This window comes from Nicotiana tabacum, unplaced genomic scaffold (genome assembly GCF_000715075.1).
Source record: "Nicotiana tabacum cultivar K326 unplaced genomic scaffold, ASM71507v2 Un00001, whole genome shotgun sequence".
Lineage (NCBI taxonomy): Eukaryota > Viridiplantae > Streptophyta > Magnoliopsida > Solanales > Solanaceae > Nicotiana > Nicotiana tabacum.
The window spans coordinates 4272072-4344160 of record NW_027438239.1 but is presented as its reverse complement, the minus strand read 5'-3'; the positions used below and the strand labels follow the sequence as shown (position 1 = coordinate 4344160).

The 72089-nt window shown below is 38.8% G+C and overlaps 3 protein-coding genes across 6 annotated transcripts; all 3 read left to right on the top strand.

The window, feature by feature from the left end:
- Positions 1 to 44837: 44837 nt before the first annotated feature.
- On the top strand, positions 44838 to 49299 carry LOC107793862 (stromal 70 kDa heat shock-related protein, chloroplastic). The gene is made up of 8 exons (XM_016616306.2): positions 44838 to 45589; positions 46397 to 46649; positions 47013 to 47092; positions 47206 to 47348; positions 47446 to 47544; positions 47656 to 47845; positions 47923 to 48321; positions 48562 to 49299. Exons 1-8 carry the CDS (start codon positions 45038 to 45040, stop codon positions 48967 to 48969), a joined length of 2124 nt encoding a protein of 707 aa, XP_016471792.1. The 5' UTR covers positions 44838 to 45037; the 3' UTR covers positions 48970 to 49299.
- Positions 49300 to 52470: 3171 nt separating this feature from the next.
- Positions 52471 to 59885, top strand: LOC107759648 (GATA transcription factor 28-like). The gene is made up of 7 exons (XM_075248544.1): positions 52471 to 52959; positions 53526 to 53609; positions 53696 to 53829; positions 56995 to 57105; positions 57466 to 57571; positions 59365 to 59436; positions 59576 to 59885. Exons 1-7 carry the CDS (start codon positions 52555 to 52557, stop codon positions 59666 to 59668), a joined length of 1005 nt encoding a protein of 334 aa, XP_075104645.1. The 5' UTR covers positions 52471 to 52554; the 3' UTR covers positions 59669 to 59885.
- A 1229-nt stretch (positions 59886 to 61114) lies between these two features.
- On the top strand, positions 61115 to 66137 carry LOC107759649 (GATA transcription factor 19). Of its 4 annotated transcripts, none has more exons than XM_075248543.1 (10): positions 61115 to 61412; positions 61830 to 61916; positions 62022 to 62158; positions 62570 to 62671; positions 63076 to 63190; positions 63787 to 63846; positions 64288 to 64353; positions 65471 to 65551; positions 65694 to 65765; positions 65901 to 66137. In XM_075248543.1, exons 1-10 carry the CDS (start codon positions 61266 to 61268, stop codon positions 65943 to 65945), a joined length of 912 nt encoding a protein of 303 aa, XP_075104644.1. In that variant the 5' UTR covers positions 61115 to 61265; the 3' UTR covers positions 65946 to 66137. The 4 variants fall into 4 exon arrangements, with proteins under 4 accessions (XP_075104644.1, XP_075104641.1, XP_075104640.1 ...); XM_075248540.1 differs by having other exon boundaries at positions 61115 to 61568; positions 65697 to 65765; XM_075248539.1 differs by having other exon boundaries at positions 61115 to 61568.
- Positions 66138 to 72089: the final 5952 nt, after the last annotated feature.

Below are 72089 nucleotides of genomic sequence, written 5' to 3'. Positions count from 1 at the left end.
AGATGCTTATGCTTTGATAGACCCAGGATCTACTTTATCGTATATTACCCCATTTGTCGCGAGGAAGTTTGGTATAGTGCCTGAAATACTAAGTGATCCTTTTGCGGTATCTACACCGGTCGGAGAATCGATTATTGCTAGACGGGTTTACCGAGGTTGTACGGTGACAATTTGTAGTCGTCAGACCTCAGCTGACCTAGTTGAGCTAGAGATGATGGACTTTGATGCTATCATGGGCATGGACTGGTTGGCAGCTTGCTATGCCACAGTTGATTGCCGAGCAAAGGTAGCCAAATTTCATTTTCCGGGTGAGCCAGTCCTTGAATGGGTAGGTAATACACCAACACCCAGAGGTAGGTTTATTTCCTATCTGAAGGCGAGGAAAATGATCGCAAAAGGGTGCATTTATCATATTGTGCGAGTTAGAGATGCAGATGCTGAGATACCTACACTTCAGTCTATTCCCATAGTCAAAGAGTATGCAGATGTGTTTCCAGATGAGCTTCCAGGTATTCCTCCAGAGCGAGAGATTGATTTTAGCATCGATTTGCTTCCAGGAACTCAACCAATATCCGTCCCTCCGTATAGAATGGCACCTGCCGAATTGAAGGAGTTGAAGGAGCAGTTAAAAGATTTGCTGGAGAAAGGTTACATTAGGCCCAGTACCTCACCTTGGGGTGCACCGGTACTATTTGTGCAGAAGAAAGACGGCTCGCTGAGGATGTGTATCGATTATAGGCAGTTGAACAAGGTAACTATTAAGAATAAGTATCCACTTCCAAGGATCGATGACTTGTTTGATCACTTGCAGGGAGCTAGATGCTTTTCCAAGATTGATTTGAGGTCGGGGTACCACCAGGTCAGAGTTCGGGAAAAAGATATTCCGAAGACAGCCTTCAGGACCCGATATGGCCACTTCGAGTTCCTTGTCATGTCCTTAGGGTTGACTAATGCACCCGCTGTATTTATGGACTTGATGAATAGCCTATTCCGGCCATTTTTAGATCTGTTCGTGATAGTATTTATTGATGATATTCTGGTTTATTCCCGTTCAGAGGATGAGCATGCAGACCACCTGCGAGCGGTACTCCAAACCCTCCGTGATCGTAAGTTGTATGCTAAGTTTTCTAAATGTGAGTTCTGGTTGAAGTCTGTAGCATTCTTGGGGCATATTGTATCAGATGAAGGGATAAAGGTGGACACTCAGAAGATTGAGGCCGTGAAATCTTGGCCTAGACCTACCACTCCGACAGAGGTTCGTAGCTTTCTAGGCTTAGCAGGATATTATCGGAGGTTCGTAGAGGGTTTTTCTTCCCTTTCGGCACCATTGACGAAGTTGACACAGAAAGAAACTAAGTTTCAATGGACAGAGGCTTGTGAGCGGAGTTTCCAAGAGCTTAAGAACAAGTTGACCTCAGCTCCAGTTCTAACACTTCCAGAGGGTCTAGAGGGTTATGCCGTGTATTGTGATGCATCAGGTGTCGGGTTAGGATGTGTCCTGATGCAACATGGGAAGGTAATTGCATATGCTTCAAGGCAGTTGAGGAAGCACGAGAGGAATTATCCGACCCACGACCTCGAGTTAGCTGCGGTTGTCCATGCACTTAAGATATGGCGGCATTATTTATATGGTGTTCATGTTGATATATTTACTGATCATAAAAGCCTACAATATATTTTCAAGCAGAAAGAGTTGAATTTGCGACAGAGGCGATGGCTTGAGTTATTGAAAGATTACGATGTTAACATTCTCTACCATCCAGGGAAAGCTAATGTTGTAGCAGATGCCTTAAGTCGCCGATCTATGGGTAGCTTAGCACATGTAGAGCCCGAGAAAAGACAATTAGCTAGAGATATTCATCAATTGGCTTCGTTGGGGGTTCGGTTAGTAGATTCTGAGGATGGTGGAGTTGTAATCCAAAACACTGCAAAATCATCCCTCATAGCTGAAGTCAAGGAAAGGCAGTACGAGGACCCAGAGTTGGTCGAGTTGAGAGAGCGAGTTCCGCAGCAGAAGAAGCCATTGTTAGAGCTCAAGGGAGATGGGGTTCTCAGATACAAGGGTCGTTTGTGTGTTCCAGATGTAGCAGGGCTACGAGACAGGATTATGTCAGAGGCACATTATTCATGGTATTCCATCCACCCTGGATCGACGAAGATGTATCATGACATTAAGGATATGTACTGGTGGAATGATATGAAGAAGAACATTGCTGAGTTTGTCGCCCAATGTACTAGTTGCCAGCAAGTGAAGGTAGAACACCAGAAGCCCGGAGGGCTAATGCAGACTATAGAGATCCCGACATGGAAATGGGAGGCGATAAACATGGACTTTATCATGGGTTTACCTCGGTCTAATCGTAAGTTCGATTCCATATGGGTGATAGTCGATAGGCTCACGAAATCAGCTCACTTCCTACCGGTCAGATCTACATATACAGCAGAAGATTATGCAAAGTTATATATTAAGGAGATAGTGCGGCTACACGGAGTACCAGTTTCTATTATATCTGACCGTGGGGCTCAGTTTACAGCACATTTTTGGAGGTCATTTCAGAGAGGTCTAGGGACTCAGGTGAATCTCAGCACAGCTTTTCATCCACAGACTGATGGACAAGCCGAGCGCACAATTCAGACGCTCGAGGATATGTTACGAGTATGTGTGTTGGATTTTAAAAGAAGTTGGGATGAACATCTACCTCTTATCGAGTTTGCATATAATAACAGTTACCACTCCAGTATCCAGATGGCTCCGTACGAGGCTTTGTATAGGCGTAAGTGCAGATCTCCTATAGGGTGGTTTGATGTTGGAGAATCTGGGTTACATGGGCCAGACCTGGTTCAGCAGGCCGTAGAGAAAGTAAAGGTTATCCGGGAGCGACTGTTGATAGCTCAGAGTCGTCAGAAGTCATATTTTGACGTGCGGCGACGAGACTTAGAGTTCAGGATTAATGACTGGGTATTCTTAAAGGTATCACCTATGAAGGGCGTGATGAGGTTTGGCAAGAAAGGAAAGCTTAGCCCACGGTATATTGGGCCTTATAGGATCATTCGGAGAGCGGGCCAACTAGCTTATGAGTTAGAGTTGCCCTCAGAATTGGAGTCTGTCCATCCGGTTTTTCACGTATCTACGCTACGGAAGTGCATTGGCGATCCTACCCGAGTGGTGCCCACGGATGATGTACAGATTACAGAGGACTTGTCATACGAGGAAATTCCAGTTGCCATCCTAGACCGACAAATCCGCAATCTACGAAATAAGGAGGTAGCTTCCGTAAAGGTTTTATGGAGGAGCAAGAATGTAGAAGAGATGACGTGGGAATCGGAGGAAGAAATGAAGTCTAAATACCCCCACCTATTTCAAAATGAAGATACGGTTCGAGATGGGACGCTACAACATAGCTCTATGTAGGCTAGCAGGTCATCAGGTAAGCTTTTATTTTTCACTTTCAATATTTATGATTTACGGTCGGTGAGGCAAATTGCTGCTATTTATAAAGATTGGCCATGTGTGGCATGCATAGTATGTTTCTGGCTACGTGCAGGTTGGTTTTAACCTAGTGTACGAAGGATACTCTGGAAAAAGTTTCCAAAGTCTCCAAGAGTAAACATTCGAGGACGAATGTTCCCAAGGGGGAGTGATGTTACACCCTATATTTTCGTATGTAAAAATGCGTCGTAAGCAAACTAATGTAGGACAAAAAAATGAGATAATATTTAAAAGTATATAAAGTAAGTTAATCATGTTACCTCTGAGGTTACAAATATTGAAGATCATGAACAACAAGTACAAAGAGGGTTGGACAGTTCAGAAGCTAAAGCAATTAAATAAAATAATGTTTCATCGAAAGTCGACAAGTTGGGAATGTTATAACATGTACCTTTGGGGTGAGACTAGGGTGATTAACATGATAAAGAGATTATGTTATGATTTATATTAGTCGTATTACATCTGTGTGTTATGTTTTTAAGTCAAGCGAGTTGTGGAACAAAAGTCGATGAAAGTCATCACAAGTTACGTTCATAAGTTTTACTGAAACTTTGGGTCAAATGTAACTGCAATTTTCTCCCAATATACTTAGAGTTATGGTGTGTTCCACACATCAAATTAAAGATCTATGAGTCTATTTTCCAACGCATTAAACCATTTGTCAATACGACATCGGAGTAGAGAGATATGTGCATTTTTGCGATACTGCGCAAGCTGCTAGGTGACAAGTAGGTGTGTCACCTACTTGCTTAAATGAAAGCCCAAAAATGGGCCATTTCGGGTCGTCCAAAGAGGCCTTTTAAGGGCCTATTTTCTTCATATATTAGACTTAAAATAGAGCATAATAACCAGACATAAGCTCTGCAAAGAATCCTCCCAAAAATTTTCCACAAACCCTAATTGATTTTCTCTCTCTTTCAAGTTCCAATTGGAGGTAAAACTTAGAGTTTGAAGAACCAAGATAGGAGCTGAGTTATCCAACAAATAAGGTGAGTTTACTGCTCTCTTTCATCCTTTTTTTCTTCTGTAAATTCATGGTAAGTCGTTCTATACTTGTAAGAACTCACGGGATGGTGATCGGAAGCCGTGAGTTCGAGTTATTCACTTGTAGCGGACTGTTTTGTGGACTGTTTTGTGTTGCTGTTGGGCTGCGTGTTTTATTACTATTTTGTGGAGTTTTGGAGGAGGAAGGGGGTTTATAAACACCATATAAATGTAGGGTGGTTGGCTGGTCGTTCGTCATAACATTTTCGGGTCGTTTGACACTACTACGGTGGTCGTTTTGTGTACGAAGAGATTGGGGTGTGTTGGGCTGTTTTGTAGTATTTGATGGTGTATATAGGGCTGGAAAATGATGTATATATGTTGTTATTGTTCTGTCCTTGTATTGTTGGTGTTATCTTGAAGTTGGAGGAAGGGCATATTATAGGGGAGATGCTACCCGTTTTAATACAAAATAGGTTTGTCGTTCGTTGTGCGATAGTTGTACCTTTCGTAACTTAACGATAGTATTATTATCATTCTTGTAGATTAAGGTGCGAAGAGGTGAGTTCAACTTGGTGATTGAAAAGATTGTGATAAGGTATGTTAAGGCTAAGCCTTCCTTCATTTTGGCATGATCTCGTAGCTACATGTGTTAGTAATGAGACAAAAGAGAAGTTCATATTCATGAATTTATTCACACTATTCTAGTCTCATAAGTTACAATATTATTCCTTATCGAGACTCTATATTCAATTTTAGTATTGTCTTCTTTCAGTCAAGAGAGCAGCAAGCCTATATATACAGTATTACAGTATTTTCATTACCATCGAGCTATAATCGATGGGCAGGCCCCTATTGGGCAACCTCTGATCAGATGGAAAGTTATATACCGAGCCTACTGTGGCTGAGCGCCTATGAGCGAGCCCAGCATGGTCGAGATACATAGCCTAGTATGGCCGAGCGCCTATAAGCGAGCCTACTATGGCAGAGCAGTTATATATACCGAGCCTTATAAGGCCGTACAATTATTTTACTTACTATATTGAAGGAGTTGAGTCAGTATCAGCAGGTAAGTATATCTCCAGATCATCTTTGACTCCCAGTTAATTTCAGTTATCATATTATCAGTTCAGTTTCAGATTTCAGTTATTTTATTGCCTTACATACTCGGTACATTAATTCGTACTGACGTCCCTTTTTTGGGGGCGCTGCATTTCATGCGTGCAGGTTCAGACAGACAGACGGGTAGACCTCCTCAGTAGGTGTTTTCCGAGTTCCGCCTGATCGGTAAGCTCCACGTCTTTCGGAGTTGCCAGGACTAGAGTTTTGTGTACATCTTATGTATATCTGTATATATGTTATGGGTAGGTCGGGGCCCTGTTCCGATCACAGTACATCTATCAGTAGATGCTTGTAGGCATATCCTGTTGGTTAGTGCAGTATGTTGGGTTTGTATAAATTGGTGGTTTGTCAGCTGTAGTAGCTATGACGGCCTTGTCGGCCTAGCTTTATATTGATATTTAGTTAGTGCTAGTTTCCATTCAGTTTTATATTTTGCTTCGCAAATTGTCTTGCAAGGTGGCCCCATGGCCAAAGTATGACATTATGTGTTCAGAGTCCCTTAGTCGCAATTTGGTACGCCAGGTTAGGTGAGGCACGGGGTGCTTGTCTCGCTCCTAGGTTCGGGGCGTGACATTCGACCTCCAACTTCGATGAAAGGGGTGCGGAATTTCTTAGGCCACGCGGGGTTTTACCGGCGTTTCATCAAAGATTTCTCTAAGGTGGTGAACCCGTTGTGCATGATTCTTGAAAATGATGCTAAGTTTAACTTCAATGATGATTGCATGAGAGCCTTTGAATTATTAAAGTTCAAGTTGACAACCACTCCCATCATCACCGCACCAAATTGGAGTGTCCCCTTTGAACTCATGTGTGATGCTAGTGACGTAGCGGTTGGGGTTATTTTGGGGTAACGCATCAACAAGATTTTTCATCCGGTCTACTATGCTAGTAAGACCATGAATGGTTCCCAAGTCAACTATACTGTTACGGACAAAGAGCCCATTTCCATTGTGTCTGCAATTGAGAAGTTTCGCCCGTACTTGATGGGTGCAAAAGTTATTATCCATAGGTATCATGCGGCACATCGTTATCTTATGAGCAAGAAAGATTCCAAAGCTCGGTTGATGAGATGGGTGCTTTTGTTGTAAGATTTTGATATTGACATCCAAGATAGAAAAAGGAGTGAAAATTAAGTGGCGAACCACTTGTCTCGTTTGGAGGAGGAAAGGAGGCCGCATGATGGCCTTGAAATCAATGACTCCTTCCCCGATGAGCAAATCTTGGCTATTTAAATGAAGGATGTGTCATGGTTCACGGATCTAGCAAATTTCCTTGTGCGTGGAATCATTCCAGATGAGTTCTCTTCAAACCAAAGGAAGAAGACCAAACGGGATTGTCAAGATTATTATTGGGATGAACCATACCTTTTCTGGATTTGCATGGATGGGGTGATTAGAAGATGTGTACCGAAAGAAGAACAAGGTGAAATTATTGGGGCTTGTCATTCTTCACCGTAAGGTGATCACCATGGTGAAGCAAGAACAGCTGCCAAAGTGCTAAGTTGCGGTTTCTATTGGCCCACTCTTTACGAGGATACAAGTAATGTAGTGAAAAGATGTGATGAATGTCAACTGGCCGATGGAATCTCGGAAGAAGAATGAAATGCCTCTCACTACCATTTTAGAGATTGATATCTTTGATGTGTGGGGTATTGACTTCATGGGTCCTTTTGTGAGTTCTTATGGAAACACCTACATCTTGGTCTCGGTTGATTATGTGTCTAAATGGGTTGAGGCCGTTTCTCTACCCAACAATGAGGCGAAAAGTTTGGTGGCGTTCTTGAAGAAGAATATTTTCATAAGGTTTGGTACTCCGCGGGCTATCATAAGCGACGGGGGGTCACACTTTTGCAACAAGGCTTTTGACACTTTACTTAGCAAGTATGGCATTACTCATAAAGTCACGACTCCTTATCATCCACAAGCAAGCAGTCATGTGGAAGTCTTCAACCGGGAGATAAAGAGTATTTTGTCCAAAATAGTGAATGTTAACCGGGCAGATTGGTCCAAGAAGCTTGATGATGTATTATGGGCTTATTGGATGACTTAGAAAACACCTATCGGAATGTCGCCATACCGGTTGGTGTTCGGCAAAGCTTGTCATCTTCCAGTGGAACTTGAGCACAAAGCCATGTGGGCTCTAAAGAAGTTGAATCTTGATTGGATGTGGCCGCTAACTTGAGGGTTGCACATTTCAATGAATTGGATGAGTTCCAGCATCATGCTTATGCAAGTTCGTCCTTGTACAAAGAAAAGATGAAATATCTTCATGACAAATACATTTGGAACAAAGAGTTCAAGGTGAGTGATTTTGTATTGTTGTTCAATTCGAGGTTGAGGATGTTTCCCGAAATGCTAAAGTCTAAATGGAGTGGTCCTGTTGAAATTGTGGGTGTGACACCTTTTGGTGCATTGGACTTGAAGAACAAAAACAATGAGGTATTCCGAGTCAATGGACACCGGGTGAAGCACTATTTGGGAAAAGTTGGAGATGGCCACATCGTGGCGGTCATTCATTTTAATTGATGGTATTTTGCGTCGTGTCGCGACGTTAAATCAGGCGCTCCTTGGGAGGCAATCCATATTTTTTTTATTTTATTTTTTTATTTTGTAGTTAGGTCTTATTTTTGTGCTAACTTGGTTTGAATTGTGCTATAAGGATGAGTGTGCCTTACAAGAATGGTGGACAGAAATTTGGCTAAGTGTGCAAAATTATGCAGGCTGCAGATGAATTGTGCGGACCACACATTTACAGTTGCTGCAGCAAAAGCACTCTGCGGCCGTACAATTATCTTGCGGACTGCAGAAATGGAAGGCAAAAAATGCTAACTCTCTGAAGTTGGTCTGTCAGAAAAATGTTCAATCTGCGGCCGCAAACAAAATTCTGCGGACTGCATATGGAGACCACAATTGAAGCACCAGGTAACAGAGTGCGGTCCGCAATTGAAATTCGGCGGCCGCACTTGCTCTTCTAACCCTTAAGAACATGAAACATATAAATAGAGGGCTAGGGCTACTGTTACCCTTTTCCCTCTTTGAGCAAAAATCACATAATATTTTTGAAGTTTCTTGCTGATTCTACATGTGCATTCATACAACATCTTTGATCAATCACTCATCACACTCACTCATTGTACATACTTGTGGGGTATATCTGTAGTGACTCAACTAGTACATGCTCTATGGGGAATGGGTAAATGTATTCTCATGCTTTGATGATGTTACCATGTCAAACTTTGCACAAAACTTTGCAAACCCTAGAAATGAATATGCGTATATGTTGAATTTTGCGGCCGCACCTGAAATTGTGCGGTCCGCAGAAGTTGATTCTAGGTAAGTTTAGTTAAGAATGAGTGTGTGGCCAAAACAAAAATTGTGCGGACCGCAGAATTTCCATTGCGGCCGTAAAATAGTTATTTCACTGTCTTCAGAGAGTTTAAATATTTGTTATTAAATGTGCGGCCGCAAGACAAAATGTGCGGATCGCAAAAAACATGTTTCGGCCGCACATCCACCAATTCTCTATCATCAGAGAGTTGCATGTTTTGTGTTTCTGAGTTGCGGCCGCCAGGAAAAATGTGTGGGCCGCAATTCCCATCTGCGGCTGCAAGATATAATTGTGTGGTCCGCAAGACTTCATCTGTGGCCGCAAAACAAATTGTGCGAACTGCAGACCCTCACCTTCAAGCACACTGTGTGTATGACCCTCACTGTATTTTCTTGTATATCTCATGTGTCTGATTGAACATTGAATTGCCAACTAACAATCACCTTTACTTGATACAGATAATGGTAATCTAGAGGTATAGGTGATACTTCTAAATAGAGGGGTGAACTTTCTCGGGGACGAGGCAAGAGAGCCTTACCTAGTGCCCAACAACATGAAATTAGAAAAACGACAACAACCAAGAGAAGGAGAGGTGCAGATCTCTCCAAAACGAATTCATACGCCTTATCTAGGGACGTATCAGAGGGCAACTCAGCCTCCGTTCAGGAACAACCAGCATTACAGTCCAGGACATCAGGGAGATACCAACTAAGGGACGTGCCACCATCATCCCACAGCACTTCCGAGGATTCGGATAGTGCTAGTCAGGCTTCTGAGCCATATACTACACCTGCCCTTGAGGCACCAGAGACATTAGTTCAGGACATCCCCAATAATGGTATAGGGGGAGATGCTAGAGTTACCGGTCTTGAAAGGACGAAGAAGAAAGAGGTTTGGGAGGACCGGTTTGTCAGTTTGGCTGCCTTCACCAGCTTCCGTCAGTGGTGGCCAGTGAGGTTGTTTACTCTTGAGCGGCAGTTTTAGTTGAAGGACTTGGAGAAATATAACCCGGCAATGCTGAGACAGTTCAAGGAGCTTAAGGGATGGATGTGGTTCACCCAAAGTGTGGTGGATGCAAAAGAATATCTTGTCCGGGAATTCTACGCCAATATGGCGCATATCAAGAAGGGGACAAAGGTAACCAAAGTGCGTAACCTTAAAGTGAGATTTGATCAAGATACTCTCAACATGTACTTGGGTTTCGAGGATATCGAACCGAAGGAATACTTAGAGAAGTATACAATGGGAGATGAAGCTCGGCCTTGGATAGCAGAGATTCTAGCAGCTCCTGGGCCACCACTATCATGGATCACAGCTGGGGTTCTTATTCACAGAAGCACTCTGAGTTTTGAGGCAAAGGGGTGGCAAACCTTGTCTGCAGCAGACTGGACCCGAGCCAGAATGAAACCTATCTCTCGATCCTTCGGCCAGTTCTAGTTGCTTCGATCATGGTCGGGTACCCTATCAATGTGGGTGTCGTGATATCGGCCAACATCTCAGTTATTGCTTGGCAAGATGACTCGTCCTACCCGTATCCCAACACTATTATAAAGTATCTCACGGATGCGAGGGTACAGCCAAGGGATTATGATACAAAGGTACGGCTGAAGAAGCCTTTCTCGTGGTACTCACTTATGGATGCAAGCAACCCGAAGAGAAAAGGTCAACCGTCTATCACCACAGGCCAGTCTGATGAGCCAGCTGTGGTAGTTGCGGAGGGAGTTGATGTCCCATCTACTTCGGCTGAGCCTTCCTCTACTGTCGTAGTTATGCCTCCACCATCATCCACAGCCCCTTTTGCAGTTCCTGCCACAGTCTCCACTTAGGCTTTGAAGCCGGTGCCCATGCTTACTGCTCCACTTTCTGCACTGCGAGTCTCCTAGATATTGGCGAGCCTCAATAACTGGATGCAGACAGCCACTGTAAAGTTGTCTGACCTATCCAGTACTGTTGTAGCACAGTCTTCAGTTCAGGCACCTCAGATTCCCCCGACAGTTGAGAAGACATTGAAGAAGCTCCTAGAGAACCAGAACACCATCATGGCTACCTTGGTACAACACGGGTCAGTGATCGAAGAGCTGGGCAAAGAAGTAAAGAAGATGAGAAAGTCCCAGGCCAGTAAGAAGTCAGTGGACAAGCTCCAAAGGCAGGTAACCAAGCTTGCTGCAGCCGGAGATATCCCCTTTGACATGCTGATTAACCCACACCATTCAGACCCAGTTCCTGCAGCACCATCAGCACCGGTGGCACCGGCTGGCCAATCTGAGGTGCCAAACTTTTCTGTCGACACTGCCGAGGCAGTACATCATATGTTCACTAACCCACTCACTCCCAGAGTTGAGGATGATGAGATCCAATTGGATGAGACTGAGGGCGGTGACATTTCTGTGGACACTGAGATGTCCAAGGAGCCATAGGGAGTTTTCTTCACTCTTCCCCCTCTTTTACTCTTATTTTGTTAAGCATTGGGGACAATGCTTATTTTTATTCAGGGGGTGGAGCGTATTTTGATGGTATTTGGTACATTCTGAGACAATTGGCCTATAGTAACTTGATATTATTTTTTCTCTTTCTAATTCTGTATATATTCTTTATTTTTCTCTCATTATGTATATTCAATGGTTTTTGTTTAATTAGCTTCTTTATTTTTGGTTTCATTATTAGTTCATAGTTTGAGTTAGTAGCTTATTTGTTTGTTTTAGTAGCTTCTTTCTATGTTTTAGTAGACAATAAGACTTTGGTTTTCTTAATGCCACGGTTCTTTCCAAAGATAGTTCTTGTGTGAACCGGGTGACTCGTCCCAACGATGGATGGCGTGACAACCTTCTTAAGGAAATGAGTTCGTTTTTGGTGTTTAGGTAATAATAGTAGTAGTAATGAATAAAAAGACCTAATTAAATCATGCTCGAAGAATCAAACATTATTCATTTGGTACCAACACACTTAACGATGTGCTTATGGTTAGAAACAAGATTTTTGAAAGAAATAGCTCTAGTTAGTGACTTTGTCACTCTTGTGTTGACTTTGGCAACCATCGAGTGGTTTAATTGAACCATAGTAATTTTCAATCTTGAATGTGGTCGTTGTGGGACCTCGATTCTATCCTATTTAACAATCCAGTTGTGTGAGGGGTGAGATACTTTGTTGCTAGACCAAGTACCCGTGCGAAAGGTCTAGAACTTGCCCTGAATGTGTTTCAAGGCGAAATCCTAAGTGTTGATTTGCTTGAGAAGTGATTGTAGGCTTTCCTTGGCCCATTTGAATTCTCTATTGCCTACCAATGTTGTTATCCCTAGTCAACCCATTTGAGCCTCGAGCCTTTCTCATTTGATAACCATGTTACAAGCCTTTATCCGTTTTGTCATGACCCTCTCTTGGCACACGAGCTTTCCTTAACACTCTTGTGAAACAATTGGCTAAAACGTAAGTTTGGGGGAGAGACGAGGAAATTGAAAAAGGTATCAAGGCACAAAAGGAGAAAAGAAATGATGAGAAGGAAAGGCAAAAAAAGAAAGAACAAAAAAGAAAAATGCAAAAAAGAGTGAATAAGTGGAAGGTTTGAAGGGATTCAAAGAGAGGTAATGATTCCAAACATGGAGAAATCAAAGAGGAAGAAAATGAATGTAATTATCAAGAAAGAGTGATGTTAAGTCTCTCTAGTTTCCCAATGAAAAGAAAGTGCCTCAAAGAATTGGCAAAGTGTGAGCCGAGAATAAAAAAAATAGATTGCTTAAGGAAAGGTGTAACCACTCGACCATATTGTATTCAACCCTAATCCAAAAGCGTTCATTACATCCCGAAAGAAGTCCTATTTGATCTCGACCCGAGTGAGCTTACATTAGTGGTGATCTACATGAGGGGCAAACCTATGGTACTTGAAGTCGTACTTGCGACATTCTCTTGATAGAGATATGTGAACCTTTCATAAATCTTGGGATTTAGTGCTAAAATTCTTAAGTGAGCCAGGCAATCGGAAAGTAGAGGAGGAAGAGTTTGGAATAAACCATAACCTACATGATACAGAAAGAGTCCTTGATGAGTAAAGTCAACTTTTGATGCTCAAATGTCACACTAGAACTATATGTGTACAAATGTTTAACTTGTCTCCTTGTCGATAATACATAAGTAGTGTAGGTAATTGTTGGTCCCAACTAATATGTGGATGGCTCACCTTCGACTCGCTGAAATGACCCTTAACATTTGGAGGTAGGAACTAAATTGTTTGCTTGAGGACAAGCAAAGACTAAAGTTTAGGGAAAATGATAAGTGGGGATTTTGACTACTTATTAACGCCTTTTAACTTTTGTTTTAGTCTAAAAGCATTGAATTGTGTTCCCTGAACTAATAAAATTGTGCAAAATTGCAGGAATGTTGGAAGTTGGCTTTTCGAGATGAAATCCGACTCAAAAAGGAGAAGTCTAAGCACAATGCAATAAAAGGGCACAGAAGCACAAAATGAGCGGTCCCTTCTGCGGCTGTAGAAGAAATTGTGGACCGCAGAATTCCATCTGCGGCCGCAATAAAAGAAGCAAAATCTGCACATAATTGTGCAAATTGCGGACCGTACATGAAATGTGCGGTCGCAAAAGCTGGGCTAGGAGTCAAGATCAGAGAGTATACAAATTACCAAGTCCAAAACCTCAGTGCATTGCGGACCGCACAATATTTATGCGGCCGCAGTTCTAAATCTTCGGACCGCAGAAAAGTTACTTCGGGGCCGCAGTTCAGAATTGTGTGGCTATAGAACTCTAGCTCCTGTCCGATGAAGAAATCTGCGGACCACACATGAAATTGTACGGCCGTAGAACCTCCCGAAGGGTATTTTTGTCCGAAATTTTTAGCCTTGTATAAATATACGAGTTTCACACAATTAGGTCAAGTTTGAACATCAGCAATTACTGTATCCGTTTTTCTTTGCCTTTTTTGGAAGTTTACTTTGCTTTGGTGTATTTTACAATAGATTTAATTATTTTAAGCTTTTATTATGAGTTTAATTAATCTTTCTTCTCTATTTTCTTCAAACCCAAGTATGCGTAGCTAAATTTTTACTAGGGTTGTGACCTAATCCTAGTGTGTAAACCTCATGGGTATCTAATTTAGTACTTGTTTATGATTGGGTGTTTATTATTTAGCTTAGTTCATGCTTTAATTGTGGAATTAATGGTTTCAAATATTAGTTCATGCATATTTGACTTAGTCTCTTCTTGAGAAAGAGAGACCTGGTCTAAGATAACTTAGCTAACAAGGAATTGGGTCAATCAAGAGATTGATTAACCCAATTAAAGGATTCAACATAGAGATAGTAATAACCCGACTTGAGCTTTTATCAACTGTTTTGTGTGATACCCTCAAGACCAAATTGGGCAAAACCACTCTCTAACTGAAAGGTATTGAGCGGGTAATTTAGAGTTGATAGCTATAATACACCCCAGTCAACAGAACAAGCATTAAAATCTTTATCTCATTAGGCAAACACCTAGGTAATGGTCATAGCCCTAGACTTTTTATCAATTTGGAAAAACATCAAAAACAATTATCTCTAGTCTTCTTTCTTTATTTTGCAATCATTAGAGTAAAATCAGAAATAGAAAACCAATCTTTTTGTGGAAGTGCAATCTCGATAATTCAATCACGCACATTGAAATATATACCCCTAACTCCCACCTTAGCTCCCAGTGGATTCGACCCCTACTCTTAGTTGGGTTTCTATAATTGCAAACGATTGTTTCATACTCCCTCCATTCCAATTTATGCGAACCTGTTTGACTGAACACGGAGTTTAAGGAAAAAATAAAAACTTTTGGAATTTGTGGTCCTAAACAGTTCAAAAAGGGGCCTAGAGTATTTGTGTGGTTATAAAAGTTTCTCATTAAGGGTAGAATTGTAAGATTAAGTTAAATTGTTTCCAAATTTAGAAATGGACCATTCTTTTTTGGAACGGACCAAAAAGAAAATAGGTTCACATAAACTGGAACAGAGGGAGTACCTCTTTTGAGGTGTTCATTTGGACGCAATCAGGCCGCTCTTCTAAGCTGGAACGTAGTGAAAGAAACCTCACTAGACTCCGCAACACCCATAGTACGGAGGATACGATGGAACTCCTCAAAATAACCCTTGGCATCCTCTGACGCCAAGCCACTGAAAGTAGAAGGGTGGTACTTCTTGTACCTCTCGAGTCTAAGCTGCTCCCCCTCAGAAACTATTGCCCTAACCTCGGGCTGAACTGGAGCTACCGGCTGCATTGGTATGACCTCAGGAACCTGGCCGACCTGGACCTGCTGCTCTGGGGTACGGGCGGCGGGAGTCTATGCTCCTCCCCCAGCCTGAGATGTGGCAGGAGCAAGTGGTATCAACCCTGCCTGAGCCAACGTGCAGAACATGCTCAAAAAATAGGCGAGAGTCTCCTGGAGGGCTGGTGCAGTAACAAGCGTCTCAGGTGCCTACCCTCAAACTGGAGCTACTGGTGGCTCCTCTATAGTAGCTCGTGTGGGTCCTATGGCTACACCACGTGGACGTCCTCGGCTTCTACCCCGGCCTCTCGTGGCTCTAGCAGGGGGCGCGGGTGTCTGGTCATCTGATCCAGTTGTACGTGTCATCACCATCTGTGAGAGAATAGAAAGACAGAAATTTAGAATTCGAAGTCAAAATCTCGCACGATAAGGAATCAAAGAAGTGAAACTTTTCCTAACAGTTCCATAGTTTCCCAAAGATAAGTATAGACGTCTTCGTACTGATCCGCGAGACTCTAATAAACCTTCTTGTGACTCATAACACCTATGAACCTATAGCTCTGATACCAACTTGTCACGACCCCAATTTCTCTCCGTGGGATATCGTGACGACACCTAGTCTCTAAGACTATGTAAGCCTAAACAATACATGGAAACATTAAATAAGAGATTAAAACTTAAACATCCCAACAATTTCATAAAAGGAATCTACCAAAACTCAATACATAAAATCCCAAAATTTGGTGAGATATAATTCACAAGCTTTAAGTACAGTACTGAATAATCTTATACATCATTGTCTATCAAAATATAAAGAAATAAGAGAAGAACGGAATAGAAGGGGACTCTGAGACCTGCAGTCGTGGATAGGTGTACCTTGAAGTCTCCAAGCATCAACACAATGTACTAATATTAGGGCTGGTAAGATTCACCTGGATCTGCACAAAGACATGTGCGGAAATATAGTATGATTATACCACAACGGTACCCAGTAAGTGTCAAGTTTAACCTCAGTAGAGTAATGACGAGGTCAGGTCAGGGCCCTACTGGAAATAATAGGAAACAAGGCAGAAGATATAATAATAAAATGAAATGACTGAGAAGTGAACAATGAGAAATTATAGAAAGATAACAACACAGCAAATAGAGGTAAATAATACGGGTGCTCACAAGGTACCGCCTCGTAGTCCCAAAAGTAAATGCACAATATGGGCACTCCCGAGGTACTGCCTCATAGTCCCAAAAGTAAATACATAATAGGGGCGCTCCCGAGGTACCGTCTCGTAGCTCCAAAAGTAAATACACAACACGGGCTCTCCTGAGGTACCGCCTCGTAGTCCCAAAAGTAAATACACAATAGGGGCGCTCCCGAGGTACCGCCTCATAGTCCCAAAATAAATATGCAACAGATAACCGATGGGACAATGAAATATTACAGCAAGGAATCATGCAGTTAACGACTGAATACAAGATCAAGGGAGCAGGAAATCTAACTAAGCATGTTGCACAAATTGCAAGTAAGAGATAAGATACATAGACATGCGACATTAGGCTAAACATGATGACTATACATGCTAGAGTAACGCAGTTAAGGAATTAAAAAGGAAACCACTTAGCAAGAACCGGATTTTTAGCATTTAACCTGAGTACGCACTCGCCACCTCGCATACACGGCCTTCACGTATTGCAAACACCATAACAGTACCAAACCTAATGGGAGTTTTTCCGACACAAGGTTAGACAAGTCACTTACCTCTAATCTCGCTCAATCAATCAATAAGAAGGGTTTTCCCTCAACTTTCCAACTCCGATTAGCTCGAATTTAGCCAAAATAATTACATACTATAAATATAACTATAAAAAACTAATTTAAATAATAAATCTATGACTTTAGCAAAGAATTGAAAATTCGCTCCAAAAAGTCGACTCAGGCCCACGTCTTGAAACCCGACAAAAATTATAAAATCCGAACACCCATTCGGTATCGAGTCCAACCATACAAGAATTACTCAAATCCGACCTCAAATCACCTTTCAAATCCCAAAAATTCGGTTTAAGAACTTTCACCATTTTCTCCTAAATTTCTCAACCCAAATTCTTAATTAAATGAAGAAATAAATGATAGGTTAGTGGATATTAATCAAAAATGAGTGTAAAATCCTTACCCAAATATTTTCTCTGAAAATCTCTCGAAAAATCACCACAAACTAAGATCTCTAGGTTCACAAATGGGTAATGAAATCAAACCCTCGAAAATTCTCTTTTCTGCCGAGTGAATCCGCATCTGCGGACCTTACTGCTGCACCTGCGGCTCCGCACCTACGGAATTTTCCATCGCAGGTGCGGTTCGCTTCTGCGGCACATGGACCGCACCTGCGATCCCAGCTGGTCATGGCAAGACTTGCTTCTGCGGCTCGAGGGCCACTCTTGCGGTGTCGCAGCTGCGACCCAAAATGTGCAGGTGCGATTGCACTAGAAGCATCAGTGTTTCGGTTTTCCCACAAGTCCAATATTATTCCGGATTCAATCTGAATCACACCCGGATCCCCCGGGACCCCATCTGAATATACCAACAAGTCCTAAAACACTATACGAACTTAGTCGAGCCCTCAAATCGCATCAAACAACACTAAAAACATAAATTGCGCATCGATTCAAACCTAATGAACATTAGAACTTCTAACTTCTACATTCGATGCTGAAACCTACCAAATCAAGTCCGATTGACCTCAAATTTTGCACACAAGTCATAGTTGACATTACGGACATACTCCAACTTTCGGAATTGGAATCCGACCCCGATATCAAAAAGTCCACTCACAGTCAAACTTTTCCAAAAATCATCTAATTTTTCAACTTTCGCCAATTAACGCTGAAATGACCTACGGACTTCCAAATTAACATATGAACACGCTCCTAATACCCAAATTACCCTACGGAGCTATTGGAACTGTCAAAACTCCATTCCGGGGGTCGTCTTCATACAATTTGAACTACGGTCAACTCCTACGACTTAAACTTCTATTTTAGGAACTATGTGTCTCATTTCACTCTGAAATCAAAAACCAAACCTCCCGACCAGTTAAGTAACCACAAAAAGAAATAGAGAGAGCAATAAATAGGGATTCGGGGCTAATACTCACAAAACGACCGGTCGTATCGTTACACACTTTCTCAAGATAATTTTTAAAATTTTCAGCTAGCTTCTTCGCTCTTTCCATTGCCAGCCCATCACCGGTCACTTCAAAAAGCAAAGAATTAAAAAGGATAAAACAAGATATTCACAAGTTGTACATTTATCAATAAATAATTTTATATTTATTTATTGATTACATGTACGCCTGTGTCTTGTTTTTCATGTATACTAGTAAAGTGGTCCGCGCTTCGCGCAGTTGAAAAATACATTGGTAAATTTGAAATATTATTATAATAATATAATCGAGATAGATGAGTTAATTTTTCTATGTATTTTCATACAAAGTAATTTTATATCTTGGAGACACCACAAATAAAAATATTTTTGATTGAATTAGAGCTTAGATGAATTACTATAAGATTTTCTTAAAAAAAGGAAAAGGAAAAATAATTTTAAGGAATTCTTTTACTTATAGATATATGTATATACGTGGTTTTAATACATGATTCCTTAAATGTAACATATATAAAATATATGAATATATTTTATATTTTTTCCTTCTATTGGATGGTAAAAGAGTTACTTTAATCCTCTTGATGAAGAGAAAAAGCAAGAACAAAAACAAAGTTACAAGTTTATTTTCATCTGAAATAAAAAGTAAAACTCTCATAATTTTAGAACTGTTACAATGCTGAGGATGGCATTTTGAACCTTTAAGGGTTAAATTTACTTGACATCTTTAACCATATATTTTTTTATTTCAACCTTGGCTTTATCAGGAAGTACAATATTTTTATAGTAGGTTTTTAACTGGTTGCTTATCAGAACTCATCATCTCATTTTTCCTCCTCTACTTTTCCTTATGCTCTCACATATCCTCAAAATGTCATCTTTCACCGTGATTTTGACGTCCTCATTTCCCAGTCCTAGCATAGAATATTGTAGATGATCTTGTCATTTTCCTTATATCTACCCGTAAGTTATTAGAGGTTCACATTATAATCACTGTATAAGCGCATTTGGCGAATTAGAAATATAACTTGATTGGCTGGCATCTTCTATCAACCTTGCAAACCATGACCTATATTTGTTATGGAAAATCCATTGCAATGCCAAGAGTTATATATATATACACACACACGTGGAAGAAGAAAAGAGAACTCACGAGTAATTTTAAGAATAGAGACAAACTGCAATAATGAGGAAAGATATCAGTATAAAAAATGCTGCAAAATTCAAGAAATTAGAAGAATCTAGGGAAGAGTCTCAAAGAATTTTTGAATTTGATTGAAAACCTGACGATGTACTGATTCATGGGCATTTCGAAAAAAGAATATACGTCTCAATTGTACAAGGCCTCCCTCGTTAGCTTTTATTAATCAGAGATGACAACATCTGCAAAAAAAAAAAACAATTTGAAGCTAAAAAAATAGTAAAGTTTTAAGCCAAAAAAGGAAAATAGATTGAACATTTAGAACACTAATATCAAATACTGCTTAATATTTTTTGAAGTGTCAAAAAAGAGAGAGTTTACATCACCGGTGCTTCGACGGGAAAGGACATCCAGATCTTTAAGAACTGAGCCATAAAACACAAAGAAAAATAAGATGATATATATTCACCCACAAAGTTAGATTGAAGTAATGAGTATTAATAGAGAATGAACATGGGTATATAAATAGGAAATAAAATTTACATTACATTTGATGTAGTAATACATTTGAAGTAATGGTATTTACTAAGGAAAGGAATGTGGGGCTATTGAAACGAATAATCCAATAATTACTTATAAGGAGGAGGAGAAGTCCCAAAATCAAGGAAAATAGCCAAAAATCTGAGAAAAAAGAGAAATACAAATCCTGGACTATGAGAGCTTCCACGTCACTTTCTATATATATATATATATATATATATATATATATATATATATATATATGGCTGTTGCAACACTGAGATATACTTCTTTCATGACTGAAAGTCGAATGGGGATTTTCTTTTCTTTGAAGAAATTTTTTAAAACAAAATTCTTGACTATTTGAAAAAGACAAGTTGTAATATAAAATAAAAAATAAAAAGGAGAAAAACTTAGTAAGGAACGGGATTTGATCACTTATACATTCTGAAAATATAGTTAAAGCCCTTTTAGTTTTGCAAGAATTATGAGATTTCCAAAATTATTGGGAGCAAAGGAAATAGACTATATTATTCTAACCATGATTAAGACTATCTTTTGTAAATTAAATCTAAACCAATAATATCAAAAAGAGACATGTGTCATCCATCCATATAGGAACTTGTGAAAATGGAGACAATAGGAAATGGAGAGGAGTTGAATCTCGTATCTATATATCTATATAAAGGAGGGCCAAAGAGTGACGACTTGACACCTCTCTTTGGTTTGGAGAGATATTTGTCTTTTTTGTCAATTTTTTTGCCTTTTTGGTTATCTTTCTATTAAATATCTATATTTTTTACGAACAAAAAAATGTAACCGTTGCAACACTTCGGTTACTGATATACAGTTACAACTATTGGATTTAAATTATAATGGCCCAGGGGCGGATTTACATGGACCCAAGCGGTGACACGGGGCACCGCTTCATCGAAATATTTTACTACATATATATATAAATAATAAGTAAAATAAAACTACCAGGTAAAAAATATAAATGTGACACCACTTGCAACAAAGTAGCTTATTAGCCTAATGGTTATTAACTCCGAAAATTGGGTGAGAGGTCAAGGGTTCGAACTCCCCTAGCTACAGCAAATTCATTTTTGACTCTTTCACTTAATTTAAAACCATATGTTACTAAAAGCATGGGATGCACTTAAAAACTATTTGTAACGACTCGACCAGTCATCTTGCTTTCTAGAACTCCGTTCCCCTAAATAAGATTTTTCGTACTTGCTTTACTGATTAATGACTTGTGGGGATGGTTGGTTCGGGATTTGGAAGAGTCTGGGTTAGAATCGGAACCCTTGGTTCCTTAAGGTTGGCTTAAAATGCCAGGTTTAACTTCGGTCAAAATTTTGAGTAAACGACCTCGGAATCGGGGTTTTGACAGTTCCAATAGGTTCGTATGATGATTTCAGACTTAGAGATATATTCGGGTCGGGTTTTGGATGACCCGAGAGCATTTTGGCGCCCAATAGTGAAAGTTGGTTCTCGAAGAACTTTGAAGTTCTTTAAAAATTTGGTTTGGAGCGGGTTTTGGTGTTATCGAGGTCAAAACGGAATTTCGAAACTGGGAATAGTTCTATAATGTCATTTAAGACTTGCACGCAAAATTTGGTGTCATTGCGAGTTGATTTGATAGGAATCGGACGTTCAGAAGTCTTTTTAGAAGTTTTTGAATTCATAAGTCAATTCATGCGTTTTGGCGTCCGATTCTTAGTTTTTGATGTTAATTCCGGATTTTGATCTCTCGAGCGAGTTTGTATGAGGTTATTAGACTTGTGTGAATAGTTGGTGTGGAGCCCTGAGGGCTCGGATGAGTTTCGGACATTCGAAAGGAATGAAAACACATTAGTTTTCTGGTGTTTCTTGGCAGCAGTTGCAGGTCTCGCAAATGCGAGAAATTGTTCGCAATTGTGAACCTCGCATTTGCGAGAAGGGCTTCGTAATTTCGAAGGATCCCGACCTGTGCAGTGTTCGCATTTGCGACACATTTGCTGCTTTTGCGATCCCAACACTGTTCGCATTTGCGACTCTTTGGTCGCATTTGCGACCCCAACAGCTGAAGGCCAAGCTTCGCATTTGCAAGAGTTGTGTCGCATTTGCGACCCTCGCATTTGCGAACCTGGTGTCTCAAATGCGACATCAGAGGCATGTGCCCAACTCATTTAATGCGCGACTTAGGCCATTTATCTCACTTTTCTTTCATCTCTTTGGCGATTCTTTGAGGTTTTGGAAGAGGGTTTTCACCTAGCACTTTCAGGTAAGTAATTCTTACACAACATGAGCTAAATACATAGATTATGGGTAGATTATAACATGTAAGTTAGTGAAAATCATGGGTTTAGGTGAAAACCTAGGGTTTTGATAAAAAACCACAAATATTGTTATGGAATTTAGTAAAAATCATATATTTATGTTCCTAAGGTTATGGGTAACAACTTCCTTTAAAAGAATTTCGGAATCCAAGCATGTGAGCCCGGAAGTGAATTTTAGGTATCTTACAATTTAGGTTGGGTAATCACTTAAATGATGGAATTATGAACTTTTGAGCATAGATTGATTAGTTTATGTAATGTTTGACAAGTTTCAAGTCGTTTGGCGTCAAATTTGGAGGTTTAAGCGCGTTCTTGAATGGGGAAGTAGGCCTTGAGATGAGGTAAGTTTTCTTTCTAACCTTGTAAGAGGGAAATTACCCCATAGGTGAACTAAATTAATGTGTTATTGTTTGTGGGGGGGCCACGTACGCACGAAGTGATGAGAGTCCGTACGTAGCTACTATTCCTGTTATGTCCGGGTAGTCTTAGGCTTACGCCATGCCTTGTTGATATTGTTATTGCTTTATGTATATTGTTTGCCTTGAGAATGGCAGAATGGAGTGTGCTTATTAAATGTTTCAAAAGGAATTGGAATTGAGGAAAAATAATGGGATCTTAAAAGTTTTCATTTGAATGTCGTATTTTGAAAAGAATGGGAGAGTACTATAAAAAGAATTTATGAGATCTTTGTGTAACCGCGTCGCATGTGTGATTCGCGAGCGGGATAACTCCTAAATTTATGTTTGACCGCGTTGCATGTATGATTCGTGAGCAAAAAAAATAGATGCATCTATGGTTCGCGTCGTTCGACCCTCGGCAGTGCACAGTTTAAATATTTTATTAGATCGGGCCGTACGACCTCGGCATAATTGCGCATGCTAATTATTTGAAAATTCTCCATGATTTATTCTGCTTAAATGCCTTAAAATGTAAGTTGCTAAATAGTATTACTGAAATTTATGTTATAGTTATGAAAGAAGGACTTATCTCTTCCTGTTGTTGAACTGACAGTATCATTTATGATATCCATGCTTAGCATAGTACTTTAATTATATTATTATTGGCCTAGTAAGTGTCAAGTCGACCCCTCGTCACTACTTCTTCGAGGTTAGGCGGGATACTTACTGCGTACACATTGTCTATGTACTCATACTACACTTCTGTACTTAATTGTTCAGGATCTGAGCCTGGTGCATCTAGTTACCCGCCCGACGCGCATACTTGATCTTGGACCGAGACTTCATGGTGAGCTGCCCCTTCTGAGCCGTTCAGCAGCATGCAGGAGTTTCTCTTTTGTTTTTATCTGTCTATTCTGTTTTAGACAGTAGGATAGTCATCTTTTGTATATTCTACTAGTTGCCCATATACTTGTGATACCAGATCTTGGCACGTATTAGTAGACTTTGATTTTTGAGTTGTAATTCAATAGTTATAACTGCTTTTAGATGTTTCTGTTTGTTTGCCTTAAACATCCTTTATTTACCAAATGTTTAAAAATAAGTAAAGCTAAATGGAAAATCACTAAGTTGTTCACTGTTGGCTTGTCCAGCAACGGTGTTGGACGCCATCACGGCCTGACATGGAGTTGGGTCGTGATAACATGGTATCAGAGCACTAGGTTCACGTAGGTCTCACAAATCATGGGCAGGCCTAGCAGAGTCTTGCGGATCGGTGCGGAGACGTCCGTACTTATCTTCGAGAGGCTTATAGGGTGTTAGGAAACTACTCTTTATTCATCTCCTATCGTGCAATTGATGGTATACTAAGTTTCTTCCTTCTATTCTCGCACAGACGGTGAGGACGCGTACGGCGGATGTTCCATACCCAGGAGGAGCTGCTCCCCCCCATTGCTAGAGGCTGAGGCAGAGGCCGGGGGAGGGCACCAGCCCTCGGTAGAGGACGAGGGCGACCCAGTAGCACTACCAGCGGATCCAATGGAGGATCCCATTATTGAGGAGCAGGGCGAGGTTCCTGCCGCAAAGCCAGCCACGGTAGATTTCATGACAGCACCGGGCTTTCAGGAGGTCATGGGCCGTATGATGTGGTTCATGGACACCATGTCTCAGGCTGGTTTATTTCCAGCGGACCCAGCCACATCTTAGGCATGAGGGGGAGCACAGACCCCTACTGCTTAGGATCCTGGGCACGCAGCTATGGTATATCAGACTCCGGGTGCACTACCCGTGGGTGGAGCCCAGCCAGTTGTGGCAGCTGCACCTGAGCCTAGACTGACTATGAACGGCGATCCGCAGAAGTTATTGGACAAATAGACTAGGTTACACCCTCCTGTCTTTGGGGGCGAGCGTCATGAGGATGCCCAGGATTTCATTGATAGGTGCAGGGACAGACTGCACAACATGAGGATACTGGAGTCTCATGGGGTTGACTTCACTACTTTCCAGTTGGATGGCAAGGCCCGTAGAAGGTGGCAGTCTTATCTTCTTGGCAGACTAGCAGGTTCTCCTCCTATAACTTGGAGCCAGTTCACACAGCTTTTCCTGGATAGGTATATTCCACCCTCCGAGAGGTAAGAGTTGTGGTATCAATTTGAGCAGCTTAAGCAGGGTCAGATATCAGTGACCAACTATGAGGCGAGGTTTTATGAGTTGTCTCACTATGCACTTATGATACTTTCTACGAACGCAGAGAGAGTGCAGAGATTTGTTGCGGGGTTGCACCCCAATATTCGGGCTAGTATGGACCGCGAGGTTGAGATGGGTACTGGTTATCAGCTAGTAGTGGAGATTGCTCGGAGGATTGAGGGCTACCGCCAGAGGGGTAGAGAGCAGATGCAGCAAGACAAGAGGCCCCGTTTCTCTAGAGAGTTTAGAGGTGCCCCGGCTAGGGGCAGAGGTCAGATCGGGAGTGGTCAGCCTAGTAGGCCCACATATTCAGCACCACCACCTCCTCGGGGTGCTCCGGCGCGACCCTATTTTAGTGTTATTCCAGAGAGTTCTTATCGCCCACCAGTTTATCAGGGTTCTTCCAGTGCTTATTTTAGTGTCATGCCATAGAGTTCATACCGCCCACCAACCATTCAGGGTTCTTCTAGTGGGTATTCAGGCCATCAGGGTCATACTTTGGGGTAGCCGTCTATGGTACCGAGAGGTTGTTCTGAGTATAGAGATCCGGGTCACATGAAGAGATCCTGCCCCAGGCTTCGAGGTAAGGCAGTACAGTAGGGTCAGCAGCCCATGATTTCAGCTCCAGCAGCCGCACCAGCCATCCAGTCGCCCAGAGGCGGAGGGCAAGTGGGTAGAGGTCGTCCTAGAGGTGGAGGTCAGGCCGGCGGAGGCCAGTCAGGTAGCACCCCAGCTAGATTCTATGCTTTTTCGGCCAGACCAGATGCAGTGGCCTCATATGCCGTGATCACAGGTATTATTTCTGTCTGCGGTAGGGATGCTTCGGTGTTATTTGATCCAGGATCTACCTATTCATATGTATCATCTCTGTTTTCTCATTTCCTAGATGTTTCTCGTGAGTTCTTGATTACTCCCGTTTATGTGTCCACTCTTGTGGGCTTTTCTGTGGTTGTGGAGCGGATCTATCGGTCCTGTGTGGTCACATTCTATAGTTACGAGACTAGGGCAGACCTTCTGTTACTTGATATGACCGACTTTGAGGTCATCTTGGGCATGGACTAGTTATCTCCATACCATGTCGTCCTTGATTGTCATGCCAAGACTATTACCTTAGCGAGGTCAGAATTACCGAGATTGGAGTGGAAGGGTTCCCGGTTAGTACAGCTAGTTAGGTTATCTCTTTTCTGAAGGCTCGACATATGGTCGAGAAGGGTTGTTTGGCTTATCTAGCTTATGTTCGGGACACCACCGCAGAGTCTCCGATGATTGATTTAGTGCCAGTAGTCCGGGAGTTCGCCGATGTGTTTCCTTCTTACCTTCCAGGCATGCAGTCAGATCGTGATATTGATTTCTGTAATGATTTGGCTCCAGGCACCCAGCCTATATCTATCCCACCGTACCGTATGGCTCCAAAATAATTGAATGAGTTGAAGGAGCAGCTAGAGGAGTTGTTAGCAAAGGGGTTTGTGAGACCAAGTATATCACCTTGGGGTATACCGGTGTTATTTATGAAGAAGAAATATGGGACTATACGGATGGGAATATGCAGATGTGCATTGATTACCGCCAGTTGAACAAGGTTACCATCAAGAACAAGTACCCGTTGCCGCGTATTGATGATTTGTTTGACTAGTTGCAGGGTGCTAGGGTGTTTTCAAAGATCGAATTGAGATCGGGGTACCATCAGTTGAAGATATAGGACTCAGATGTTCCAAAAACTGCCATCCATAGCATATATGGTCATTATGAGTTTCTAGTGATGTCCTTCGACTTGACTAATGCCCCAGCGGCATTCATGGATTTGATGAACAGAGTGTTTAGGCCTTATATTGATTCCTTTGTTATTGTCTTCATTGATGACATCTTGATTTACTCACGTAGCCTGGAGAAGCACGAGCAACATTTGAGAGTGGTATTTTAGACATTGCGAGAACATGAGCTATATGCTAAGTTCTCCAAATATGCGTTTTGGCTAGAGTCTGTGGCATTCTTGGGGCATGTTGTATCAGGAGAGGGTATTAAAGTGGATTCCAAGAAGATTAAGGCAGTTCGGAGTTGGCCTCGTCCCACTTTGGCGACTGAGATTAGGAGTTTCTTGGGGTTAACAGGCTATTGTCGCCGATTTGTGGAGGGCTTTTCATCCATTGCAGCACCTTTGACTAGATTGAACCAGAAGGGTGCCCTGTTTCGTTGGTCCGATGATTGTGAGGCGAGCTTTCAGAAGCTCAAGACAGCTTTGACTACAGTACCAGTTTTAGTGCTGCCTTCCGGTTCGGGGATGTATACTGTATATTACGATGCTTCACGCGTTGGCTTGGGTTATGTATTGATGTAGGAGGAGCGAGTTATTGCATACGCTTCACGTCATCTAAAGTCCTATGAGAAGAATTATCATGTGCATGATTTGGAGTTAGCCATGATTGTTCATGCTCTTACGATATGGAGGCATTATCTGTGTGGGGTGTCATGTGAGGTTTATACTGATCATCGTAGCTTACAGTATTTGTTCAAGCAAAGGGATCTCAATTTGAGGCAGCGTAGATGGCTCGAGTTACTGAAGGATTATGACATCACCATTCTTTATCATTCGGGCAAGGCAAATGTGGTCGCGGATGCCTTAAGCAGGAAGGAAGAGAGTATGGGTAGCTTGGCATTTATTTCAGTGGAGGAGAGGCCACTAGCTTTGGACATTCAGTCCTTGGCTAACAGACTTATGAGGTTGAATATTTCAGATCCCAACCGAGTTCTTGCATGTGTTGTTGCTCACTCTTCATTATTGGGGAAGATCAAGGCCCGACAGTTTGATGATCCACACTTGGCAGTTCTTAGAGAGACGGTACTACAAGGTGGTGCCAAGGAGGTTTCTATTGGCGATGATGGTGTTCTGCGACTCTAGGGTTGTCTATGTGTTCCCATTGTCGATGGCTTGATGGAGAGGATTCAAGAGGAGGCACACAGTTCTAGGTATTTTATTCATCCAGGTGATACGAAGATGCATCGTGACCTGAGACAACACTATTGGTGGCGACGGATGAAAAAAGACATAGTGGAGTATGTAACTAGGTGTTTAAATTGCCAGCAAGTCAAGTATGAGCACCAAAGGCGAGGTGGCCAACTTCAGCAGATGACTATACCTGAGTGGAAATGGGAGTGCATCACTATGGACTTTGTAGTTGGATTGCCGCGGACCTTGCGGAAGTTTGATGCAGTTTGGGTCATTGTCGACAGATTGACCAAGTCGGCACACTTTATTCCGGTTGTGACTACATATACTTCAGAGAAATTGGCCCAAGTTTATATTAGGGAGATAGTTCGGTTGCGGGGTGTGCCTGTTTCCATCATATCATATAGAGGCCCTCAGTTCACTTAACATTTTTGGAGAACCGTACAGAGTAAGTTGGGGCCCGTGTAGAGCTCAGCACAGCATGTCATCCACAGACTGACGGGTAGTCAGAGCGAACAGTTCAGATATTGGAAGACATGCTGAGAGCATGTGTGATTGACTTTAGGGGATAGTGGGATCAGTTTTTGCCTTTGGCTGAGTTTGCTTACAGCAACAATTATCCGTCCAGCATCTAGATGGCCCCATTTTAGGCTTTATATGGTCGGCGATGTCGTTCTCCCATCGGGTGGTTTGAGCCCGGCAAGGCTAGGTTATATGTTACTGATCTGGTGAAGGGTGCCTTGGAAAAGGTGAAGTTGATTCAGGAGCGACTTCGCACAGCACAGTCCAGACAGAAGAGTTACGCGGATCAAAAGGCGCGTGATGTATCATTTATGGTAGGCGAGAAGGTTCTCTTAAAAGTCTCGCCGATGAAAGGGTATTATGAGATTCGGAAAGAAGGGCAAGTTGAGCCCAAGGTTTATAGGCCCATTTGAGGTGTTGAGGCGAGTTGGGAAGGTTGCTTATGAGCTTACTTTACCTCCCAGCCTATCCGGGATTCATCCAATTTTTCATGTGTCTATGCTCCGGAGGTACCATGCCGACCTGTCACATGTGTTAGACTTCAGCACTATTCATCTAGATAAGAGATTGGGCTATGAGGAGGAGCTAGTTGCTATTGTTGCTAGGCAGGATCGCCAATTGAGGTCCAAGAGGATTTCCATGGTAAAGTTCCAGTGGAGGGGCCAACCAGTCGAGGAGGCAACCTGGGAGTCCGCGGTGGACATGCGGAGCAGATATCCACACTTATTCAGCACTTCAGGTATGAATCTAAACTCGTTCGAGGACGAACGTTTGTTTAAGAGGTGGAGAATGTAACGACCCGACCGGTCGTTTTGCTTTCTAGAACCCTGCTCCCCTAAATAAGACTTCCCGTACATTCTTTTACTGATTTATGACTTGCGGGGATGGTTGATTCAGGATTTCAAAGAGTCTGGGTTGGAATCGAAACCCTTGGTTCCTTAAGATTGGCTTAAAAGGCCAAGTTTGACTTCGGTCAACATTTTGAGTAAACGACCTTGGAATCAAGATTTGACGGTTTAATAGGTTCGTATGATAATTTCAGACTTGGGTGTATATTCGGGTCGGATTTTGGATGACCCGGGAGTGTTTTGGCACCCAATAGTGAAAGTTGGTTCTCGAAGAACTTTGAAGTTCTTTAAAATTTTGGTTTGGTGCGGGTTTTGGTGTTATCGAGGTCAAAAACAGAATTTTGAGACTGGAATAGTTCTATAATGTCATTTAAGACTTGCACGCAAAATTTGGTGTCATTGCGAGTTGATTTGATAGGAATCGGACGTTCAGAAGTCTTTTTAGAAGTTTTTGAATTCATAAGCCAATTCATGCGTTTTGGCATCCGATTCTTAGTTTTTGATGTTAATTCCGGATTTTGATCTCTCGAGCGAGTTTGTATGAGGTTATTAGACTTGTGTGGATAGTTGGTGTGGAGCCCTGAGGGCTCGGGTGAGTTTCGGACATTCGAAAGGAATGAAAACACATTAGTTTTCTGGTGTTTCTTGGTAGCAGTTGCAGGTCTCGTAAATGCGAGAAATTGTTCGTAAATGAGAACCTCGCAGTTGCGAGAAGGGATTCGCAATTTTGAAGGAGCCCCGCCTAGGCAGTGTTCGCATTTGCGACCCATTTGTTGCATTTGCGATCCCAACAGAGTTCGCATTTGCGACTCTTTAGTCGCATTTGCGACCCCAGCAGCTGAAGGCCAAGCTTTGCATTTGCGAGAGTTGTGTTGCATTTGCGACACTCGCATTTGCGAACCTGGTGTCGCAAATGCGACATCAGAGGCATGTGCCCAACTCATTTAATGCGCGTCTTACGCCATTTATATCACTTTTCTTTCATCTCTTGGGCAATTCTTGGAGTTTTTGGAAGAGGGTTTTCACCTAGCACTTTAAGATAAGTAATTCCTACACAACATGGGTTAAATACATAGATTATGGGTAGATTATAACATGTAAATTAGTGAAAATCATGGATTTAGGTGAAAACCTAGGTTTTTGACAAAAATGAGATTTAACCACAAAATTTGTTATGGAATTTAGTAAAAAGCATATATTTATGTTCCTAAGGTTATGGGTAACAAATTTCTTTGAGAATTTCCGGAATCCGGGCACGCGGGCCCGTGGGTGAATTTTAGGAATCTTGCAATTTTGGTTGGGTAATCACTTAAATGATGGAATTATGAACTTTTGAGCATAGATTGATTAGTTTGTGTAATGTTTGACTAGCTTCGAGCCGTTTGGCGTCAAATTTGGAGGTTTAAGCGCATTCTTGAATTGGGAAGTAGCCCTTGAGACAAGGTAAGTCTCCTTTCTAACCTTGTAAGAGAGAAATTATCCCATAGGTAATCTAAATTAATATGTGTTGTTGTTTGTGGGGGCCACGTATGTACGAACTGACGAGAGTCCGTACGTAGCTACTATTCCTGTTATGCCGAGGTAGTCTTAGGCTTACACCATGCCTTGTTAATATTGTTATTGCTTTATGTATATTGTTTGCCTTGAGAAGGGAGGAATGGAGTGTGCTTATTAAATGTTTCAAAAGGAATTGGAATTGATGAAAAATAATGGGATCTTAAAAGTTTTCATTTGAATGTCGTATTTTGAAAAGAATGGGAGAGTACTATAAAAATAAATTTATGAGATCTTTGTGTAACTGCGTCGCATGTGTGATTCGTAAGCGGGGTAATTCCTTAAATTTATGTCTGACCACATCGCATGTATGATTCGCAAGCGGGAAAAATAGATGCGTCTATAGTTCGCGTCGTTCGACCCTCGGCAGTGCACAGTTTAAATATTTTATTGGATCGGGCCGTACGACCTCGGCATAATTGCGCATGCTAATTATTTGAAAATTCTCCATGATTTATTCTGCTTAAATGCCTTGAAATGTAAGTTGCTAAATAGTATTACTGAAATTTATGTTATAATTATGAAAGAAGGACTTATCTCTTCCTGTTGTTGAACTGACAGTATCATTCATGATATCGATGCTTAGCATAGTACTTTAATTATATAATTATTGGCCTAGTAAGTGTCAAGTCGACCCCTCGTCACTACTTCTTTGAGGTTAGGCGGGATACTTACTGCGTACACATTGTCTATGTACTCATACTACACTTCTGTACTTAATTGTACAGGATCTGAGCCTGGTGCATCTAGTTACCCGCCCGACGTACATACTTGATCTTGGACCGAGACTTCATGGTGAGCTTCCCCTTCTGAGCCGTTCAGCAGTATGCCGGAGTTTTTCTTTTATTTTTATCTATCTATTCTGTTTCAGATAGTAGGATAGTCATCTTTTGTATATTCTACTAGTTGCCCACACACTTGTGACACCAGATCTTAGCACGTATTAGTAGACTTTGATTTTTGAGTTGTAATTCAATAGTTATAACTGCTTTTAGATGTTTCTGTTTGTTTGCCTTAAAAATCCTTTATTTACGAAATGGTTAAAAATAAGTAAAGCTAAATGGAAAATCACTAAGTTGTTCACTGTTGGCTTGTCCAGCAACGGTGTTGGACGCCATCACGGCCTGACATGGAGTTTGGTCGTGACACTATTTGACCACTTAAAAATTATTTGACCCAATATAAATAATAAATAAATTCCTCCAGGTTAGTATTAAATCTCTCTCTCGATGATTATTTTTGCTAACTAATTTTGCTATTCCTTTTTATTTGTTTATGAACAGAACTATGAATTAGTGATGTTAATTTTGAATTTATGATTACTCTTTGTTGGGTGTCTATACTGATTTTGGAGGTTAATGAAATTTTGGGTTATTGCCTTATTGAAGACGAACAATTTTATAGTTACAATAAACTTATTTAGGGTTTATCTAAAGATTAAAGTGGGTATTTGAATTTTTTATTCATATTAAATTACAATAAAGAGATACTTTCCTACAACTTTCAAAATTCCAAAATCAAGTTCAACATCTCAAGATTTATCTAACTTGGAAGAAAAAGCTAATGAGTTAGAACAACATCACCAAAGCGAAAGAGTTAATTTAAGCTCCTTAGAGGTTGATCCTCGGAAAGATTAGCAATTCGAAAATATCACCCAAATGATCATGATGCAATAAGAAGAAGTATCTTCAAAGAGGTCCTTTCCAACCTCGAAAGCACAATTTTCCTCAAAGAAATTTTTATGGTAAATTGCGTCGCATTAATCCTCAATTTTTACTCGTTCGTTCACTCTTTAAATAGTGACACCGCTTACGAAAAATCTTGCGTACGCCACTGTAGTGGCCTGTGGTTGAACTGTTTTTTCCTTTGTTAAAGTCTCCACAAATTCTGATTATCTTTCTTTTTCCCTATAGTTAATGTTATTAAACTGTATTAATGTGCACAGCTTTAAATTCAGGAAAAATATTCATCAACACCATAAAACTGATATGGTAATTATGATGAAAGGCGAAAACATTCTAAACACGCAAGAAATTAACATATTCCAATCAATAGGAAGACACTATCTAATTAAGCTTTGTCTTTCGCTTTCAGTGGGGAAGAAAAATCACGCCTTTGTTCTTCCAAATAAAAAAGGTTTCAAAATTTGGCTCAAAGGTATTTGTAGTTTATCCGACCATAGCGACGCAAATATTTTAGGCATTTGTCACGATCCAAAATCCAATCCGTCGTGATGACACCTAACCCAACCTGCTAGGTAAGCCAATTAACTATAAAACACAATATAATAATACAGATGTGAGTCAAAGATGAGATAACTGAATTTATACAATTCCCCCAGGATTGATAGTACAAATCATGAGCTTCTAAGATATAGAGTTTACAAAGCTGGTTTGAAATAAAATACACCTTATGTTTGAAATATACATGAACAGATCTGAAATACTAAAGCTACCAAGATCAAGAGGCAGCTATGACTGGAGCGCAGGTACATCTTATAATACATCTCCCACCATACGCATCAACATCAACATCCAACATCTGCACGCAAGGTGCAAAAGTGTAGTATAGTACAACCGACCCCATGTACTCAATAAGTAATAAACCTAACCTTAGGTTGAAAGTAGTGACGAGTTGGGACAAGGGTCAGAGTCCAACTCCAATAACCAGCAACAATTCATAACAATATAATAAAGATGGTACAATAAATAACTCAGCTCGTTCACAGTTACAAAAAAAATAGGCATGATTTTCAAGTATAACAGCAGAACCCAAATCTTTCACCGAAAAACCCCCCAAAGATAGATGAGCAAGTTTGAGAACTGTAATTTTTTCCAAAAACTTTTCAACAATAAATAAGATATTTTATTTTCAGATAGCACGAGGAAAATACATCTTTATGCCTACATGTCAATATGCAGGTGAAATCATGAATGTCACCAAAAATCGGGTAGCAGAAGGAAATGCATCTCTATGCATGTATTTCAAGTACGCATGTCAAATGTTATGCATCTCAGTGATGAACTCATGTACTCACACTCTCAGAGTACTCAATCACTATGTATTGTATGGGGCAGGTCCAGCCCAGGGAAGATCCATCCCTCAATATAAATAGCAACTGACAATCAGTCACGCAGTACTGTATATGGCCAATCCAGCCCAGGGAACTCCATCCCAAATATAAAAGTATAGGGCAACTCCATGCCCAGGGAACTCCATCCCAAATATAAATATATAGGGCAACTTCATGCCCAGGAAACTCCATCCCAAATATAATATCCACTGCGCTCACAGTGGGTGTGCAGATTTCGGAGGGTCTCCTTCAGCCCAAGCGCTATAATAAGCCAGATCCAGGTATAAATAAATAAAAATATGTTGCGGCATGCAGCCCGATCCCTTAATTATCACTTACAATCAGGCCTTCGGCCTCACTCAGTCAATAACATTTTCAGTCTCTCGGGCTCACAATGCTTATGCTAAGCATCCCTAATAAATGATACGAGATGTGACAATATACGATAACAGAGACTGAGACATGATATGAAATGATGAATGCGACTGAGTACATAACTTGACATCAAAGAACGACCATTGTGGGTCCCAATCGTACCAGCATATAGCTTAAACATGATTTCTAGCATAAATTACAGCTCAAGTGCTCTAACACATAGAGTACAGTAAAAACGTTTAGATAAGATAGCTACACAGTTCCACAGAATCAACTAAATCACAACTCAGACGGTGCACACCCACACGCCTGTCACCTAGCATGCGCGTCACCTCAACATCAATCACATAACACGTAATTCGGGGTTTCATACCCTCAACATCAAGTTTAAAAGTGTTACTTACCTCGAACAAGCCAAGTCCAATACCGAGCAGGCCAAGCGATGCTCTAAAACAGCCATCCAGTGCATATCGACCTTCGAACGGCTCGAAACTAGCCAAAAGCAACTCAAATACATCAAATAATTCCAAAAGAAACAAACCCAATCGATAAAGGTAAAATCTTTAATCAAAAGCCAAAAATCAACCCAAAAGTCCAACCCGGGCCGGCGCCTCGAAACTCGACGAAACTTATAAAATCCGATGACCCATTCAATTATGAGTCCAACCATACTAGTTTCACTCAAATCCTACTCTGAATCGATGTTCAAAACTCAAAAACTCACCCCATGAAACTTTAGGCTAAAACCCCCAATTTCTCTTTAAAATTCATAGTCCAACTACCAAAAATGAAGAAAGAATCATGAAATATAATCAAAACCGAGTATAAAATACTTAACCCAATCCTTGTGATGAAATTCTTCTCCAAAGTCGCCCAAAACTGAGCTCCGAGTCTCAAAATGAGAATAAAACGACCAACCCTCGAAAATATAGCTTATGCCCAGCGATTTTCGCTTTTGCGAACAAAGGGCCACTTCTAGGGCGTCGCTTTTGCGACAAAATACCCGCTTCTGCAGAAAACACTGGAGGTCTGCTCTTCCGTGCCCGTGCAACATGCACTGCTTCTGCGCAAGCGCATGTGCGAGACAAAACACGCTTCTGCATACATACCCGCTTTTGCGATCACATCTTCTACTTCTGCGCACATGCAGGTGCGCCTCTTCCTCTGCATCTACGATGATCCCCAACCAAACTTCCTTCGCTTCTGCGACCAATTGTCTGCATCTGCGGACTCGCATCTGCGTCCCATTCTTCCGCAGATGCGAAAACACCAGAACCAGCGGCCTTAGCCAAATGCAACATGCGACGAAATGGTCTGAAACTCACCCGAGCCCCTCGGGACCCCGTCCGAATATACTAACAAGTTCTATTACATATCACGGACCTACTCGAGCTCTCAAATCATGCATATGACGAATCGCGCTTCAAATCAAAAGTAATGAACTTAGAACTTTCAACTTCCAAAACTCGCGCCGAAACATATCCAATCAACGCGGAATGAACTCAAATTTTGCGCACAAGTCCCAAATGACATAACAAAGCTATTCCAATTCCTGGAAACATAATCCGAATCTGATATCCACAAAGTCAACTATCGATCAAACTTATGAACTTTCCAATCCTTCAAATTTCTAATTTTCGCCAATTAGTGTCGTATCCTTTTATAAATATCCAAATGCAAATCCAGGTATACTCCCGAGTACAAAATCACCATCTGGACCTAACGGAACCATCAAAACTTCATTCCGCGTTCAAATTCACAAAAGTCAAACTTAATCACCTCTTCCAACTTAAAGCTTCAATCATGAAATTCATTCATCCAAATCGATTTTGAATATCCTAAAAACCAAAACCGACGATTCACACAAGTCATAATACATCATACAGAGCTACTCATACCATCAAACTACCGAGCGAAGTGCAAATGCTCGAAACGACCGATCCGGTCATTACATCTTCCCCCACTTAAACATGTGTTCATCCTCGAACGTGCCAAGAGTCGTTCCAAAGCCATCAAATCGCCATGTAACCTTACAACGCACATACTCGGGGGGCGGGGGTGATCCCACGTCACCCTATTCCATATAGGCCTGACAACGCAACATAACTGAAGATCATTATCGTAAACCACAAAATCCAATTTCCAACATTCGAAATTTCCTATAAGATTTGAATCTCGCATCTACACACTGTATAAGTCTGAACAAGCCATATCAAGCTATATCCTGTAACTCAATATGTAATCACATGATATACCACATAACTCGCGTACTTGTAGCAATAACTTCTAATAAAACCAAACGTACTAAGGCACCCAAAGCTCACCATAAGAGATCCTAGCATAAAATCACACTGTCCTAAGGCCCATAAGCCGTTGTATTCCCTCTTAAGCACCCCAAACGTACCGCAACCTAGATACCCACTCTGAAGAGACCTTTTGTGAATTTGAAGTCGTTTCCTCCACCTTTTTGATACTGAAATATAAAATCCATAATGATATAGAAATACTACGAGTCTCGACACCATCCAATGTAAATCTCAGATCCTAGTCATATACAAATCCGAAAAATTCATAATTGCTACATGAAAATCTTGTATCCATTAGAACTTTCTCGAGAGTCATCCACCCTGCTCAAATCTTAGTTGCACCGACCAAACGGGCCGAACGATTTGTGCCTCATTAGCACAACAACACCCAAAGAAGTGACCCCGCCTTAGCGCAACCGAGTAAATTTCTACCCCATGCGCACTATATCCGTCACGAATAACAACTCAAATCATTCCATGATTTCCATATACCCATAAAGTGTAATATAACCCGTATCTAGAAATTTCCTTGCTAAAGTCATCCTCAAAACCAGCCTCTGCAAGTCATAAATGTATCACACTATACCTCAAACTGAAACTGACACAACACATAACCATGCAATCAAAGCGTCGATAGTAGACTCCCCCACTTGGCTCGAAGCCATATATCAAAACACTCGATAACTCACAATGCCCATACTCTATTACAGCCATAATCTGGCACCAAAATTCAACTCAATCCTTCATAAGATCATGTAACACAAACCGTCTAATACCTCAAATCATATGCAAATCTCGCATCTATCCTCGTGATGGTCAGGTCAACTATTACAACCGATCCAAACTCAAATCGCACGACTATAACCCATTGGTAGAAAAGAAAATCTCCACACAACATCATAAGGATCACACATCCGTAGATTACCCCGCAGGTTATAACCCACATGCTTAGCCTCAAACTGACATCTCTCTATACCCTTTCATAGTCACAACTACTACGCAATCATTTAATTTTCCTGAGTCTGAACTCATCAACAAGACATGAAAATCTACTTCGTTCCACAAATGAAATAACATGAATGAATCCCTTAAAAACCTTCATAACTCAAGCATGTATGAAACATCCATAGAAATCGAGCATCTAATAGTCCTTCTCACATCTCAAGCAAACTCTTTCCGTCACATTCAACCCATCTGAACACATCCCGCAGTCACATGATAAACATTATATAGCCATCCAACCACTCATCGAGCTACAAATTCCACTCATAGGGGCATTACCGGATATATGAGTCCCAAAAGCACGTGCTCACACAGCCAGAATCCCCGTGCTTAAGCTACGGTCAAAACCCGGCCTCAAGTCCTCCAAACTGGCCTATCATCAGCACACTGAAATCATATCTCGCACCAAATCCATGGAATCACAAGCCGTCGATGCACACTCGATATTTGAGCGCTCAAATGCGTATGCGAATGCGTGGAAGGAGTTCAAAGAGTAACGTTTCAAGCTGAATCAATGCTGCATGATAAGGAAAGAAAGATGGGAAGTTTATCCTAAATGCCTTGTAGCCTCTCGAAGATAGGTATGGACGTCATCATACATATCCGCAAGACTCTACTAGACACTTACTCATGACTCGTAGAACCTATGAACCTAGAGCTCTGATACTAACTTGTCACGACTCAAAATCCAAACCGTCGAGATGGCACCTAACCCAATCCGCTAGGTAAGCCAATTAACTACAAAACACAATATAATAATACTGATGTGAGTCAAAGATGAGATAACTGAATTTATACAACTCCCCACGGATTGGTAGTACAAATCAGGAGCTTCTAAGAGTTATATTTTTATAAAAACAGCATCAAAATAAGTACAACATCTGTTTGAAATATAAATGAATAGAATTTCGAATCTAATGTTACCAAGGACAAGTGATAGCAACTGGAACACAGGTGCATCTTCAAATCCAGCTCCCGTTGTACATAACAGCATCAGCATCCAACATCTGCACACAAGGTGTAGAAGTATAGTATGAGTACAACCGACCTCATGTACTCAATAAGTAACAAATCTAACCTTAGGTTGAAAGTAGTAACGAGCTGGGACAAGGGTCAGAGTCCAACTCCAATAACCAGCAACAATTCATAACAATCATAATAAAAATAGTGCAAGAAAAATAACCCAGAGGTATAATGCTCAACTCGTTCACAGTTACGGGAAAATATGCATATTTTTCAAGTAAAACAGTAAAACCCAATTTTTTTTACCGAAAGAACCAAAATATGAGTAAGTTTGTAAAACCGTGATTTCCTTTCCAAAACTTTTCAACAGGTAAATGTTTGATTATCAAATGGCACGAGGAAAGTACATCTCCATGCCTACATGTCAATGTGTATGAGAAGTCATGAATGACGTGATACCGTACAACATGAGGAAAATGCATCTCTATGCTTGTATGTAAAGTGTGCATGTTGAATGCAATATAACATAGTGAATAAACTATATGCATACTCTCAGAGTATCAATTCACTCAGTCCTCCCAGTCACTCAATCCTGACAGTCACTCAGTCCTCACAGTCACTCGGCACTCGCACTCAGTAGGTACCTGCGCTCACTTTGGATGTGCAGACTCTGGAGGGGCAATTCTAGTCCAAGCGCTATAATAAGCCAATCATGGCATGAATCAAATAAATATCTTGCGGCGTGCATCCCGATCCCATAAATATACACACTATCAGGCCCTCGACCTCACTTAGTCATCAATCTCCTCAGTCTCTCAGGCTCACAAGAATCATGATAATCAGCCCAAACAGCGATGGTATGATGTATAAATAAAGGACAACAAATACTGAGATATGATATAAAAATAATGGTTGTGACTGAATATAAATTTCAAATTAAGCAATTAATTCAACATGTAACACGATCTCTGTGGGTCATAACAGTGCCAACATGTGGCCTAAGCATGATTTCTAACATGGATCAGAGCTCAATTACTCTAGCACGTAGAGATTTCATGGTTATAAATAAGATTAGGTAACTACACATTACCACATAAATAACTGAGTCACAATTTACACGGTGCACGCCCACACGCCCGTCACCGAGCATGTGCATCACCTCAACACAAAAACACATATCACGCATATTCAGGGGTTCAGACCCTCAGTACCAAGTTTAGAAGTGTTACTTACCTCGGACAAGCAAAATCCAATACCGAGCAAGCCAAACGATGCTCCAAAAATACCATCTCGTGTGTACCGACCTCCGGACGACTCAAAACTAGCCAAAAGCAACTCAAATGTATCAAATGAAGCCAAAAGAAATAATTCCAAATGATAAAGGTCGAATCTTTAATCAAAATCCCAAATTCAACCAAAAGGTCAAACTCGGGCCCGCACCTCGAAACCCGACAAAACTCACAAAATCCAACAACCATTCAATTAGGAGTCCAACCATACTAGTTTTACTCAAATCCGACTCTGAATCGATGTTAAAATTCAAAAGTTCACTTTATTAAATTTTAGGCAAGAACCCCCAATTTTCTCTTTTGAATTCATCAACTAATTGCCAAAAATGAAGATAGATTCGCGAAATATAATCAAAATCAAGTGTAGAACACTTATCCCAATCCACATGATAAAAATTTCTTCAAAACTCACCTCAATCCGAGCCCTAAATCTCAAAATATGATAAAAGAACCAAAAACCTCGATTTTATAGCTTCTGCCCAGCAAATTCCGCATATGCGTTCACATTGTCGCATCTGCGACCTCCGCTTCTGCGGAAAAATTCGTTCATGCGAAGCCTCTATGAAGACCCGCCTTCCGCACATGCGATACTTTCCCTGCTTCTGCGCACAAGAAGGTGCGGTGCACAATCCCGCTTCTGCACTCAATCTCGCTTCTGCGCGACCGCAGGTATGCCTCAAGCTCCGCATCTGCGCGACCGCAGGTGCGCCTTAAGCTCCGCATCTGCGATCTTCCTCACCCAGCTCTCACCTCTCTTCTGTGACTCCTTTGTCGCTTATGCGACCATCACACTTGCATAAACTAGTCGCAGGTGCGATCACACCAGATCCTGCCACCAGCAGCTTTAGCCAAAAATGATTCAAACGATCCGAACCTCGTCTGAAACTCTTCTGAGCCACTCGGGACCCCGCTCGAATATACCAACTAGTACTATAACATAACGCGGACCTACTCGAGGCCTCAAATCACGCATAATAACATTGAAATGATGAATCGCACCTCAAATCAAACTTAATGAATTTTGAACTTTCAACTTCCAAAACTAGCGCCGAAACATATCAAATCAACTCGGAATGAACTCAAAGTTTGCACACAAACCCCAAATGATATAACGAAGCTATTTCAAGTCCCAGAACTATAATCCGAATCCAATATCATCAAAGTCAACTCCCGATCAAACTTATGAACTTTCCAAACCTTCAAATTTTCAACTTTCGCCAATTCGCACCGAAACCTTCTAGAAATATCCAAATGCAAATTCGGGCATACGTCCGAGTCCAAAATCATCATACGGACCTAACGGAACCATCAAAATTCCGTTCTGGGGTCAAATACATAAAAGTCAAATTTGGTCAACTCTTCCAACTTAAAGCTTCAAATATGACATTCGTTCTTCCAAATCACTTCAGAATAACCTGAAAACCAAAACCGACGATTCACACAAGTAATAATATATTATACGGAGCTACTCATGCCTTCAAACTACTGAGCGAAGTGCAGATGTTCAAAACGACCGGTCGGTTCGTTACATCATCTGTACATTCTCTAATCGTGTTTTATTATTTTTGGTGCCAATTTGCTAATTGCAATAGTGAGTTATTATTAATGTATTTGTCTTGAGTTAGCAAGTTGTTGAAATTATATCAGGAGTCTGAAATAATATGGAGAGCTATTTTGTTGTAAGCTTTACTGGCATCGTTATATCTGTTTTCTTTGGTGCTTTTGGCTATTAATTTGTTTTTTTTAATGTTATATATGCCTAATTTTGTTGTGCCTAAGTTGCAATATTTCTTAGCACCAAATACGTCCCTCTTCTCCTTCTATTTCTTATTTGTTGAGAAAGTAAGAAATGATAAACATGGTGTGGCAATAGACTTTATCATCGTCTTATTTAGGATTTTGGTGGTGAATTTGATATTGTTTGATCTTTCGAGGTACAAAATATTCTAATAATGAGTACAGAGTTTGTTTGTTTTTGTGCGAATTTTTGTCACTGAGTTTTAATTCGTTTCCCTATCATTTTAAAGATGAATTTAAAAAATTATGTCATCGAGTTTGTAGAGTGATAACCTGACAGCATTGTGAGGGAATAATAGAAAATATGGGTCTATCTTATATTGAAAATGTAATGCTTTGGTCTACTATATTTGTGTTCACGTTTTTGCTAAATATTGTCAGCATTTTCCTATTGTTTGCTTTAATGATTAGAGAAATGTCTATATTTGAGGGATCTCAGTCTCAAAATATTTGGGGAGTCATTCGTTCCTGGTTGATCGATTGTAGCCTCAGTGTATTGTTTGCACTTTCTCCTATCTATTAAGATCTAGCAACCTCATTATTATAAGCAACACAGTTCTTGACTTCTCAGGAAGTACCTAAAAGATTAGAGTTTAAATCACCTCTCCCTCCTGCATTTATGTCCCTAATTAATTTAGTTATAGGTTTTGGTTTGTTATTTGTGATTTTAGAGGACAACGTTAAGGTTTTTGGGTTGGTTGCATTAGAGTAGGAGAAGAAAAAGGAGAGACTGTAGTAACTAAAAAATATGCAAATATATATATATATATATATATATATATATATATTAGGAAGTGTTTGATCCTATAATTGATTGGGTTACATTTAATTGTCGTTTTCTTTTTTCATTTGTTTTTATTTTTCTATTTTATTATTGTTTCCTTTTTGAGTTTTTAAATTTTTTATTTCATAGACATGACAATTGTTTACCTCATTAAACATAAGTGCCAACAATTATTACTAAGAAACAAAATAACAAGAAAACTAACAGCATAAGGGGGAAAAAAACATACAACATCTCAAGTTTACATTACCTTGATTTTTACATTATCATTATTTTGCTTTTGCATATTTTTAAATTTTATGTATCATTTATTTAATTTCATATATACTGATTAAGTTGCACCGATTTTAGGGTTTTTTGTCTGAGAATTTATATAGGATATTAAAGAAATCTTTAAAAGATAGTAGAGTCATGAAAAGATTTTCAATTAAAAAAGTTTAAGTTTACTTTATAAAAATTAATATTTAATTATATTTTAAATTTTTTCGTTGCTTGCGCGAAGTGCTAGCATATACACTAGTTTTATAATGTGCTAGAGTTCCATTATAATATGCTGGAAGTTTATATGAAGGAGTTCCATAATCCCGCATAATATGCTGGAACTTTCCGTGTGCTGGAGTTCCAACATTATATGCGGGAAGTTTATACGCATGAGTTCCATAATCTAGCATATTATGTTGGAACTTTCTATGTTCCAGCAAAACAATGGCTATTTTTTTTAATGATTTTATAAATATTGACTATTTTTTGATTACCAGTCCGAAAAATGACTAGCTAGTATTATTTTTACGGGAAATTAAAATTTCAAATCAAGAGTAATTGTTGATTCACTTCGAATTGGATTAACGTAAAAATGAAAATTGAAAAGTTAACTATACAACACTCCCTAAGAATTAAAAAACAAAAGATTTTTAATGTGCCTAATGAGAACAAGGGAAGTACATAAATAACCCTCCAAGGATGGTCTAACTTCAAGTTTAACAAGCATTGGATCTCGGTGATCTCACGAGCAATACTTTAAATTTTTGACCTTGAAATTATGCCCATAGGACAAGTGGGGTTCAAAAGTTAAAAATTACCCCAAAATTATCATATTTCTGCGATTTTTGAAATGAAAATTGTGGCTGCCGGCCTGTAGGCTACGGATGATCCATCCTTCTAGTAATAAGAAAAGAACACACGAGTAGGGGTGTTCATAAAAATCTGAAAAATCGAACCAAACTGACCAAAAAATTAATACCTTTTAGGTTTGATTTGGTTTTGGTTTTGAATTTTAAAAATCGATCAAATTTGATTTGGTTTTAATCAAAAAATAACTGAAAAAACCAGAACCAAACTGACTATAGAAGTAGCTATTTAAATTTATTATTACACCTATATATATGTATATTTTTATATAAAGTTTCTAAAACTATATGGTACATATTGGTCGTTTGTATTTTTAGACTAGTTCTTTGCTATTATAATAATCTAATTCTTTGCTTTTATATTTTGGTTTGATTGGTATTTTTCTTTTGCTAAGTACAGTAATTTATTTTATGTTAAAAATAATTAATTTTTAATTGAGTAATTAAATTATTCATCACTATTTGATTCAATTATCATCAATATATCTTGATAAATGATAGATTTCTCAAAGAGCAATTGATTTGATACTGTTACGTTAAAAATATAGTCGCCGGAATATGTGTTTATAGTGTATGTCTCAAATTTAAGAAAAAAACTGATAAATAACCGAAAAAATCAAAAAATCGACAAAAACCAATTTAATTGGTTTGGTTTGATTCAAATATTTGAAGAATTGGGTTACTTGTTTTTGGTTTGAGGGAAAAACCAATCCAAAACTAAACATGAACAACCATTTACACGAAGGCTTTAGCTAGCGTTTGGCCATATATTCTCAAATTTGTTTTGAAAAATCTGATTTGGGTGAAGTTTGATTTGAAGATGAAAATGTGTTTGGACATGATTTTTCAAAACATATTTCACTTTTTATTTGAAAAAACATGAAACATGACTTATACCCACAAGTTCTAAAAACTATCACAAATACCCAATAATATCATTATCACAACTATAGCCCTAAACATAAATAAGTTTGGTACAAAATTATCATTTTTATAATGAACTATATAAATCATTAATTACAGTGAAATCCCATTAGAGAATTACGGCTCCTAATTAAGAAGAAAAAGTTAACTGATATGAGTGTTCAGAAAGCCATTTAGCCTACAAATCAGAAGCAAAAGTAAGATACACAAAGGATTGAACTGATAAGGGAGCATATTCATCAAATATTTAGTTGGTCGTAATAAATGTGGGCTCTTTTATAAATTATAAAAGTAATATTTAAAAAATTTTAAAAATGTAACGATCAAGTTTTGGCCCAAAATAAGCAATTGAGGTGATTTTGGGATTTTGGATTTGAGATTTGGAATTTTGCCAAAATATTGGCAAAATCTATGCCTAAACATGTGTTTGACAAATAAATCCCAAATTTATTTTGGCAAAACTAATGGCCAAACAGGTCCTTAATTTCACCTCCTCTCTTATCTTCTCTTCTTCTACTCCTCCTCCTCACTCCTTTGTTCACTCCGCTCTAATCCCCCAAATCCTCAAATTCCTCTCTTCTAGGGTTGGGGTTTCCTCCAACCTATACACGCACAAGCTTAACCACCGATAAATTCAATCTCTTTGTATTTAATTGATAATTATGGCGTCTTCAACAGCTCAAATTCACGCTCTTGGAGCCACATATTTCACAGCTTCCTCTTCTTCCAGTAGAAAACCCTCAAAGACAGTATTTTTAGGTCAAAACATAAACAACAGAGCCCTAGCGTTCGGATTGAAGCAGAAGAAGAGCAGCTTCAGCCGGAGGAATGGCGGTGGTCACGCGCCACTGCGTGTAGTGGCGGAGAAGGTTGTGGGAATTGATTTGGGGACTACCAATTCCGCCGTGGCTGCTATGGAAGGAGGGAAGCCCACCATAGTGACCAACGCTGAAGGGCAGAGGACAACACCTTCAGTGGTGGCTTATACTAAGAACGGGGATAGGCTTGTCGGGCAAATTGCGAAGCGTCAGGCTGTGGTGAACCCCGAGAATACCTTCTTTTCGGTGAAGAGATTCATAGGGAGGAAAATGAATGAGGTGGATGAGGAGTCGAAGCAGGTCTCGTACAATGTTATTAGAGATGAGAATGGAAACGTCAAGCTCGATTGCCCTGCCATTGGCAAATCATTCGCCGCTGAAGAAATTTCAGCTCAGGTATATATTTAATCTTGCATATAAACATGTATTAACTCTTTAGGATGCTTTTGGTATGAAGTTAGTAAAAAGTTGATAACGTATGATATTACAAGGTGTTGGATAAGGTATGAGGATAGGGTTTAACTTAATTTGTACTGAAGACTGACAATAATATCTAAGTATTGATTGAAGTAAGAGATATGGAGCAAAAGTTGAGGTATTGTAAAAGAACATTATTTTTTCTTCATATGATATTACAAGGTGTAGGATAAGGTATGAGGATAGTGTTTTAACATAATTTGTATTAAAGATTGGCAGTATCGAAGTTTTGATTAAAGAGATATGGAGTAGAAGTAGGTGTATTGTAAAAGAACTTTTTCTTTTTCTTTTGGAGAAAACGTGCTACAGAAAGGTAACCATACACTATTAGTCCAGGAAAATATGAAGGAGAAGGTAGATATTTTCCTGAATAATCTTTTACTCCATGCAAAAACGCCTTTAGTATAATTATTTTCATGATTCAAGATCCCGATGTTCGTTAATTCACAGGGCGTCTGTTTTTCATTAAATTGTTATTTCACATGTTTTTTGCTGGAGCAGTGTGAGGAATATGATTTTGCTGTCCAATAAAGCATTATTTATATGAGGTTCAAAACTGATTAGACAAGAGTTTATACAGAGGCTAGAGCATCCTGCCGGATACTTTTTTCTCTTAGGTTTTTATTTTTAATTCCCTAGATAAGTGAGCTGGCTATTGTTTAGGGATGTTATTGCTTGCAAAATTATGTTGACTGACTAACGCTTTTACTCTTTTTTCTGGCTTAGGTCTTGAGGAAGTTGGTGGATGATGCATCCAAATTTTTGAATGACAAGGTTTCCAAGGCTGTTGTCACAGTTCCTGCATACTTCAATGATTCTCAGAGGACAGCAACAAAGGATGCCGGTCGCATTGCTGGATTAGATGTTCTCCGGATAATTAATGAACCAACTGCTGCCTCCTTGGCTTATGGTTTTGAAAAGAAGAGCAATGAAACTATTTTGGTTTTTGATCTTGGAGGTGGTACTTTTGACGTATCAGGTAATAATGGCACTATGGTTAACAGCCACAATTTGAAGGAGAGGATTAGCTTTAAACAAGTTTGTAGGGATAGTTATAGAAATAAAATAAAAGTATTCTACAAGTTGCTGCTTATTCTTTACTGCTGTTTATCATGTAGCTTTTTGAGCTTGAGCTGCATGGTTAAAAGGTTCATAGGAATGGGCTGATAGCTGCCAAATTTAAATTGTTGTTTCTTTATTTAGTAATGTGACTCTCTATGCTGGTTTTTCCTCACTTGTAGCTTTCTTTTGTAGTTTAGGAGATACTTTTATAAGATGTGTCTATCCATGTCTTTGTGCGTACTAATGCCTGGGGCAATTGGACTAATATATTTGCTTGCAGTTCTTGAGGTTGGTGACGGTGTCTTTGAGGTGTTGTCTACTTCTGGTGATACCCATCTTGGTGGTGACGATTTTGACAAGGTTTGTATCTTTTCTTTCATACCAACAAAATGTTGTTGTGACTTGATTGAGCAATCTAACTCTAAACCATTAGTACCTGCTAGAGGTCACTTACAAGTGTTATATTCATGCAGAGAATTGTTGATTGGCTTGCTTCAGATTTCAAGAAGAATGAAGGTATTGATCTTCTGAAGGACAAACAAGCTCTTCAACGTCTGACTGAGACTGCTGAAAAAGCTAAGATGGAACTGTCATCACTGACACAGACTAACATCAGGTATGTGCAGCGTTTTCAACCTTCATTTTGTTTTTGCCTTTTCCTGTTGGGGCTTCTCTCTCTGTTGATATTGAAATTATATATTTTTGTTTTGCAGTTTACCATTCATCACAGCCACTGCGGATGGTCCTAAACATATTGAGACCACTATCACACGGGGTAAATTTGAAGAACTATGCTCAGATCTGCTTGACAGGTGTCTGCAATAGAACATGCTTTTGTAGCTTATCAATTTTTTTAAAAGTTGGTGTGCCGTTTATGAGATAAGGTCTTGATGCCAGTTTTTTTGCTCTTGTTCTGCAATCAGGCTTAAAACTCCTGTTCAGAATTCCTTGAGAGATGCCAAGCTCTCCTTCAGCGATATTGATGAGGTGATCCTTGTTGGTGGTTCTACACGTATTCCAGCTGTTCAGGAACTTGTTAAGAAATTGACTGGAAAGGACCCCAATGTTACAGTAAATCCTGATGAAGTTGTTGCTCTCGGTGCTGCAGTGCAGGTGAGATCGTTGTTCCTGGTGCATCTTGTGTTCTTGATTTGTATTTTGGTGCACCTCTCATTTTCTCATTTTTCTAGGCTGGAGTATTGGCCGGAGATGTCAGTGATATTGTTCTTTTAGATGTCACACCGTTGTCCATTGGTTTGGAAACACTTGGTGGTGTGATGACAAAGATCATTCCAAGAAATACAACATTGCCTACCTCAAAATCAGAAGTATTCTCTACTGCTGCTGATGGTCAGACAAGTGTAGAAATTAATGTCCTCCAAGGGGAGCGAGAATTTGTTAGGGATAACAAGTCTTTGGGCAGCTTCCGGCTTGATGGAATTCCTCCCGCCCCAAGAGGGGTTCCTCAAATTGAAGTGAAATTTGATATTGATGCCAATGGCATTCTCTCCGTCACTGCTATTGACAAGGGTACTGGGAAGAAGCAAGACATCACCATTACTGGTGCCAGCACATTGCCCGGTGATGAGGTATGTTTTTGACTTCCAATTGTACTAGCACTAAAGTCTCTTTAGCAATTCTCTGTTGGATTGTTGGGCAAAGAGCTATATAGTGCTTATCAGCTGCTGAAATTTGCTTTCTCTTTCCTTTTTATATTTTGTATTTTTTTTTATACTTTTGGTAGTCCATGAGTGGTATGTTGCATGTCATTTCATGTCAATTCCCCTTACTGCTCATAAGTGATGGGAAATCTTGTTGCGTGGGAACAGGTTGAGAGAATGGTTAAAGAAGCTGAAAGATTTGCCCAGGAAGACAAGGAGAAGAGAGATGCCATAGACACAAAGAACCAGGCCGATTCTGTTGTCTACCAGACAGAGAAGCAGCTGAAGGAACTTGGAGACAAAGTACCAGGGCCGGTGAAAGAGAAAGTTGAGGCTAAACTTGGCGAGCTTAAAGAAGCGATCTCAGGGGGCTCTACTCAGGCCATGAAGGATGCGATGGCTGCCCTTAACCAAGAAGTAATGCAGCTTGGCCAGTCACTCTACAACCAGCCCGGTGCTGGAGCTGCACCAGGTGCTGGTCCAGCACCTGGTGATTCCGCTGGTCCTTCAGAATCATCATCAGGGAAAGGACCTGATGGAGACGTAATCGATGCTGATTTCACCGATAGCAAGTGAGCATAGAAGAGCAATTTTGAGGCTATATTTAATTTTCAGCTTATTATAAGATGATTCATACAGGAAATAGAGGTTAGAAATGTTGAGTTAGGTGGGGCTACTCTTGCTTGCAAGATGAAACAGTGTCAACCCCATGAATATTTTTAGAGAAGTCACCAGTGTAACCAAAAAGTTAGAGAAACTGCTTTTCTGGTTCTCTCACCCCTACCATTGTGATCCGTTCCTAAAGCTCCTTGTGCTTTTGATTACTTGTTTTCTCGGTCACGGACTTGCTGTTATTGGAGTGATTGAATTTGAATTTAATTCTTAATAGTTAGTACCAACAATAAATTAGTGTAGATTTCTTTTTAGTCTCATAGTTCTTGTTCATATCTGGAATCGAGTATTCATTTATGGACAAAAGCTAGCAGAATTTGTATATTGAAATACAGTATAATATTCTCCCGCTGCGCTGAGAGAAGTAAAAAATACGTTAGCTCATGCTTAATGTAAGTGCGAAATAAATGTCCTGAGGAACCTATCAGAATAATGTTTTTTTATACAAAGTCCAAGGTAAAACACAAAAGATGGATTTACATCACTTTTTGATTATAGAGTAAACTTTGACTATGCAAAAACGTATGTCAAATAAATAAGAAAAGCTCTTTCAATATGTGCATGAGAAGGTACAGGTGTTGTCTCCATTGACTCACACTACAGAAGTAGTTAAATACAGAAAGAACTGCGATTTGTAGAGCAGATAAGAGTCTCAAGTATCCCCTGAGGCAGCCATATTGGACTCAGTGGGAGAAAGACTACTGGTTCTTCTTTCCACAGAATAGCCTCTTTCCTATCTCCATAGAGTAACTGCCTGGCGATATACTTCCATTTCTCCTTTCCCCACAATGGCCATAGTCATCCATCGTAATGCATATATTTCGTACAACAGCCACTGCCACGGCTATGCCTTGCAGGTGATTGATAGTAATGTTGGTTATGATCTACTTGATACCTTAAGCCCTCGGCTCGGCCAACAGACCTAACAGAAACAAGCCTTTCTGTCCCTTTGAGTTGATCACCAGGACCAGGAGGAGGTTTACTTAACTGGTGGTACCCATTGTAGTTTGGTTGTCTATAGTTGTAATAGTGAAGTTGCTGCTGCAGTGATTGAGGGGTATGATGGAAACCGTGTTGCTGCGGGCTAGTGAGTAAAAGCTAGGAGAGCTCTGAACTTTGTGCAATTGACTTCTATTCTGAAAAATACTTTGTAACAAAGACTCTTGGATTACACCATCTCAGGAGATCTTGGTGAAGAACAAGCAGAGGTGGCGTAGATCCTCGTCTGTTTTTACTGAGATCAATGCATCAAGATCCTCATGTACTAATTGGTATCTGAGAACCATTTCACCCTCAATTTGGGGAGTAAGCTTCTTCATAAGTTCTGTAATGTGAAGGACACTAATGTTATTCCCTTAGAGAACTCTTATTCAACTCAAGAATTTTAGAAAAAGAGACTTTAATATGCAATTATATTTCCTTGAAGTTTAAGAATGAATGAGGCTGAAGCCTGTTTTGGGTCTTGTCAATGATTGATGGCTGCTTGAGTTAAGGTGCATGCCAAATCTATCTGACCCAAGTATGTCATTCTCTAAAACTATTAAAGGCAAAATAATGAATAAAGATGAACTAAAGAAGTTCAATTTTTCAGCATTTCTTTTCTGCTCTTTCCTCTTGATTTGGATCCATGCCAAATTGCCAATTAATTTGATATGAATTGAAAAACATGAAATTGTTCATAATTCAAAGTCCAATTAAATACATGATGCAAATGAATTCATGACTCAATTCCCTCAAATATTGCACATTCCCATGAATAGTGAATTTTCACCTTCCGTTGGCATTTTCACACCAAATGCCAAAAACCCAACAAGGAAAAATGAAATAAAAAAGGGTACAAATTGTATATACACAAAGAAACAAAAGGGAAGAAATGGAATTAGAATAAGAATATTATGTTTCAAGAATTGAGATGACAAAGAGAAGAACATGAATGGATTTGTGTATTTATATACGTAGAACTGGTTTCATCTATTTTTGTCACATGCCATAGATTTGATTGTCTGGTTCTAACCCAATGTAAAATAGCATAACAATGAAGGGACTTTCTGGTATATAGGATAAACAAAGGTATCCCTTAATTTAATTACGTTGATGGTATTTCGGATTATTCTGAGGATTATTTCGTTTTGATTCGGATTTGCAGTGGATATGAGGGGACAAAATGGATTTAAAAATTTCCATTCTATTTAGGAAATTTAAGGATGATAAAATGATTCAGTTGCCTAAATTCATTGAGTTCCTCCAGGGAACGTATGATATTTATAGTCATAATACTTTATGACACCTATTTTGAAATAACAGTTAAATGGATAAGATATTTTATGTTATACACGGAGAACATTGGATAAAATTGAAACGATAAAGCGCAAAATGGTCAAGGATTTATGACAATGTGTACATGTATTTTTTTAACATGGAAAAATGACACAATATAAACGATATCAAAATAATAGTTAATTTTTTTTATATTTTATATATATACATTTTGTATGTTATATATAAAAATTATACAATTTTTATATATTTTTTTGACTATCGAATATAAATAATTTATGACACGGGCTAAAAGTGATAATACTCATTTAACAAATTGTTACAAAGGAAGATAAGTTGAAAATATGGTGATACAAGATAATTATGTTGTAGGAGTTAGAGGTAATTAGACGCGTTCCTATTTCCGATTAGTGAGGTGTGTCAATCATTTCAACACAATTAGGATGCCGATAAGTATTTCTTTGTCAAATTAAAATGTACATATATAGAGATGTTTCATTCATTACTTTATCTTTTATGTCTTTTCTATGTGGCAAAAATACCTAATCGGAAATAGGAACGCGACTAATTACCTCTAACTCCTACAAGATAATTATCTTATGTATCACTCTATTATAATCCTCTTCCGTTAAGTTTGTCTAAGATAAATATCTAATCCTAGGTGAATGCCACATGACATGTCACTTCATCGTCCCTAATCTATGTATAAAAAACTAAAATTTAAAATACAATATTTTTATAGTAGCAGTAATAGTGTCAATAGTGATGGAGGGGAAAAAAATTTTAGTGGTGAAAAAAAAATAAAAGAGAGGGGTAAAATGGGTTAGGGGCGCTGAGGCGTAAAGCCATGTGACATCCACCTTATCAAATGTCAGTTTCACGTAAGATTGGATGTCAACTTTGGACAAACTTAATGGAATATGAGTATATTTAAATCAATAATATAACGATACGAGTATATTTGGATTCAAAATATAACGAGTGATATATTTAAATATTTTCTGACAATACATAATTATATTTGACCATTTTCCGTTAAAATTATGTCGGACCCCTGTCTTTGGGGCATAAGGATTCGGGTTTATTTGGATATGGTTCAAGTTTATGGAGCCTAGATTTGTTGGTTCATAGCTGGCAGTGCTCGCGGGGTAATATTGTAGGAGTAGTACTAGTATTGTTATTTTAGAAAAAACAAATAAAAGGACGTCAGAAATGGCAGAAACAAATCGCAGAGCTAACATGTACGGACGGGAGACAATTAACGCTGCACTTCACCACCAGCAAACTCAGATCGACGACGACGACGATGACGACGTCGCCGCTGGAACTGAAGGTGGCGGCGGCGGTGCTGATGGAGGAAGAGAGTCTATGGATAACAACCCTAACATCCGCTACGACCATCACCACCAGTCTCATAGTCATTCTCACGCGCTTCACAACGGCGGGGAGTCCATGGAGATGAATGGTGTGGAAGGCGTTTCACATAACGCGTTGTATTGTCCCCCTAATACCGAAATAGTTCAAACTGCTGTTGCTGCTGGTAGTGGAGCCTCCGATCAGCTTACGCTGTCGTTTCAAGGCGAAGTTTATGTTTTCGATGCTGTTTCTCCGGAAAAGGTCCTTCTTTTACTTTCTTGTTCTTATTATAAAGGTTTGCCCTTTATTTGTGTAGTGTGTTCTTTATGAGTTTAGCTGAAAGAGTGCTTCTTTTACTTTGACCATATCTTCTTCTTTTGAAATTGTTTGTGCATTACTTGGAATCTTGCTTGTCTTAGTGTAGTGTGTTGTCTACATGTTCATTGCTTCTGGGTAGATTGAGTAAATTAGGGGAAAAGTTTTCAATTTTTGAATTGAGGGTAGTTGTGTATTTGGCAGAAAGTTCTTGCCTCACTTTCACTTGACTTTTGGAGTTGAGGTGATTCAAGGCTCGGGAATTGGTCGTTTCTGAGATTAGGTGGTATGTGAATGGTGAATTGGTTGATATTGGTTAGCTTTTGAAGCAAAGAACCCATGCTGGTCTTTTTGTTCTTCTAGGAGCAGGAATGATTCTCATTGGCACGATTTTATTATATGCATCTGGTAGTGGAGTTTAATTCCTCTTTAGTGGGTTTAAGTTGATATTTACAATCATTTTAATTGGGGCAATTTTTTTATTTTTATTTTTTGTGTTTATTGAGTTTCAGGTTCAGGCGGTGCTGTTGTTGTTGGGGGGATATGAAGTCCCTGCTGGAATCCCTACTGTTAGTGTGGCAGCCCAAAGTCAGAGGGTATTCATCTTTATCTCCGGCATACATTCTTTTACCATTCTGCTGGGTTTTAATCTGTTATTGCTCTTCCGCCCCAATATCCACAGGCTTCAGCTGACTTTCCTGGAAGATTGAATCAACCACAAAGAGCTGCTTCTTTGAATCGTTTTAGGGAAAAGAGGAAAGAACGGTGTTTCGATAAAAAGATCCGTTATACTGTACGGAAGGAAGTTGCGATGAGGTAATAGAGCTGCAATTTTTCATGCATGATCTCGTCTTCTTTGCCTGATTGAATTTGAACCATTAGAACTGGTGGAGACTGGAGATAAAATGCAAATTGGAAGTGTGTCGCGATTGATGTACCATTTGTAATCACCAATCCTCTGTGCTAACCATTATATGACTAATTCACCTTGACCTTCTAACTTTTTTTGACCATGAGTAAGAAAGACATTTGTTGAGTGTTGTACATTCGTTGCTTCTGGCTTTAGATGCCAGCACAGTGGATATTGGATGCCAAAAACATTCTTAATTGGAACTGAGCTACATGGGCCTAAACACAACATGGTCATATATGCATATCAAGTTTTCAGATAGTGATAGCTTTCTCCTTGCTAAGGCATATCTTCATCTCTTCTCTGTGAGCTCTTGCTTGTTTTACCTAATCATTGTAAGTTCTTTTTATTGCTTGTTGGTAGTGCTGTGATATAAATGCATTCACCGCTGGATCTTTAAGATGGAGGAGCAAGTTGCGTATAGAGTTGGCTGGCCTTGAAATTGTTGCTACCTGTTTTCAGTTCTTTTGTGTGAAATGGACTTCCCATATGCAAAAACTACATGAATCATAATAGGACCTTGTGGATATCCAGCTGGTTGATAACCATAATATATGCACTAAAATGTGAGAAAATGCTATCTAGTAGAAGAGTAGTAGAAGAGTAAAACTATGAGAACATGCAACGTACTGCTACTTGACATGGCCAATGTGCGTGTCTCGGAAAGCGCGGAGTGAAGTATCATAATCCTCCATTTGTTTCTGCAGTACTCTATGAAAGGTTCTAACAGAGTAAACCCCTCATTGCAAATTGTCCATTGAATAACATCTTCCTTGTTCCTCTCCAATACGACAGACTGCATCTTCTGTATAAATTTCTGCATCTTCTACCATTTCCCAGTCACATAAATTCCATCTGAAATGAAAGTTCCAACCATCTTCCTTAAAGCAATCACCATTAGTAACATCTGGCACCAGTACCAGTGTAAATAGGTTTGGGACAAAGCATCCCCTCCTCAAGCCAAACATCTTCCCATAGCTTAATCTTCTGTCCATTCCCCACTTTCAATTTGGTAACATTTCTAACCCCCTCCCCCAAACCCCCCACCCCCACCCCCCAGGAGGCTTGCAATCTGTTTCATGATGCTCGATGGCCTTGGAAGATGATATGGAAATCTATGGTTCCTACCAAGGTAGCTTGTTTTGGTTGGCTGGTACCACATAGAGCTTGTTTAACCCATGAGAATCTACACAAGAGTGGATTAAGCTCTTCAGCAGATGTTTTCTATGTAAGGAGGAGCTGAAGCAGTGGAGCATATTTTTCTATGTTGCTACTTCGCAGGGCAGATTTGGTCGTTGTTTCTTAATATATTTAAATATGGTGGATACTGCCTCAGAACTCATAACTTTATTCTGCTATTGGGGATCTCTGGATACTGACAAGGGAAGAAAGAAATTTTGGATGACTATCCCTTTATGCATTGCTTGATCGTTTGGCTGGAAAGGAGTAGGAGGTGTTTTGAAGACAAAAAAAAGCATTTGTCCTTGGTCAAGTTCAAATGTATTCCAAACTTGTCCTGTTGGCTGAAAGGAAACATTGTATTCAACTGGGCTGACCTGCTGGACTTATTGAATCTATGAGTCTGTAATGGAAAACAAGTCCAACATTTTGTAATTTTCTATAGTACTACCTTAGTACTGTGCATCAATAAAATCTTACTTTATAAAATAAAAAAGAGCAGAGTGAGAGTGTCATGACTGAAAATGTTAATAAAACTATGGGCAGGCTCACTTATTAAAGGGAAAAAAGTAGATTTTTATGGTAGAGTGCACCTGAGATGCACACACTTCTTTCATACCTAAGGCATTGTTTGAATGTGAATATGACATTTTGTAATGCTGGGACTGCTGGGAACAGTTGCTATGGGACGGAATCCCCACTTACTTTTTCCCTTAGGTTTGTGCAGAAGAAAAAGTTAGCTACAACAGTTAAGGAAAATTGTAGAGCAATGGGTTGACATTAGAAATATAATGGGATAATTGTGGTGAAAACTTTGTCTTGTAAGTGGGGAGGGTGGTGTAATAGTCTTAAAATGATGAAACCTAACCTCCTATGAAGCAAGACTTATATTCCATCGATGCAAACCTCCACAATCTTGCTGACTTTGGAGCATGTGGTACAACTTGCACTATAGTAGTGGGCTTCACAAGCCGAATTTCAAGCCGTGCGCCATTGGCCCTCGGGGTTTCTCAATTTTCAAGCATTACCCCTTTGGCATAAATTTTGGCATGAATAATGAAGATCACATTATGTAATAGAGCACCAAGATGTGTTTTTAGTGGCCTTATTGTTCTCTGCAACTTGGAAAGAGCCTGATGGCATCTTAGAATCTAATATATCTTAGGCAGTGCTTTATGTTTCGTGACACTTCTCCACTTAGTGCCTGAAGTGTTGATTTATTGAGCTAGATCTTATAAAATGTAGGGTATCGAATTAAATGGATATTCTTTTTATTTTATTTTAAATTACGGTGGTTTCCATGCCAATTTGTGTGCACCTCGACTATACCACCGGGTACCTGCTATCTCCTACCTGTACAAATAAGAGGTTATTTTGCCTACCAGATTTAAGCAGATGTGAAGAAATCACCTAGTTTTTTTGTCTCCGCTGGGTTTTGAACCTAAGACCTCATGGTTCTCAACTAGGCCGGTAGAAGAATGGATATTCTACTAGCTCTTCTCTCATGTGACCATGCATCAATCTTCAACTGGGGCATATTTTAATTTTAGAAAACTGCTTCCAACCCATTCAAGCGAAATGACTATTGCTAAAGGATGATGTCTCTAGTAACATCTGACTATGCAAGTTGTGCAGGTATCCTTAGATGTTATGTTGGTTCTTTCTAGTCAATGTCATTTATTTTGTGTTTTCTCTTCTTGCTCCATACTTCTAGTCTCTAGAGGGAGGGAATATTGGGTCCTGTTATGTTTTTCTAAGTTGTAAATTTCGGTCCTTGTCTATATTTTGATCAGGCTTGTTATTTGAAGTTCCTACAAAATGATTACGGTTTAAGTCAGTCTTTTTCTTGGTTCATGTTCAATTTTCTCGTCTGATATGTGTTATATTTTCAGGATGCAGCGCAAGAAGGGTCAGTTTACATCTTCAAAGTCAATATCTGACGAAGCAGGTTCTTCATCTGCAGATTGGAATGAAGGCTCTGGTCAAGAAGAGCAGGAAACATCGTGAGTGTCCAACTTCTGTAGTTCTGTAGTAGTTGCTTTTCCTTTTTCAACATATAATATGTTTCCCGTCCCCACAAATTCCCCCTACCTAGGAGCAAACAGTGGCATTTCCCACATTTGTTCCCTTAGTGACTTGAACACACTGACTTCATGGTTGGAGGTGGAGGGCCTTACCACTAGGCTATACCTCCTTTGTCTGTAGTTTATTCTGTGTTTGGTCATTGAATTTGATGTAAATTTCTCTGGTTCATTTTACATAAGAGGATTGAACTTTAGATAGTGTCAGAGTTCAGAGATTACTGATCACATTATATACAGTTGACATCATTCTAAGATGTTTCTCTTTCCATATCTCAACAGATGCAGACATTGCGGTATTAGTTCGAAATCCACTCCTATGATGCGTCGTGGACCAGCTGGGCCAAGGTCTCTTTGTAATGCATGTGGACTCAAGTGGGCCAATAAGGTTAGTATTGAGTTGAAAATTGTGCCCATTTCTATGGTTTTTATTTGGATATTAGTAGACATAAATGCCCCTTGATGTTCCTTTTTAAAAAATGCCTCTTAATGTTTTGCTCCATGATCAAATATATGGTTCTGCACAAAGAGCATCCATTGATGACTAGGATATCATGTGTGCTTCAATGGTTAAGGGGAAAAAATATTCTGCTTAAGTGTTCAAAAATGCTTTTTTATCTCCTTCAATTGAAACGAAATTATTTTTGCTCAATATTGTCCACATGAGAGCCAACAGAGTCACATCCCCTGATCCATTTTTAAGCTTTCCCCCCCAAAACTTTCACACTAATAGCATGTTCTTATCTATCCCTGCAACACCTGCTTAAGTCAGAGTATATTTCTCAGTAAACAGTAAACACCGTAACCTGTGTACAAACCGTATAGTATAGCAGCAAATGGTTGGCATGATCTCCCGCCTTCTTGCGCATGAGCGCCTAGTGATATAGATTATCTCTCTTTCTCTCAAATCCTCTGCTTTTAGAACTGCTTTTTATATAGCTTTCCTTACGAAGAGATTCACGATTTAAAAGAGGCAAAGTCCATATTCTCTCTTTTAAGTAGCCTGCTGTTAATGTTCTTTTTTTTTCTTTCCAAATTAGTATTGAGTTTTTAACGCTCTTAGAGTTTTTATTTTTTGGAAAACAATCTTTAGTTTCTGACCATGGCTTGTATCAATACCTCAAGGACATTAAGCACCTTGTCTTGCATTTATGTTTCCTAGTAGCTTTGTAAAAAAGAAACAATAACCTTTCTATCTTGTTGTGCATACAGTTTTTCTTTCCGTGTTGGCAATTGAATATGATTCTTTTCCCATTGCAGTATTTTGCTTCTCCTGTCCGTCGTGTGCAGGATAAAAGAAACCTATTGCCTTTTTTGTCATCAAGATCCCATTAAGGCTGTTGTTTTGGATGATTAACTTCATAATTAACATGATACATACTTGGCCAGTTCTACATCATTATCAGCTTTTACTTTCAATGAAATAAATCATTTCTTAGTCAATGTTTGAAAATAGTGCGCCGGTACACTCTAACATAAGATAATAACACAAACCTTAATGTTAACCCTTTAAAAAGATTGAAATAAGTAAGCAAATTCCTTACTATTTGTAAAAAAGAGCTCAAATATGTTTACCTACCTTATCAAATTAAAAAAAAAAAAAGGAGCTCAAATGTGACCTTTACTTTTGTGTTAGAAGGTGTAAATTAAGTTATATTACAACTCAAGCTCCAGGAGATTATTTTCATCTGAGTTAATGAGTGATATTAATTATTATTTTACAGGTATTTTGGAATTATTGCTCTACCATATTCATTTTTGTTTGAACTCCTACTTACAATAGTTGAATAAATGACGTCTATCTGAGCAATGGAATTTTTATCCCAACTCTTGTCTTCTTTTATTCTTCTTTTGTCATTTGAAACGTAAGAACTACTACCTTTTGGATATTTTCTTCAATATAACCCTCTGTCAGCTCGCCATTTGGTCTTCTGGTATTGTTTATCCTGATATGGGATGAATTAGTAGCCACAGCATGTCTTTTTTACATTGATATCTGATAGAGTTGATGAAACACGATTCTTTTTGCTTTTCACATCACATTGCTCTTCACCTTCTTTGTCAAGTTAAAAGAAAATTTTCAATCTCGTCGTTAAACAGTCATTTCCATCATTTGGAATTCGTTAAATGGTTTTGATGAGTGGGAAGGCTGCTTTACTCCCCTTCTATTCATCTCTGCAGGGAATTTTAAGAGATCTTTCTAAAGTTCCAACTCCTGGAGCTCAGGATCAAACTGCGAAATCTGGTGAACAGGTACATTATCTCCACTTCTTTTTAAAATAAATCCTTTCAGTCTATGATAATTGACTTGTAGAACTTATCAAAAAGAAAAGATTGCATGTTTAGTTTATTTACTAAAGCTCAATGTGTGTTGTAAAATTCTCTCCGCTAGAGCAACGGTGAACCTAATGGCTCGGACGCCATGGCTGCTGCTGCTATCATCACTCCAGACGGTGACAACACAATGGTGACTGCTGAACGGTGATGGAGAATCCTTCTTTAAGTGAGATGGATAATTGAGATTCATCTGTTGTACTATCTGCCAAAATTAGATTGTATATAGTAAAATATTGTACTCTTAGGCATCCAACATTGTTTCTCAGAGTTTTAGTGTTTTATCCTGGTGTTCAACTGTAATTTAAATCTGGAATATGTATCACGAATCGAGAAACCTCAGTAAGAAAGATCTGGGCTTACTTTAATCTGCTTTTACTTCAGTTTTGTTTCCTTAAAATTTTAACATAATTTGAACTTCATTGCGTCCTAGTTGGGCAAATCTGCTTCTGACGGACTTTTCGTTCTCCTCTTTGGTTCGACGAGTTGATGATCTACAAAAATCATTCATTAGTGGAGAGAATTATGAGTTATTGATGCCAAAATTACACATTCGTAGGGAAATCAAAATAAAAAATGGAAGTGTAAATATTACTAGTGTTTTCCTCTTCGCAAATATCAGAGTTTTCTTATATAACTACTCTACGGGCGTAAAATATAGTAGATCACATTATTCCAAGTCCACGCAATTCAATTATCGACTCCTTGGTGTATAAACATTGTTTGCTTCAATTTGCTATTTACCAATTTCCCTCCTCTTTTAGAGCTGTTTCTTTATCATCTTTCTATATTTAAAAGATAGTTGAACATTTCTCAAATCCCTAGTTCTGTTTTCTTCTAAAATTTTCTATTTTCTAAATTTTGTCATTGTTTTAGTACGATTTGCTTTGTATTTAATAGAGAAAACAAAAGTGATTGAAAGGCTTCTATTCCATTCAGTTAAACCCCTTGACCTTTCTGTAGTTCAAAAAGAAATAGTAAGACCTAACGACATGCTAGTTATTTTGTTTGGTTATTATTTCTCTTTTGAATTTTTATACTTGAAATACTCTGATTAAAGCATCTGTTGTAAAATAATATTTTATTTGTGACATTCTAATTATATGAACTTTGATTAATATTTTAAAATATGTATTTTTATTATATTGACATGAAAAAAATTACGATTTATAATACTTTTTGTATAATTTTAGAATATTCAAATTTTAATTTTAAAATAATAATTTAATTAATTTCAAAGATTAGTCAAATTGATTCTAAAAAGTTAGAAAAATGCAGATAAATTGGTAAGGAGGGAATACTACATACTCCTAAAATTCTTAAATCAAGATTCTCTTTCATGTCTGTCAAGGAACAGATTCCATTTTAAGTAGTGCTAAGAGTTTTTATTCTTTATTAGCCTTAATTCTTCCCTCTTTGGAAAATAAATGCTGTGGGACAAAAAGTGAACGCAGTGTAACAAATAGTGTAACACGCTAATCAAGGACCTCACGTGACACCATCACACTCCCTTACAAACAATTTTTGTAAAGTCCCTCCCTCCTTAATTCCTATCCATTTTTAGCTATAAAAAAAAAAAAAAAAAAAAATTACTACGTACTATTTCTCCAGTTGAAGATTCTTCCCTTAATCTGCAATTCTAATCAACTTTTTCTGATAAAAAATTGATTTTCTTCCATTATCAGAATCTCTCTATAGATACATATTTAATTAGGGTTAGGGTTTTTCATATGCAGAAGTAAATAAAAATGGAAGCGGCAAATTCGAGGGCAATAGGGTTTGATGAGGAGTATATGAATGTAGCAATTCGAGTGGATGAATATGGAGGTGGAGGATTTGATGCTGATGATATCAGCGGTGGCTGTGAGAGTAGCGGTACTGAAGAATTGCAACAGGTGTGCTCCTCTATGCCGCCTCTTGCTGCTAGCCCTGTAGTAGATAGCGACGGCAGAGTTTTAGCGGCTATGCCTATGCCCTCGCGGAGGACTAGTGAGCTTACTATTTCTTTCGAAGGCCAAGTCTATGTATTCCCTGCTGTTACTCCTGATAAGGTTCATTGTTAATATCATGATCAATTGGTTGTAATTGCATTATGTTTTAAACTTAATTTATAATCGAAGCATGTACAAGTCGATTTGTGTTTGCCTATGTCATTAGCGGTGCCAGCAATTTATACAAGGGATGTTGCAATTGGGATTTGAACCTGTGACTTAAAAGCAATTTTTGAACCCCCTTTGCACTTCACTGGCCTATGTGATGACAATTGAATTCAGGAAATGTTTAATGACTTTTGTGAATATGAACTTTCATAGGTGCAAGCGATACTGCTATTATTAGGAGGGTCTGATATGGCTAGTTATGTACCTAGCTCACATTCTCTTGCATTGCAAACTACGAAGGTGCATTTTTTTTAGTTTAGTTAGAGCTTGTTTTCAATTTAAGTGTGATTCAACCAAAGCGTACTGAGGCTGTCAATGTTTACTAATTTTTGGGTTGTGTTGTAGAGTGTTGATAATGATGCCCCCATCAGGCCAAATATTTCTCGGAGAATCGCATCTCTGATTAGATTCCGTGAGAAGAGAAAAGAGAGATGCTTTGAGAAAAAAGTCCGTTACACTTGTCGGAAAGAAGTTGCACAGAGGTGAGGTGAAGTTTGTGACCTTTTATTTTTTCCTTCACTCCTTTTAGTGATTAATATATTAACAGAATCATTGAGGAGCATTTTTCTTCTTGTCACCTTGATTGGTTTCAGTTAATGTGATAATTCACAAATTCTTTTTAGGGACCACTTTAACTTGTGTTGCCCAAATATTTGAAGTATATTAGTATAAATGAAAATGGAAAATACATGTTTGAAGTAGACTGATCAAAAAGTACTGAGCTGTATAATGGTACAATGAAGTAAATATATTTCTTAAAAAGTGTTTTTTAGCTGCTAAAACCTTTTTAGATACTTGATTGGATTCATTGAAAACTATTTTCATTCATAGATTTCGTAATGAGGTTCATTATGCAAGTATTCTTTTAACTGTTTTAGTTGCTCTGTTTATAGGATGCATCGTAAAAACGGGCAATTTGCCTCTTTAAAAGATGGTGAAAAGACGTATGCTGGCAATATTGATTCTGGTGACAGCATTCCTCATCATGAACCTACGTGAGTATGGATCTTGTTCCTTAATTCTGACAGCTTATACCAGCAGCATCTCTGTCAAGATTCAGTTGCTCTATTATTTGTCTATTTTAGGCTATGCTTTGTGTTCTTGTATTTTGAGGGCCTTGAGACTGATTTCTTCCACATCTGATTTTGGTGTAAGAATGGCTGTTGTTGCACGAAATGAGGGCTTTCATTCAGAAGTAACAAAGCTGTGGCACTCTGATCTAAGATTCTGCCTTCATATTCTGCTTACTTGTCCTGCTGTCTCTTTATGTCACTGCTGATTTAAGATTCTGCATTCATATTCGGCTCACTTTTCCTGCAGTCTCATTATGTCACTGGGTTGGGATTTTGCCTCTTCTTTTTTTCTTCTAATCTGCATTTACTACCCTTTGAACTTACAGACTAAGAAGATGTCAACATTGTGGTATTAGTGAAAGTGAGACACCTGCAATGCGGCGGGGCCCATCAGGCCCTAGAACCCTCTGCAATGCCTGTGGGCTTATGTGGGCGAACAAGGTATTGCACAGTTGATCTGCTTGTTCTTTCTGCCCCTCCCCTCACAAAAAAAAAAAAAGATTTCTCAAACACACACTTCTTATGCTTTCCTCTTTTAATCACAGAGGTTAACTTTGTTTGTAGTAATTATCTTTTACATTTTAGTCTGCTGACATTCAGTTTATGATCATGAATTACTGATTCAACTGCCTGTCAGGCAATTACGTTAATTTCCTGTCTAAGTTTCTCAAGGAAATAATCGACATCAATGATAACCAGATTCTTGGGTTAAGAGTAGACCTAATGACTTAGACCTTTGGTTGATCTTTACTTGCACTGCCATTTTAGTCTTGTGGCAAAAACAATAAAGGCTTACTTAGTGTTATTGCTTTGAAAATAATGGATCGCGAACCAGGCATGTCATTACATGGTTTCTGTTGATTGTTTATTCTTGGATATGTTTCAAATATTGAATTGTGTGTTTATCTTTCAAGATGCTCAGGATAAATGCATGCTTAAATTTGATGATTCTTTTATTTATTTTTCAATTGTATTATCCATCTATTTGCTCTTGTTACTTATTTTGCTATTCAACTTTTGTTTTTGTCCATTTGAAGGGTATGTTAAGAGATATTACAAAGGGAGGGAGACATGTACCCTTTGACAAAAGTGAGCCAGTAAGTAAATTGAGAACAAGTAACACTTCCCTCTTACAGGACCAGTTTAATGTACACTGTCAGTGGTAGACTATTTGAGGATTAATACTCATTGGACCATGCTGCTTCATGAAGTATCAACACGGGAGTGCCCCCCCTCCCCACCCCACCCCACTTAAAAGGGTACAAAAAAGAAATTAAATAACAAGCATGTAGTGTAATTCTCTTGAGATGAAGACTCCTACGTTGAATCTTTCTCTTAATTACTAAGTTATTCTTTTCCCAAATCTTTTCATAAATTTCCAAATTAAGGCTTTTCTATGTGATCCAAAAATTTCTGGCACAGCAATATTTACATATAAATCCTAAAAGCCTATACTGTTACCTCTTATTTGTCAAGGATTTGGTAGGCTGTAATCTGTTGCTCAATTTTGTAGTTCTGATTTTTCCTTTGTGATGTAGAGAACTCCTGATATCAAGCTACCTACTGTTGCACCTGAGAGTTCTGACCAGAAGCAGTATCAAGAGGTAATTTTTATTTATTACTCTAATTAAGTAGTATCAAGACATAATTATTATATAGGGATCAAGCGGAGAAACAGCGTTTAGCATGCAGTTTTCTTGGAACTATATTAATTACAAGTGCCTAAGCCTAGAGTCAACTGCATGGATGACTATCTCTCTCCTAGTGCCCAGAGTTAATCGTATGGATGACTATTCCTCCCGTTTTTCTGTTTATTGTCATCCTTCCTTTGAGGTCCAGTGATGAGAGTGTTGGTGAGTTGGAAAACACATTTAAAGGATAATGTGGTTTCCCCAACGTTACAGTCCTAAGCATTTTAGACTTACTTCCAAGTCCCCTAGCAAAGTCAATAAGTTTGCTGTCTTCATCCAACTGTGTTTGTGTATAGCCATAAGACTCACAAATTTCTTTGAACTCCTTTATGTATTCATCCATCAATTTTTACCCCAGCTTTATAGTTTGTAGTTGTTTCAACTGAAATGGAAACTTTGGCATTTGAAAATGTTTGCCCACTGGCATGTCTCTCTTCCTCTTTTTTTTGTGTGCAACTGTGGCTGGTTGTCATATTTGAAGTCTCTTTTGTTTATACTGATGGCTATGAAATTGTTATTTCTATTATGTTAATCCTTGACTTAATGGCTTAAGTGATGTTGTGATCGCACGGATCCCTCCTTGCTGCCCCTAAAAGGGCTGAGTTGTCTGAATGAGGATTCCCATCTCGGAAGATTAATGTGGGTAGATAAGGACCTTACAATTTTTAGTGTTCTACTTTTGGGTGGATAAGGAGTTAATTTACGGTGATTGTTTTTGTCTGTTTTTGTAGCTTAGTCACATTATGTGCATACCCTTTTTGTTTTTGTCTGTATTTGGAAGATCATAGTTTTTTCTTTTGGGTACATTTGTAAAGTAGAATTCATCAATGTATAGAACACCTGGCTTGAGGTATTGGATGCTTTGATCCTTGCATGGCTTTCTGATGTGTCCCTCTTCGGACGCTCTCCTAATGCCCTTTATATGATACTTTGATTTGAGGGGAAGAAAAAGAATTTACATTTGCTTCCACGTGCATAGATTTCAAGCAGTGTATTCAATGTTGATAGGTTGGTGATTACTTTAATGTAGGATATGCGAGAAGCTGCTGAAAACTTTGTTGATAATTCTCCTGTTGGTATTGGAAGTTCTTCAGCTGACATTGATGAAGAGGTAACTTTTCATCTATTTAGTGCCTAGGGGAAAAAACAAAAGGTGCTTAAGAAACTCACTCGTGACTGTTATTTATTTTTCGATGGACAAGATCTATAACAGAACCTTTCAAAAGCTTCACTTACCAGGCTTCTTGGTTCAGCAGGATAATCTTGACGAACTTGCAAATGCTTCTGGTACCGAGTTTGAGATTCCTGCAAGCTTTGATGAACAGGTCTGCCCTATTTTCATGCAAGATCTTTTCTTTTACTTGGGATCGTGGTGGAGACATGCAATGTTATATTTATTACTATTCAATTTGAAGTACTATTCCTTAAATAAATTTGAGCATCATCTGTATGTACTACAGATTGGAATTGATTCACATATGGGTGCTGACTGGCCTGGGACATGACATACATGGTTCCAAGTTGACACAGAGCATGAAGATTCCATATAATATTACCGTTACCTTAAAATTTGTAAAGCGTCTGTCAATATAACCAAGACCTCACTTGTGTATGTTAGGAGTTAGGACTTAGGAGGTAGGGGATATTTGTATATTAGTATATACTTTGGTTGATACAAGTCAGAGAAATTTCTCGAATTTAGTTTTTCTTCTGGCCTCTTTCTCTTATTGTTAGACTTCAGAAAAGATACAAGGGAAAGAAAGACGAAGAATTGCTAAAAAGAAGGGTTGCTTTAGTTTGGATTATTTCACCTAATTTAATAATCTTTAATATAATCAGTTTCATTAATCACAGTTACTGATATTCTTCTATAAAATATTAATTTTCATATTGCATAACCTAAAACAAATAGGCCCAAACATGTTTAAGTTTTGGAATGTTGATGTTCCTCTGTTACCAATATTAGATCAAGTACCACGTTGTATCGGACAGCTAAAAAGAAAGGAACAGAACTTTTAAAGGGAAAAGGCAAGGTGAAAAAGCTTATTCTAAACATTCTGCTAGTCCCAAAGTAAAACTAGAGATTACTACAAAGTAGAAAATTAAAAAGGGTGGAGAAACACTTGCATAATCCAAAATCCACCCATGTGACGTATGAGCTAATCCAGTCTTACTGGGTTTAATTATTAATAAAGCACGATTAAACTGTAGTTGGCTTATGGAAAAGCATGGGTGAAGCTAGAGTAAAAAGTACATGTTTGGTAGAACCTAATAATTTTGGTTCAAATTTTGTATTTGTCTTAAAAAAATTATTTAATATATATACATTATTAACCTAAAACGGCTAAAATTTCAAAAACATAAGCTTTAAATTCTAGCTCAGCCTCTCGGGAAAATTGTTGATTATACTATAACAGCTCAGGATTTCTCATTATTGTGCATTTTTGTGGAACGCTTTGGGGTCAGTTTTGTGCTCGTCGGCGCTAAATATTCAGTGCGAACCAAAGGTGAAATTAAGTCGCTAAGCAATTTAATTTCGCTCAAAAAACAGGAAAAATAATGCTATGGCATAAAGAGATGTACGACAGTTAACGAAAACATAACCAGCATTAGCCAGTAGCAATTTACTAAACATCACCAACGACCTTTGGTGGTTTCACAAAGAAATTGCAAATTCTTGCTTACACTATTGTAACTCTACTAAACTTTCTACTCCATTTGCATCAATCGTTGGTTTTTTAGGGACCAAATTTAGTTGTATAAAAGTTTAGTGCTTGACTGTGCAGCCATAGTTCATGCATCACCATATAGAACACTTCTCTTCAATTGGTGGTATATTTCATCAGCGGCGCGAGCTCAAATTTAATATATACTAGTCTCTCTGCATATGCGTTTCACATGTATGCCGAGTGATATAGCACATTGTATTGCTACAAAACTTTGAGTACTTAATTGTACATTAAAAAAAAATAAAGTAAGTTAGAGTGAAAGATCAAGATGAGTCATCTTATGGGTGACTTGATGGTGAAGGTCATGATGATGATGATGATGATTATTATTATTATTATTATTATTATTATTATTATTATTATTATTATGCTGAAAAATATTTGTTAGATTGTTCTGTAGAACTTGACGGGCCATACATAATTACATACACCTTATGAACCTTGTAAGACTCCAAGCACGTACATAATAAATATCAAACTGATGATTTTCTAATTTTTTGTCTATAAGTTCCTGAAAGTGATCAATATAATCGTGTATAATTAACTCTATAATGAAAAAAATTGTCCAGCACAAATACTCAATTATGAGTTAATAATTCAACTAAAAATTTATTCCAATGACTAAAATTAGAATTGAAAGTGTGTATTTGGTTTTGAAGTGTCATTATAATTAATTATTCATTCAACCAGACCTCATGAATTTAGTTTTTTATTTTTGTTGTATTTGTATAATCAATTCTCATTTAAATTTGGACTTTTAAAAGTAAGTCTAGTTTAATTAAAAGAATATTTTAATTTTTTAAACTATATTTAAAACGGGAACACCAAATCAACTAGGAAGCTATAAGAATTGAACTTTTATCCAAGTTAAGTAGCAGTTGTGTGGTAGCGAGGAAAGTATATTGTTGTCTCTATGGCAATTGGGCTACTGTCCAATGCATAGACTTTGTTTTTATCCTGTTTGTGAGTTGTATATAATTTCAAAGGTAATAATTGTTTTTTAATTGCCACAAAAAAAGGGAACACAAAAATAACTGAAAAAAGTAATTCCTACTGGAAAAAGAAAGGAGAGCTTCGTGTTATTCAAAGAGTGTGATTAAAGTTTACAAATATGAGCTTCGTTCATGCCGTATATTATTTGGAATACCACGGCTCCAATTTAATGATACAATTAATTAATAATTATTTCTGAAAAGGAGTTAACATAGTATGCATATCTCTTGTATTTAGATAGCTACAACATACATTGGCGAAATTTTTCTAATAAGAAAAAGGAATTCATAAACCATGTTAAACTATGAGAAAAAGGGACTTCAAAACCTAAAAGGAGCGAAAAGAAATCCTAAATATTAGGAAAATAATTAATTATCTATTTCTAAATATAAGGCAACTAATTAAATATTTATTCCTAAATATTAAAAAATATTAAATGACCATTTCGTCTAATGTGAAATCAAATTTTAAAGGGTACAAAGGTGAACGATATTTTGCTAAGGGTCTTCGTGCTTGTAATATAGTACTAGTATTAGAATACGCATGTAGTGCGTGTACCCAAATATCGGTGAGTACAAAATTTTAAAAATCACACAAATATTATTAAATGATGTATTTTAATTATTAAATACAAATTATAATATAGTATAAGTTCCTGAAAATAATGTATGTTAATTCTATTTGGTTAACTCAAATAAAAGAAGAAATTACGCCATATTTAAGTCATCAAATACCATATTTATAATTTTTTCATATGGGTTATGTATTTGCTGAAGAAACCTCAGTGTTGATGTATATTCATGTTACTCACAATAATATTTCAACCTTTCTATGAACTTCTCACATCTCTAAGAAAATTATTTGAAAAAGGCAAGCTCGAATATTGCAAGCCTGGAAGAGAAATTATTGAGTTTGAGGACAATTCAAGCTCATCAAACCCATGATGGATGGTTATGAAAAACCCCTGATTGAAGTAGGGTTCGATCAAAAGCTTTATTAATATTCAGTTTATTTTCTTGTAAGGTTTTGCTTTATCAATGTTGGTAACTTACCTCACCACAACTTCTGTTACGTAACGATCTAATCGGTCGTTTTGAGCTCTAACATGTCGTTTAGCTGTTTGAGATCTTGAGTAGCTTCACCTTATATACTATGACTTGTTCGTGTAGTCAGCTTTGATTTTTGAGAAGTTCGGATTTGGTTTGGAAGAATAATTCTCAATTCAGAAGTTTTAAATTGGAAGAATTGACCAAGGCTTGACTTTTAAGTAAACAACCTCGGAATCAGGATTTGAAGGTTCTTATAGGTTTGTAAGGTGATTTCGGACTTGGACGTATGTTCTGGTTGAGTATAGCATGATCCGAAAGTGATTCGGAGCTTATTATCGGAGTTTTCATTTTGAAAAAGGTTTGAATTAGCTAAGTTTTACTTAGAGTGAACTTTGGTGGTATCGGGCTTCAGACGATATCTGGGACTTTGGATAGGTTCACTTAGTTGATTGAAACTTGTGTGTGAAGTTTGGTCGTGATACGGAATGTCTAAGTATGATACGGACGCGTTTGGCGAAATTTAAATGTTTGAAAGTTAAAAGAAGGATTTTGATCGTTGATTCGTGGTTTTGATATTAGTCGTGGCATTTCGAGCCTTTGGATAAGTTTTGATGAGGTATGGGGAATGGTTGGTATGATTGGATGGGGTCCTGGAACCTCGGGTGTATTTCAGACCAAGTTGGTGAGTTTTGTTGGTGTTGGTTTTGTTCTTCGAGAACGCGGTGGGAAGCACACATTCACGATAAAGGATTTGAGCAGGAGTTCGATTGTGCTTCATGTTCACGATTGGCGAGTCGCGTTCGCGAAGGTTTGGTAGTTGTGCTTCGCGTTTTCTATGGCCAGGTCATTTCGCGAAATAGAAGCTAGACCTGGAGGTTTGGCTTCACGTTCGCGAAAGCATGGTCGCATTCGCGAAAGCATGGCCGCATTCGCGTAGGTCCGACCTGGTAAGGCATCACATTCGCGGACCTAGTCTTGCGATCGCGAAGAGGATTTTGGAGAAGGAGCTAAGTTGTGCTTCGCGAATGCGAGACACATGTCGCGTTCGCGAATAGTAATGCCTGGGCAGATCTTATAAGTTGGAATTTCGGAATTTTTTCTTATTTTTTATTTGGGATCAATTGGAGCCGACTTTGGAGTGATTTTGAAGGGCCATTTCACCCACTTATTGAGGGTAAATGTTTCTCACCCATTTTCATAAATATGTATGAATAGACTTGTAAATTCAAGATTTGAGGTGAAAAATATGGGATTTTTGGAATAAAATCTAGAAATAATATTTTCGAGTTTTGACCACAAAATTGGACATAAAATTGGGAATAAAGTATATATTTGAGTTCATGGTATTATTGGTAGTATTTATCTTTGAATATTTTCAAAATCAGGGCGTGTGAGCCCGGGGGTTGACTTTTTGTGTAGAGTTGAGAATTATTTCTAATTGATTAAATTACGAGTCTTTGACTATATTTTGATTAGTTTGCACATTTTTTGACTAGTTTTGGACATTTTGGCATTGATTTGAGGGGTTGGAGAGGCATTAGAGCCGATTATCGAATTTTGGAGCGAGATAAGTCTCTTGTCTAACTGTGTGAGGGAAATTTTTTCTCGTATGTGCTATATTAGTTATGTGAAACGTGTTATGGGAGCTACACACGTATGAGGTGATGCGTGTCCGTGCATATGCTAGAATTCCTGATTATTTACAGGTAGATTTGGACTCACACAATATTTTAATTGTACTATTTGAGTTATTCTTGCCTCATTAGATGCTTTAACTTATATTGTAGTCTGGGACTAGACTTGAGTGAGATATTGGACTTGCTATTTTAGATATTTGACGAGCTACTTGATTAGTCCTAGAAATTATACTTCCTTTGCGAATTCCTCTCATGTTGTACGAAATTGTCCGAAAATTTCTTGAATCTCACAACTCACACAAGTATTTGTGAGTGGGGACACTGACCCGTCAAAAAATTATATTCTTACGGGATCGGGCTAAATGCCTCAACAGTACTTTTATGGGATCGGACGGTTCGCTTCATCAATATTATGAGATGCATATATGGATCGGTCCTTACGACCTCGGCAATGTACACTATTCTTATGGATCGTCCCGCACGTCACGACAGGGTATTATGCCTTCACTCTTATGGGATCAACCTGCTCGCTTAGGCAAAATCGTGCGTAATATTCGATAAGGAGTCAGTGTATCTGTGAACCTATCTGACTTGAGACATAATATTATAGGGGTTATTGACCTGACATATATTCCATCCGCGGTAGTATTCGATATTCGAGGATTTTGTGTTTATTATGTTGTTGAGGATCGTGTTATGTACATATATCCGTTTTCACCATTTTTTATTTACTTTTCATGGTTCATACCTGTCTGTTTTTGTTGTACTTGATTTATTGGACAACTAGTAAGTGTCGATGTCGACCCCTCGTCACTATTTCTTCGATGTTAGGCTAGATATTTACTGGCTACACGTTAAGTTACATACTCATACTACAATTCTGTACTAATTGTGTAGGTACTGAGACACGTACTTTAGTAATCATCTTGGCATATAGGCGCAGCTGCTGAGGAGACTATGTGATGAGTTGCACTCCACGTTACGATCCGCATCACACGGAGTCCCCGTCTTATTCATTTACTTTATCCTATCTATTTATATGTTCCGGACAAATGTTGTAGTAGTATTGTATATTTTAGAGGATGCTCATGCACTTGTGACATAGAGTTTTTGAGATTTAGATATTGTTCTTGGTTGTATTCTGTTATGATCTTCTGGTTTATATTTTGACCACATTCGAACATTTAAAATAATGATATCAATATTTTCTATGGACAACAATCATTTTCGATTTTTATTCA

What these genes read in the sequence shown, in the direction of transcription:
- LOC107793862 (XM_016616306.2), top strand. Translation starts at nt 45,038, where the DNA reads ATGGCGTCTTCAACAGCTCAAATTCACGCTCTTGGAGCCACATATTTC. An exon ending in CTGACACAGACTAACATCAG is followed by an intron (nt 47,349 to 47,445) that starts GTATGTGCAGCG and finishes TTTGTTTTGCAG; the next exon opens with TTTACCATTCATCACAGCCA. An exon ending in GCACATTGCCCGGTGATGAG is followed by an intron (nt 48,322 to 48,561) that starts GTATGTTTTTGA and finishes GCGTGGGAACAG; the next exon opens with GTTGAGAGAATGGTTAAAGA.
- LOC107759648 (XM_075248544.1), top strand. Translation starts at nt 52,555, where the DNA reads ATGGCAGAAACAAATCGCAGAGCTAACATGTACGGACGGGAGACAATT. An exon ending in CGGAAGGAAGTTGCGATGAG is followed by an intron (nt 53,830 to 56,994) that starts GTAATAGAGCTG and finishes TTATATTTTCAG; the next exon opens with GATGCAGCGCAAGAAGGGTC. An exon ending in GACTCAAGTGGGCCAATAAG is followed by an intron (nt 57,572 to 59,364) that starts GTTAGTATTGAG and finishes TCATCTCTGCAG; the next exon opens with GGAATTTTAAGAGATCTTTC.
- LOC107759649 (XM_075248539.1), top strand. Translation starts at nt 61,266, where the DNA reads ATGGAAGCGGCAAATTCGAGGGCAATAGGGTTTGATGAGGAGTATATG. An exon ending in ACCAGAAGCAGTATCAAGAG is followed by an intron (nt 64,354 to 65,470) that starts GTAATTTTTATT and finishes ACTTTAATGTAG; the next exon opens with GATATGCGAGAAGCTGCTGA. An exon ending in CTGCAAGCTTTGATGAACAG is followed by an intron (nt 65,766 to 65,900) that starts GTCTGCCCTATT and finishes TATGTACTACAG; the next exon opens with ATTGGAATTGATTCACATAT.